The sequence below is a fragment of the Aedes aegypti genome, unplaced genomic scaffold (assembly GCF_002204515.2).
Source record: "Aedes aegypti strain LVP_AGWG unplaced genomic scaffold, AaegL5.0 Primary Assembly AGWG_AaegL5_hic_scaff_429_PBJ_arrow, whole genome shotgun sequence".
Classification (NCBI taxonomy): Eukaryota; Metazoa; Arthropoda; class Insecta; order Diptera; family Culicidae; genus Aedes; species Aedes aegypti.
The window spans coordinates 1-63,362 of NW_018736098.1; the positions used below are offsets into that span (position 1 = coordinate 1).

The 63,362-nt window shown below is 39.5% G+C and overlaps 2 protein-coding genes across 2 annotated transcripts; one reads left to right on the plus strand and one right to left on the minus strand.

Moving 5' to 3' along the window:
• The first annotated feature begins 5,938 nt into the window (after positions 1 to 5,938).
• Positions 5,939 to 7,675, plus strand: LOC110681107. The gene is made up of 2 exons (XM_021856874.1): positions 5,939 to 6,871; positions 6,927 to 7,675. The coding sequence occupies exons 1-2, from the start codon at positions 6,517 to 6,519 to the stop codon at positions 7,337 to 7,339; spliced, it is 768 nt and encodes a 255-aa protein (XP_021712566.1). The 5' UTR covers positions 5,939 to 6,516; the 3' UTR covers positions 7,340 to 7,675.
• Positions 7,676 to 23,438: 15,763 nt separating this feature from the next.
• On the minus strand, positions 23,439 to 55,057 carry LOC5566333 (titin). Its single transcript, XM_021856873.1, is given in 12 exon segments — positions 23,439 to 26,250; positions 39,472 to 40,801; positions 40,864 to 41,197; positions 42,184 to 42,370; positions 42,429 to 42,600; positions 42,661 to 42,895; positions 42,957 to 48,797; positions 48,865 to 51,663; positions 51,949 to 53,319; positions 53,379 to 53,608; positions 53,670 to 53,938; positions 53,940 to 55,057. Coding segments are annotated over 12 exon segments (13,908 nt in total). The 5' UTR covers positions 54,933 to 55,057; the 3' UTR covers positions 23,439 to 26,103.
• Positions 55,058 to 63,362: the final 8,305 nt, after the last annotated feature.

Consider the following 63,362-nt stretch of genomic DNA (forward strand, 5'->3'; position numbering starts at 1 on the left):
CAAATAATTTCCTGAGGTGTGAATTTTTTTTAAAACATTAGGTTGACAAAATAATTCTAGAAACAAAAAACCAAAGAAAAATTTAGCTCAAAATTTTTTTGAACTAGTGCTTGTTAGGATATGTAATTTTAAATACATCTTCTGAACAGGGTGACTACATCTTCCAATAATAAAATAAATTATCTTCTTCTTCGTCTTCTTGGCATTGGCGTCCTCACTGAGACAGAGCCTGCTTCTCAGCTTAGTGTTCAAAGACACTTCCATATTTATGACCTGGGAGCTTTCTTTGTCAAAATTGCCATTTCGTATTCGTATATCGTGTGGCAGGCAGAATCATGTTAAGTTAAGTATTATGACCGGCTTGCGACATTGACGAAATAAGTCTTTTCACTGTCACTGGACGAAGCTTCTTCTTTTTCCTTCTTCTTCTTGCATTACGTCTCACTGGGACAGAGCCTGCTTCTCAGTTTAGTGTTCTTATGAGCACTTCCACAGTTATTAACTGAGAGCTTTCTTTGCCCAAGTTGCCATTTTTGCATTCGTATATCGTGTGGCAGGTACGATTATACTCTATGCCCAGGGAAGTCAAGGAAATTTCCTTTTACGAAAAGATCCTGGACGCGACCGGGAATCGAACCCAGACACCTTCAGCATGGCTTTACTTTGTAGCCGCGGACTCTAACCACTCGGCTAAGGAAGGCCCCTCTGACACACTGGACGAAGCTACATTTCACAAATTCACTTCGTCATGTAGCAATGACGGAGCTCTCACAGAGAGCAACTAAATATTGTTTTGCTATTAAAATTTTTATCCTATTTTGGAGGAGTTTCGGAAGATAAAAAGTGTTAAAAAGCTAAGTATTAATTAACCATAGCAAGTAATGAACTGAAAATTGTCAAGTCTGGACAAACATTTCAAAAGGCACATCGACATTGGTAAACAATGGCTTTGCAAGACGCTGTTGAGCCAATTCAAACTCGATCACGCTCACCAATACCACTATCAGGTAGAGCTAAACACAATCTTTCTCATAGTGGTGTTAGTTTGCGTGGGCGGACTAAAGAGGGCTCAACAGCAACGTTTCTGAAAAAAGGCTCAAGACCTCTTGGGCCCTTTTCAAATGTTTGTCCAGAAGTTTAGAATTCTGTCACAGGCTTCAGCGACAAAAAAAATGAAAAAGAATTTGAAGAAAATCTATTTCATTGCCCGCCATCCGATGACATTGTGGAAAGCATCTATGAAACGATGTAAATGTCGCACGATACTTTCTAATGACATTAGACCTTTAGATTATTTTAAAATACAGCTATTTCGATGCTCATTTCTGTCGAGCTTGTTTACGACCGACGATAATCCTTTTCGGTCCCATCCAATCTGCGAGTCAATTAGTTTAAATTGAGACATGCAAATGCAACCGCACAGCAGCTGTCGCGTTCAATTTTTGGCCTGAGATTATCGCATGGCAACCCAAACGGATCGGCGAACTAATATTGTGTGTCACGGTGGGTGCATGACCTGCCCAGTAAACACACGATCGTATATAACATGATATAAGAGTACAAATATGGAGGCGATATACGTACATTTTGCATGCAGCCTAATGACGCATGCACGTATATCGCCTCCACTTTTGTACTCATATGCGCTATCGTATACGAGTTTTGTGTTTACTGGGGTGACTATCCGATATAAGTGGGACCAAGGGCGTAGCCAGGATTTCAGTTAGGGACTTGGGGGCGCCTAGTGACTTCAAAAGTTCAGGAATGCTTATTACATCTGCACTTAATTTTTACATGAAAGATGAAGGACATCCACTATTTTCTTTCACAGTAAGAAAGTCGAGTCCGATTGGTTCAACTGGTTGGCTACTTCTCTTTAACGCTTTAGCGGTTCCATTTAACGCTTTGTGAAAAGACCAAGGTATCCAACAGAAAAATCTCAAAAAATGTCTATTGAATTAGTTACTTTAAATTTTTACTTTGAATTTTATATTATCATTTGTTGCAGAGATGTCTCCGTGAACTTTCCAAAGATTTATATTTATCTTTGATTCCATTAAGTATTCTTCTACGAGCTCAACTTAATGTACATGCCATTTCTCAACAGATAGTTTCGAATATTTCCTTCCTCAGGATCGATTCCTTTCCTTAAGATTGACTCAGGGAAACTTCCAATGTATTATCAGGAAACAATCCAAGATTATTTTTTTTTTCAAAAAATTCTTTGGCATTCCATCTATTATCAAGATATTCTTTAGACATTACTCTTTGTAATTTTTCTGGTGCGCAATTTTACATAACGGAATGATTCTTCCATTGATCTCTTTCCTGGGGATATTATTTTGGAAATTATTAATGAAAGCCATACAAAAATTTTAACAAAATTTCAGAGATGTCTCTGAGAAAAAACTCTATTTGGTATATTTCGCACATAAATTCTTCATGACCTCTTCTAGTGTTCCTCAAAAATCACCAACAACTACTTCAAGAATCTAAGAACTTCTGTCAGATTACCAAAATTCCTACAGAAATTCATACATGAGTTTCTCCATAGATTGCTTTCGAAAATAGTAACATTATTTTTCGCATATGCGCTTCTTTGAATCCCTTTAAGAATAACTTGAAACAATTCGTCCAAAATTACAACCAGAGATTCCTACACAGAATACTCCAAAAATACTTCGAAATTTTATCCAAGCGTTTCTTTGAAATTTCTTTGAAAAGGGTTAAAAATTATCTCTTGGGACATTCCTATTATAATTTCAAAAACTATCAAGGGCAAATAACTTTGAAGAGTCCCTGGAAACATTGCTCAGATTGCTTCTGCCTTAGGCAATGCTAGGAGGTGTTTCTAGTGAAATCCCCAAATAATTCTTGTAAAATCCTTCGATAATCTTTTCTGTAAAATCGACGGGTTTGCTGTAAAATCTTCAAAAAATAGTTATATTTCTGGGAGAATGTTTGAAACAATTCTTGGAGGAATTGTCAGAGATATCCCCGAGCATAGTTTATAAGTCTCCAGTTGTGTTTATCCAACACTTCAACAATTATCCAACAGGAAACGGAGCGTATGAGGTACACAAGATATTCTTATGGAATAACCTCAGACAACCAGATTGTACGTATAAGGACCTTTTGCGCTATGCGATGCTTATATGTGCAAAGTTTCATGTATAAGATGTCGTAAAAAGGCCATATACGTACAAAAGTGAAGGTGATATACGTGCATATTTTATGTGATGAAAACTAACATGCATTGCGAGTGAGTAATTTTATTGCGAACTAGTCTGTACGCTTATGCCACTTAATTTATGATATCAAATTTTATTTGACAGCTGCTACGGATCGATCCGATGTACTTTGTACGAGTATACGGGACGAAACGAAATGTATATATACACAATTTACCGATCAAACGATTTCATCCACCATTTAGTGTGGATGTGATGCAGTTTGTATGAGTAAACGACCTTGTTCGAAAACTGTTGTTCTGGTTGTCTGGGACGACATAAGAAGTATTTTGTTTTTCAATTCGAAAATCTTATGAAATTCCACAACAGAATTATGATATACAATTTCATAAGAAATTTGTTTGGCAATCATACACATTGATCATTGACTTTCATAAAACAATCTAATGGATTGTGGTTTTCGATTCTTGAAGGAATTTATGTTGTTATGCATGATTCCAAGAGTTACGGTTTCTAAACGAATACCTTGAGGAACAACTATAGATATCTAAGGATTGAATCTGGACAAATTTTAAGGAAATAAAAAGAAAAAATCCTAAAGTGGTTTTCAAAATTACATAACTTATAACGCGGAGTTACAGTTGTAACTCCAAGCAAAGTTCGAGAGAATTCTTGAAAAAATGGGCAGAACAATCCCCGAAAGGGTACTTTCGGCTATTGGCTAGACTAATATTTGGAGGAAATTCTTTGAACTTCCCAGAAGGTCCTTCGATTGAACTCTGGACACAATTCATGAAGGGAGTCCTTGTGTTTTCAAGAAATTTCTGGTAGGATGCGTTCCTAAAATAACCTGAAGACTCGTTGGGGAAATTCAAGGTACATTCCAACCTGTTTTTTTTTTTACCGAAATACAGATCAACGACCGTTTTTATAAATGATCAATCAAAATAGAGGGCCATGGTGTTCAGCAAAATTGTTCAGTTGATTAAGGGCTAACATGCGGTGGTAATTGAAATGCGGAATTCTGCCACCAAGCAGCGCTAGTGGGTATCGAAATTTTGTTTTACTGATATCGGGATACTGCCTACTTAGAAAGATTACTTTTTCATGACTTGTTCAGCTGCTCAAGCGCTATTATTACAAAAGCCATGGGATTCATAATTTAGCCACCAAGAGGCGCACAGTGGCCCAAAGCTGACCAAAAGTCAAAAAAATGAAGTTTGCAAATTCCTTCTCAAATATTTATTTTTGATTTCTTCACTATTGAATAAAAATTCCCCAAAGTTTCAGATCGGTATATGTTTCGATTTTTCACAGCATGTGACCTGAAGAGATGTAAGCTGAATTTTTCCCTTTTGAATTTTCCAAATTTCGTGAAGGTTGTTTTTTAGAAATAGCAGTTTCTTTACCAAATCATGACCAAATCATTCTCAACCGATCTCATTCGAAAGAATATACCTTAGGCTTTGTTTTGATATTTCGAACCATATTTGACATGTTTACCATTTGAGAATGTCAAGAATTGTATAACATAGAGCTCCTTCGAAAAAATGCATTTTTTCAAAGGTGGTGCAAGATATTGGCGAAACGCTCTAAAATGATCATTTACCCCTCAATGTGTGGCAAATATTCCATAGTATTCGATGTACTATGGCTTCACGTGCGCTTTTTTGCGCCAAGATAAGAAAAAATATTTTTTAGTTACAGCCGTATGTAAGCCCTTCACTACCGTATGTAAGTTCTTCAGCTTTTGAACAACTCTTTCCAGGACGCCAACCTTTCAAATCATCTGGATCTATAGATATCATTTGTTCCAAAGGTTACATTCTAATCCATTTATTAAAACAGTACTGTGATATCTATCTATTATGCATAGGAGATATTCAACAACACCCTCAAATTAATTAATCCCATAAGCCCTGGGTATCCTATAACGCCCCCTTATAGGAGACCTAACTATATTTAGTTTGTTCGAACCTTCTTAACAGAGTTGCCAGCGTAAAAAAAAGATTGTGTTTTGTTTTCCCTAACGCAATGTATAATACTAAAACATACTCAAACTTTGCTCAAGATTCAACCTAAATAATGTGCAGAAGTTTGAATTTCGTGAAAACTGGATTACAGTTGAAGCATTATATTTTTCTATTCCGCTCTAGTTTTTTGAGTTTGATTTTTTCCTTCTTCTTCTCAAACAGTGTTGCCAGCCATATCAACACTTATGCTTCAACTGACTGTATGGCATGCAACACTTTCTTCAATTTCATTCAGTTCGTTATCTTAATCGTTAAATTTATTGGTATCTGAATATGGGGGTGTTATATAATAAGCCCTTCTGGTAACAATCGAGTAGTGTTGCCATCTATTATCAGAATATGAATACTTGAATGGCTATTTTAAAAAGTTCTAAATTCATGCTTCAACTTTTCTGAATATCTCGGATCAATATTTTCACATTAGACTTAAAATTTTTCAGTCACATAATTTTAACTCTGATTTTTTTACGACTATTTACGAGGTTGTGGTGTATTTCAAGAAATAATTTCTGCAAACAAACCTTGGATTTTTTTTGTTGAAGAAATATCTTAAACAATCAACAGGAATAACATATGGCCAGAGTTCAGACAGACTAGACCAATTGTTTTTTTTTTAATGATTTTATGACTTTGTGCCACTATTTTTACAGCAAACCAGTAGGGTGGGAGCTCTCTTAGTAGATGTGTACCAATAGTGGCACTACCGTAATAAAACTAAATATTTGCTTTTAATTGGAACTCCAAAAAAAAATACAAAAAATCTTTGCCATTGAATATGTATTTTTACACATTTTTAGAGTTAAAAATGTACAAAACTCACATAACATCCATTAATATTGAAGGTTGTAAAAATATGTGTCCGGTAACGACGATTTCTTAACATCTTCCTAAAAAGTGTTCTAGATTCGTAACAAAAAATCTCCCCTATTTCGAGTTCAATTAGCTAAAAAAATGTGCAGCCACGTTCGTAAATAATCAAATATTGAATGGTATCAAGAACAAATGTGATTTTGTTATGTTTTGTTCAAATTATACGATGTGCCACTATTGGTTTATTATTTGCTTCTGTATTCCTGTAATTGCCCTATTTTCCCAAATCAAAAGTGAGGTTATGTTGATCGTCTGACATTCATTTGCAAAATCCATCGCGATGGGCAGTTTTGTTGACATCCGATAATTTACTAAATTTTTATTAAACTGGTGCTACAACTAACAAAAGCTGGTGGATTTCATGTAAGTAACATCAAGTTTCTTACAGTAACACTGCATTATCTCGATTTCCCCGTTATAGAATGAGCGAAACGGAAAAAAATCCCCGCAAGAAAATTCATCGCGTTTACGATGAAAACCTGGTGCAGAGATGCCTGGCTTCGACTACAAGCGGAGAAAAATCGATGTACGGCGCCAGCAAAGCATTCGGAATTCCAGTATCTTCGATTCGTTACCGTCTAAGCGAGAAGTGGACCAAAAAGATTCGAAAGGGACCTCCAACAGTGCTGCTCCCGGAAGAAGAGATGAAGATTATTCGGTGGCTGAAGGAGATTGAATGCAAGGGTTTTCCGGTAGTTAAAGAAACACTCCTACATAAGGTCAAAATGTACCTTGAAAATAGCGCGAAAGTGAACCCGTTCAAGAACAATGTCCCTGGTATGTTTTCAGTTATTTTTAATTTGAAACAATGTTTTTAACCAAAAAATGGTAGGGCGTAAATGGTTTTTAGGATTTCTCGACAGACACAAAGGCGAAATCACGATGCGAACTCCGGAAAGTGTAACGGCGGCCAGTGCCGTGGTTTCCGAGCAAGATATCCGGAATTGGTTCACCAGAGTTGAAAAGTATATACAGGAAAAAGGACGTGGTGAAATATTGCTTGAGCCAAACCGCGTATATAGCGGCGACGAGACCTCCTTTTTTCTCAACCCAAAAACTAAAGCGGTTCTTGCAACACCTGGAAATATAAATATTTACGAAGTGGAGCACGCTAGTTCGCACACCAACATTACAGTGATGTTCACTTTTGGAGCTGATGGGTCCATGGTGCCATCGGATGTGGTTCTGCCTATGCAAAGGATTCATCCGGAATTGCTGAGAACCTTCCCCGATTATGGATTATAGTAAGTGTCTTGGTCACAGCGCAGCAATATCATCGCTCTCGAGTTCTGATCCGATGAACAACGATATTAATGAAGCACCTACATCTCCAACATCTCAGCTGGTTTCGTCTTGTTTGAACAACGAAAATTCGTCAAATCAACAACCAACGATTTCCGTCGAAGGCCATAGCACGATTGTCCAGAGCGCTCATGACTCGGCTTCGAATGTTTTATCTCCGGTATACGTGGAACACTCAGTAATTATGCCCTACAGTGTCATCACAAATTCGCTGTGTTGTATTGGACTAGCACTGCTATCTAAGATTCGCTCAGCAAATACGGAATTAAACGACGACGATCAAATTCATTCGGAATTAAACGACGAGGTCAAATTGTTGTATGAAAAACTGCTAAAACCTTTTGATAATGCTACAAAGGAAGTCACTGAATCACCGCTGTTACCAATTCCTGTTCTGTTTTATGATAAATCCCAAGAAATGCAAAATTGTGATGATCAGTTAAAGGAACCCGTTCAAGATATCGCTCCTGAGAATACCGTTTACTGTGCAGATCTGGAACAACACTGTAGCGAGCCTGTTATGTATCAGAGTTTGGTAGGTGTAGAATTTAACAGCACACTACGAGAACATGATCTTCAAAATAACGAAAACATCACTGAGTACACCAATAATATAAGTGTCGGCAACAAAATGGTGAATGCAGATCAGCGTGGTGTATTTCAAGACGGAAGGAACAAGCAGAATATTTCAGCACGCAAGATGAGCATTTCAGACTTCCTTAAAACTCCATCTACCCCAAAACGAAATGTGAAACACCGAAACCATAAGAAGAAATACCACCCCATCCTAACTGCCGAAGAAAGACTTCAGGTAATTCAACGAATCGAGGATGAGAAGCAAAATACCATTTTGGAAAAGCAGGCAAAAGCAGAAAAGCGAAGGCTCGCCAAATTAGAAGCTGAAAAGTGGAAGAAGCTGAAGGTTGAAATGCGTGAACGGAAGAACCAAGAAAATTTGATGAAGAAACAAATGAAAGAGAATTAAAAAAAAGAAAATATGCAGAAACTGATTTCAAGAAACGTAAGAATAAGGAATTGTTACAATCGCTTAAATTGGGATAAGCGTTCCTCCCAATGACGTTTTTGTTACGTTGAACCTCAAACTTGTTTAAATTAATAAAATCAAAAAAAAAAAAAATTGTTTTCGTTTTTTCATCTGGGTAGTTTTCTAATATCAGTAAAATTCCCCTGATATATATTTTCTCGACTTCCTTGGACATAAAGAAAATGTTATAAAAATGGTAACTTTGTCAAAAAAAGCTTTCAGTTGATAACTGTAAACTTGCTTTAAGAACACTAAGTTGAGAAGCAGATGTGAAAAATGATTTTGCAAATAAATATTTGGGATTTGACTCTTGTATGCAATTGTATTGATTGATTGATTGTATTGATTAATGGGGTTCGAAAACGATAATTTTCCCTCTGGTTTCTTTTCCGAACGGAACTAAATCAAATGTACCTGATCCGGCAAAAAAAATCAACAAAGGGCAATTTAAAATGTTGAATAATCGAATGTCTTCCTTAGCGGAGTGTTTAGAGTCCGCAGCTACAAAGCTAAGCCATGCTAAAGGGGTCTGGGTTCGATTTCCGGTCGGTCCAGGATCTTTTCGTAATGGACATTTCCTTGACTTCCCTTGGCATAGTGTACCTGTTACACGATATACGAATGCAAAACGTGCAACTTTGGCAAAAACAAGCTCTCAGTTAATTAAAGTTGAGAAGCAGGCTCTGTCTCAGTGAGGACGTAATGCTAAAAAGAAGAAGAATAATCGAATGTCACTTGTACCTTAATATTTTATTGACGGTAATTTAAATAAATTTGAAGTACTTCGACTAGTGCTACTATAGGAACACATTAGTGCGACTATAGGAACATTAGTGCTACTATAGGCACAAAGACACGTGAAAACAATATCGATATTTTTAATGAAATTTGGCACGGAGTTTAAAATTTTCCGATTTGTAATGAAAGATTAGAAAATTATCGACTAACGTAGTAAGAAAAATCATTCAAAAATGATAATTTGTCATATAATTCAATGAGAAATCAATATGTGTTTACTAACTATGCGGCTATTGGTACATCGACCCTACCAGAATAATGAAAACAATGTGGCAACCTTCAAGAATACGTTATGAAAAGCCTATAGACGGATAGATTAGTTTTCTGACATTTATAATAGCCATAAGATGCATTGAAATAGGCGGTCAATGTCACCAGTGAGCTCGAAGGATCTTTCGTTTCCGTTATAAAGCTCTAAAAACAGCATTCAGTAAGACCGCTTATTATTAGTATTAGTATTAGTATATTTGTGGTCAATTCTCTCAAAGTCTTCCGATTTTAATCCTCGTTTGAACATGTGTATTCAATTTTTACCACTGTAATTAGTTTCTCGATATGACAACTAGAGGCGCCAAAATAATTAATAATAATCGGTCAAATACCAAGTTTTATTTTATAACATCAGACTTCGGTGAAATCAAACAATTCTTTTAGAAACCCATCAGGATGCAATCATTCTAAAAGTATAAATTCTGAAGACAATTTTTGATAAATTTAAACACAAGATTGCTCAAAAATAATCAAAAAGAAGATTTGAGTATTGTACCTCTTAACTGCGCCTTTTTTTTATCTTTAGGCGATATGTTGGTTTTAAAGAAATTCTTTTTAAATGTTACGCCTAATGAACTGGGCTATCCAAACTCATACATTTTACCTAATGGAAGATGGAACGATTATTGCAATACGAATGCGATGCAATGTATTCTTTTGGCATCACTTTACATCAAGGCGTTGATAGACGCGTGGTGTACGTACCGATCTATCGATCACATTGGTTCAATTTTTGTGCTCAAATTTTGGTTTCATTGAGCAAATTTATGAACCGTTTTTTTTGTAGCGATTTTTCTTAATGGATTCCCATGTATTTCGATAGTCCTTTTACCTGAGTGTTTGGATGTGCATCAACTTTCGTGGCAAACAAGTTGTTTTTGGTCAGCCAGATGAGGGGGAGGGGGTCAACGGCTCCCTGGTTACGCCCTGGGAGGGAGGCACAGATACTACACACGAAATATGATACAAAGTTTTTTCTAAACTGCAAGATAACTCCGGTTTGCCAACGACAACCAAGCAGACTTGATGAAAATCGCTAGTTTTCTTTTGTTGTGTACCTTCGATCTTTCAGGACAAAAATGGAAAAAGGCCACAGTTTTCTGTGCAGATGAAAGATGCGCATTTAAATACTTTATATTCAATCGTAATAAAAGGTGTTCTCGTGGCATTACTTTTGAGTAGACATTAATTCGATTCTTATTCGATTTTTTTTTTCACCTTTGATGAAATGCAAATATATGTTTTGATCAATTACGCGCCTTCATCATGTTTGTCAATTGTTTAAGAGCCCGGCTCATAGTGACAATTCGTGACAGCAGAATCTCGGCTCACCTTGACGTCCATAAATTTCGTATTGGTTTTTCCATCCCAGGTTACACCCATGGATGGACTTATATCCTCTTTTGCAGTTCCGCCCCAATCGACATCGTCGTCCTGAACGAGCGGTTCAAAATCTGAGCGGGGATGAATTTCGTGATAGGAAGAACAAAGCCCCGCGCAAGTATTTGCGTAATGGCGCTCAAATGGCGGACGTAATTTATCTTTTAACGCTTCGCTATCAGCGCAAGGGGCATCGCGATGTCGGATGATTGGCACTGCTGATGAGTGTAAATGTAAACTGTGGTTTCGGTCGTAAAATCTTTTCGGTGACAAGCTGTCATCGCCGGTGGGGGACCTTATTGTGAAAGCTGAAGCTGCGAAGTGGGTCTTCTTGCTCTTAGAGTGTTTTTTTTTTTGTTTGGGAAGTGGAAACAAACGGAGAGGATACTGGCTGCCATTGACGGAATGGGGTCGTAAATTTGAAAAGAACGGCTGTATTCTTGTTTCTTTTTTTTTGTCGGAAGCTAAGTAGTTGATGAGGGTGGTAACGATAAGAGCGCCTTGTGTGCGACAATGGCGCTCATGTAATCCAATGTAGGTCGACGGTGCATAGTGGTTCCATTTGTTCTAAGAAAAGGTCATAAATAATCTTGAACAATAAATGATGGAAAATACCATCTGAAATTGACAAATCAATTATGTATCAAAAAACATTATCGATGATATCACTTTTAAAACTCTAATCAGAATAACATCAATATTACTTTCGATATATGATTCATGTATATTCCAGTCAGACAAAAAATAGTTGAATGTAGAGCTGGTAGGATTCAGAATCGCTTCATGGAATATTTAAAATGAAATCAAAAAAGAATCAAAATCAGTATGAGTTAACAATTGGCTACAAAGGTGACTAGAGTTGGCTAAGACCAACTTAATCGTAGAGGGGTTTCTAGAAGAGAAACAACAAGCAGGGCTATCAGTGTATTGAATTAAGAAATATCATGGAAATCATACTTTGCTAATTAATCCATGAGTGATGTGTAGTTGACAACAAAAACGACTTATTGTGAGTTAATTTCCGCAAGTCAGTTTGAAGCAAATTAACTTGTAGCGCAGTGCATTGAAAAGGAAAATTGTCAGCTATGAGCGTATTTACCAATTTATGTTTTGATTTTTGACCTTTGGGCGGTACCACTGTGCGGCGTCGTTGTGCGACGTGGGGTACCGGATTACCGGGATTAGCCCCGGCGCGTAAGGCCCTTGTCGTCACGGTTGACATGGGGAAAATTTCTCTGGCACGGGGACAAGTTTTCTTCACGCCATCCACTGCCGACGATGACGATTTCCTCGTTCGAGAAGAGGTCACTTTGTGCGACGGACACAGTAGTTCAGTCGGTCGGTTGGAACCGTTTCGGATGATTTTCCTGCAATGCGGCGCTGGGAGTTTAAAAATAGTTGCGTCACTGCCAACGGGCGCTGCCTGTGGACACTAGGGCGGTTCAAATTTCAAAACAGTTTGAATGTAAAATCCCCTATATCAGTTCTACAATAAATTCTCATGGTATAGGGTTTCAACGTGCGATAATTCATAGTTGCATCAACATGTACATGATAGTTAAAAGTAAACTTTAACTTCTTTGGTTCACCATTATACCCTCACTAAAATGACAGAAAATTCAATTTCATCATAAAGATGGTAGAGAGATATGAGAAAAATATTTTTCATTTTTTTTAATATTTGAACCATCCTAGTGGACGCGAGAGGGAAATGCGTGTGTGATCTTGCGCTTGCGAGGCTGCCTGCCTGATGCTCGATCGCGTTATGGGTGTGTGACACGGACTTTAGTGCAATCAGTCGGCCAGCCAACGTTGCGTTGGGTTAGGGTGGATGGATGATATGTTTATAATTAATGATTTTCGGTATTCTAAAATTATGCGCTTGTAGCTGAAATCCGTTTACGCTTTGGCACACATACACACGGGTAGGTGTGATGCTTTGAATGGTTTTGGCTCTGTTTTTTAAGTTTTCCACACTGGCGGTTGGAAGACTTGAGCTTTGCATCTAATTCAAGCGGTGGTTTTACGATTATGGCCCGTTTAATGAGATTTTAGGTGCAATTTTTATTATGGGAATCCAACAATGAAAACAAGTCGTAAAATTAATGTTCCTGGCATTCGATTTACGGTTATTCTGGTAATACTTGAGCCACACAATACAACATGTTTACAAAGAGTAATCAACAAATTTTCCCGTCTTTACGTAACTTAGGTAATGAACTGTGTTACGTCACTCAAACTCTCTGATACACAGAAATGTAACATTTTGTACCTCTCTATGGAAAACATTTCGCACAAAATATTTCAAAAACTGCTGTTGAAGTATTGCTATTTTGAAGGCTTGTATCAATAAGCATTTTCCATAGACATCCTGCTCTTCTATGTTCTGGCGTTACGTCTCAACTGGGACAGAACCTGCTTCTCAGCTTAGTGTTCTTGTGAGCACTTCCACAGTTATTAACTGAGAGCTTTATTTGTCAATTGATCAAATACAATGATATTCTATGAATTCAATTAATAATTTGATTTTTCTAACAAATGAGGAATTTTCATCACCATAGGATGAAAAACGCCAAAAGACTTGAACGAAAATATAAACCCGGGCAGACAGAAAAATCAAAATCACATCTCGAAACGAACAAAATCTGATCGCATATCTCAATTTGATATTGAAAAGATGTTCGAAAATTTCATAAACTTCAGCGCCATAGCTCAAGATCTGAAAATATGTAAACAAGATCAAAATTAGTTCTTAGACATGAAACAAAACACATTCAACATCAAAATGGCGAGACTGACGTCAGAGCAACCTCTGAGAGCAAAAAGTAATCTCAGAAAGCGAAGAAAATGATGCTCTTATTACTTTGATCTTTCATCTGATTGGCATAGCCGGTTGGTTAGTATCTCTGTTCATAGATTTGAAGGTCGAGGGTTCGATTCTGGTTGCTGACTTTTTGATTATTTATTTTTGTCAGATTTTTTTTATATTTATATGTTGGTCATTCAAGAGTTTGCCAGATACAGTTTTGATCTTATAATATCTTAATAAGATTTTGTTCAATTCTTCTCCATATTAATTTTTGATATTATTTGTGATCTTTTATCTCTTATCTCCAACAAACCAATAGCTGATTATGATCGTCAGTAATTATTTTAGAACAACAAAATATGATCTTGGTCCGTTTTTTCCACCTGCTTGGGAATACTCTGGATATTTCATTTTATTTTTGCTTTTTATTCCAAGTTTTCCTTTTGATTAATTCATTTATTTACCTCTTGTACCAGCTGCTTGGCCTCGTATGCGAAAGCCAAAGACAAAATAAAGACATAGTAGTCGGGTTCAGAATTTCTAGTACAGTCGACTCTCCACATCTCGATGTTCTACATCTCGATATCTCTCCCTATGTCGATGATTTTGTCGGTCCCTTCAATGTGCATATTTTCACTCTCATACCGTTTTGATTCATATTACGGACACTTAAGGCTTCAGTGAAGTACAACTAATCACTACACATATTGAATCGTTCTGTACAAAACATAAAACGAACGAAGTGTAGAAAATTAACCAAAATGTTGAGGAAAGATTATTTTTCTGTTACGAATAACGGCTTAATACGTCAAAAATTATGTAATTTAAACCAAATTGAAGGTTTAATAGAGAAACTTAAAAGTAGATGGAGTACCGTATACCTTTTAATTCCGCTCCTAAATGCTTATCTTTGACAGATATGCGAATTTCGACTACCACTTGCAGTCTTCTTCAGTGTCAGTTATGGATACGAGTAACTGACACTGAAGAAGACTGCAAGTGGTAGTCGAAATACGCGTATCTGTCAAAGATAAGCATTTAGAAGCGGAATTAAAAGGTATACGGTACTCCATCTTCTTTTAAGTTCCTCTATTGAGATTCTGCTCAGAGGATTCGAACATTAAATAAAGAATTGAAGGTTTAAGTTCAGACAAACAGACGTAACACTCTGATTATTTTCATCGCACAGCAGAATTTAAGACTCTTATGTTCTCAAATGAAGACTATTGAGCTCTAATCGGTTATGATTTCGTTGAGAAACAGCTGTTTGAAGTTTGTAAGGTGAACTATAGTTGGTGAAATTGTAGGAATCTAATTTTGCTAACTTTTCCATATTTTCGATGCTGATAAAATCGACAACAAAACAAAACAATCTCAAATTTTGGGGAATTATTACTCAATGGCGTAGAAGTCTGTACAAAATATTAACAAGTGATTTCAAGGTTTTGTCCAGCCCAAATCATAAAAAATTTGCCCGAAAATCGGACGAAAATAACTGACGTTTTTCACATTGTCTAATATTGGCATTAGTGGTGCAGAAAAGCACGGTTAAACCTAGGCATTCATAATGGCCCACTATTTCGCCTTTTCTAGCATTTTCTAGCATTGTATAAGTCACGGAATACACAACAAGGTAGGCTATTCCCACGTGTAAACAACTAGAGATGGTCGGGTTTCACATTTTCCAAACCCGAACCCGACCCGTACCCGACTTATTTTATTCCTTCAAACCCGGACCCGACCCGAACCCGAGACAAAAATTGAAAAGCAAACCCGGACCCGACCCGAACCCGAAAATTTTACGCTGTTCAAACCCGAACCCGACCCGAAACCCGAAAAAGTTTTCTAAGAAAACCCCGAATAGAATCCGGGTTCGAAAAGATGATAAATTCATAGTTTCTGATGCATTGGGAAGCTTTCAGGTTGTTACTTTGTGAACATTTCTCACAAAACCCGACTAATCCCGACATTTTTCAAGCCCGAACCCGACCCGTACCCGATAATTTTTAAGCCTTCAAACCCGACCCGAACCCGAACCCGAAAAAAATTAAATTTTCAAACCCGAACCCGACCCGAACCCGTCGGGTTCGGGTTCGGGTCGGGTTTCGGGTTTGAAAACCCGAGACCCGACCATCTCTATAAACAACGCTTTCCCATCATAACATGTGTCCTCATTCCTACCGTCAGGCATGAAGCCTTGAGGAAAGTAAAGGAGAGCAGGCCTTGCTTTCTTTTGCACTCCTTCGAGTTTGTGATAGGAATGACTTCGCTGCCAAATGTCATTTTTCGGAGTATAATACCTTGTGTCTTTTTAACGTGGTAGGAGTCATAAATTGGTATAGAAATCAGAGTAGGTCATTTAAGGTATAATGAAAACTGACAATTTTTTTCTAGCTGTCAACGATAATGGAAGCTTTTCCACAGGCTGCTTCAATGGCTACGGAGTGAAGCCGGATTCGAATAGTTCAAATAATAACGCGCATCCTAGTTCGCATTCAAGAACAAGTATTAAAACAACTCAAAGCTCTAAGCTAAAAATTAAGAGAAAATTTTTGAGAACATAGCTGGAAGCTTAAATCTGGATTGGCATTTGAAGTTTTGATACGATGTTCGGATGTTTATGGTAATTAACACCCAACAAATGTACACTATTCTTGTCTAAAACTTACTAAAAATGTGCGATATTTAATTCAAATAAAAAAGTTGCACCGGACCACGTGGTTTCTTTTTGCAGTTTCAATTTCAATGTGTACATTTGACACGTATTTCGTCGTACATGTAAACTTCAATACGTCAAACCTTATAGCAGTAAGATTCCTTAGGCGAGAATTGCCTACAACTTGATCATCAATTAACTGTGTTATTAAAAACGTATATTGTAAACCTAAATTTGAAAATAAACTCCTGAATTTTGCATGAAAGAGAACCTAAATGAAGGGATACGAAATCCAGGCCATTTTCATCCAATAAAGGTAACAAAGATTCCAGGACATTCATCTGTAAGCCCACTTATGTGAGGCTCTTGAAAAGACTCTAAATAAAGGGAACAATTGTTCCAGGTCATTTAAAGAGTCAAATGAAGGGAACAATGATCCCAGTCCATTTGACTGAACAATATAGAATGGGAATGCCAAAGCGAAATACAAATTTTTGCTCTTTATATCAATCAGTTATAATAATTGATGATGAATAAGAGAAAGAAAAATAATGGCCCCTTGTACGATACCGAAAAAATATTATCAAAGGTGTACAGTTTAACGACTAAATATCTAATTTATAATCTAATAAAAATATTGATGAATAAAGCAATGTTCTGATATATGATTTCGTAGGACTGAAAAAGAAGGTACAAACCAAAAAAAATGTTGTTGAATACCTTATTCTGATCCTTTAACAAAATTCTAGGAACAATTTCTGATAAAATTGTTTTTTAGATTGTTTCAAATGTTCAGTGAACGCACACTGTAATGGAGCGTTGAAGAGATAAATAATATGGAAGTATAATCGAATGTCTATGAATTTTACGGTAAAGAAATGAATAAAATGACTTAAATGTTTGATTTTTAACTGAAAATTGAAATCAATGATAAAGACCACTTGAATTTACCGTACAAAGTAGTATTGATAGGCATTGATTGGTAAAGAAATCAGAGTAGGTCATTTAAGTTATAATGAAAATTGAAAATACTTTTCCTACCTTTCCACAGGATGCTACATATAATAGCAATATGCGTATATAAAGCTGTCAGGCATCAAATAACTACCCTATATACGCATATAATGCTATTATTGTGCCGCTTTACCGTGCTTACTGATTTCTTTGGTAGCTTAATAACACAAGTATTATGCAGAACCATTTATTTTATTTGCTTAAAGGTAAAATATAGACCTTAGGTTTCCAAAATACGACTCAAAACGGTACTTAGTGTTTTTATGAATTCAGGATAAGTGTTAAGGAACTTGTTTCGCTTACAAATTCGCATATACAAATGATGAATTGTGGAAAATACATAATGAGATGCCTGTAGTTAAAAAATCATCCGTCTACGATGATACTTTGTTACTTAAATCAATCATTCTTCTGATCGATCTTCAGCACATTGCCACATTGGTTCAAAAGCCATATCTAGGAAGACAAAAATGTTTGTGCCTAAACCATCAGTTTTAGGAATATGGTGTCTTTGGCAAAGTTTCTCCATATTTTTCAGATATATTTTTCAGTGATTGGATTAGGATGGCCCACATGGTTTAGGAGATCTTTTGTGTTGATGCATTCAGACCATTTCAATGTTCTGCAATGCTTTAGTACAAATGATTTAGAGCAATTTTGTCGAAGAACCCAAATTTCTGTCTCTTATGGTTGGCGGGTAAATAAAATAACATGACGCCGTTTATGGATTGCTCTTTTATGGACCACTGCACAATGGTCGGGCTCCATATAAAGGAGCGGCCAAAACTACCAAAACACTTTTTTGAGATTTTTATGGTTTTTATCATTTTAAAATATACCTTATTTATTATATTATTATGATTCTTATTTGAAATTCAACAAAAATTTAAATTTCTTTTACTTTTATGACGTCAAACTGATCGAAGTCAAAAAATTGAGAATGTTACAATAAAATAAAGTACAAAATTTATATTTAAGGAATGCAACATTTTCCCAAAGTTACACACTATCTGAAAGCTTATGGTTCAAGAGTTTTATCGAGCATAAGGATGGAAAAAAATGTTTGGTTGAAGCTTTTAAACTGTTCAATATTAAACATTAGTAATTTTGATGACTTTGAACATGAAAAACAACTCTTGTCGCGTCATGTCGCCACCATTTCGAATATTGCACTTTAAAATGCATGCTTAGATCTTACAAAAAACGTTTAAATTTTTTTGCAGAAATTTGCTGATTTGCAAGTTAGAGCTATTTGAATAATTGAATATTTTCATACATTTTGATGATATTTTTCATACAAAGTTGATATAAAATATATTTAACCACTCTTCATACATATTTTGATCAAACTCGTTAAAATACAAATAAAATTTGTGCTTTCAGCCAAATTTGATTGCATTTCTTATAAAAAAAAAACTTTTTAAAAAAAGTTACGTAATATGTGAATAACCCCTTCTGAAACAATAAAAACGTCAAACAACATATTCAGATTTCATATTTCAACAATTAAGCCGATAAAACTAGTTTTGGCCAAACTTCGTTTTTTTTCGACCATTGTGCACTGTTGAAACTGCTTTAACCAATTATTTTTCTTCTCTCAATTCCTTACTGTGATTGATCTAATCCCATCGCCTATTACATGTTAGCTTAATTTCTTTTGACTTTTCCTACCGTTATTTTGAATGTATTAGCAAAAAAATATTTTTTGCTTTATTTAGCATATAATTTTTGGCTTATGGTAAATACACCCTAAGGCGTTATTTTTTCATATTTATTTTTGTATTAGACATTTTTTAAATTGTGCACATTTTGGCTGAAACCACCAAAAAATTTTAAAGTTATGAACGTTTCTCGTTCAAAAACATACTATTTTTAATAGGGTGCCGGTGCCATTAGTGGACTACCTAAGCTATAAAAAATCATAACAAAATAACGAAAAGCCTTAACTAAGATCTTTTGACGTTAACAGAAAGATTTCAACCTCTACTATATGGAAAAAATATAAAAAGAGTGATAAAACTATTTTTTTAACATAAAATCGCTTGAGCCACTATTGGTACACGTGTTCCAGTAGTTGCGCTAGTGCTCCAGTAGTAGACGTTCGGGAATGATACAAGGAATTTTAAACAAAAAGGTAAATTTTTACATAGGTTTAACATTTTTCCCTCGGAACAGCAACTGATATCTTTCAAATGAACCATTAAGATCATCTCTGGGACTTTTCTTCATTTTTATACATTCATTTTAAAAACTGCTTCCAACCGTTGATCCACTACTGGAACACGACGGCTACTATTGGTGCAAGGGAGCCAATTTTTTACGTAAACTTAATTATTTATATGACTTTTTGATAAGATAAAAAGCTGAAATTTGGCAAATCGACTAAACTAGAGGCGATCTATCCACCAAAAATAGCACATGTCGTTTTTATCGAAAAATGTACGTTTTATTCCATAGTCCAATCTACTGGTACATTACAACCATTGGTACCGGCACCCTATATAATAAATCTTTTTAAACAAAAAATAGCCTCACATTTTTTTACCACGAGTAGAAAAAAAAATCCTTCTAAAGGCGTCAAAAGTTTTAAGATCCGTTTGCGCCTTTCAGGGATGTCGACATTTGAAAACAACAATTTTTTGAAGAATATCTCTGATAATTCTGCAACCTAGTTATTGTTGAATTGTTTTTTTTACAGTTTTTTGGCCTTGTTTGCAATGGAAATGGCTCTGATATAGAGTATGATCAAGCTGGTTTCCTATAAATTTATAAATTTATACCAACAAAAATTAGCATTAGCACTTTTGAAAACAGTTACACGTAAAGAGATCTAACGCCAGAATGCTTATATATAATCGAGTGGGTGTCCAAATTTTCAAGGCTGGAAAGTTGGGGATTTTTTTTATGATTTCAGCTTTGAATAATGGCCGTAATAGTCATTGTGCTCAAAAATTTAACTCACTGGTATTTTGAATTAAAAAAACTATGTATTTTTCGGGACATATAAGGAGTTTTTTTTATAAACTGAATTTTCAAGACCAATAATCTTGAGAATTAGACATTCGTTTGTGCTGAAATTTTGATCCATCGGACACTCGTTGGTGGCGCCAATCGATCATGTTTCCAGCATTCTGCGTTAATTAATTAATTATCTAGATGAAAATAAGTTTTGTAGCTTTGTTTTATCTTCACCTTCAATAATCAAAACTTCATATCAAACGTATTGCTAGTGTAATTCGGAACCTATAAAAAATGAGAAAATTTCCTGAGGACATCAAAATGTTATTAAGTATTTAAACATTTACCGAGAGCAGAAACCCACTTGGATTTACGAGCCCATTATCCCAATTCCCCGAATTAAATGAAGAAAAAACATTTCTAGGTTTTTGGTTTTGAAAAGACACATGAGATTGTGCCAAAAGTTTTCAAGACTTCAACGGAATATCACGGTTTTGGTGAAATCTAGGATTCAGAATAGACGCTAGATCAAGAAATGAACTTGAAATAATCTGACGATGTCATAACTTTCAGTTTGCGGCTTCAGAATTGCAAGTCACTTAAGGTTTGCTCTGAAATCAGAATAACATCTATCTGTCAAACATATCTGAGTCACTTAACATTCATTTGTGACATCTACTTCAAAGAATAATCCCTTATTTACAAAACAATATGACAAACACCTGTCGAAAAAGTTGCTCCTACCATTACTCATTATTGTTTTCCAAATTGAAGGTTTCCCAAAAATAGATTTGACCATAAAAATAAATGATTCACGGCGGCCCATCTACATCTCGACCTTTCCCATTCGTCATCACAGTCACTTTTGCACGAGTGCAAAAAGCCAGTGCAGTGCCGAATCTTCCACCCGGCACTGTACACAGGGGAACCGCGCCGATCTGTGAATCGTCACGCACGCACACGACGGCCAATGAAACGGCCGCCGCTGCCGCCGTCTTTCTGGTCGTGCGCAGAGCGAGATGGCACCTCCGGATGATCCCCACCCATCTCTTTTGGTGGCCCGCTCCACCAGAAGCGTAGGAGCGAGAACTCTGCAGCGCCGCTTTCAGTCGTGTACCTGTGTTTCGAGTGTACGGACTCGTGCGCGCATCGTCGCCTTCGTTCTCCACCTCAACCGATCGATGGAAAGGCAGAGACCGAGCCCCCCTCCCGGGCAGTGGATTTTCTCCGATGTGAATTGCGGATCAGTTTTTTTGCCGTTTGAGTTGTGATAAATCAAAAAGTGATGGAAAGTGTTTGTCGGCTGTCGTGTCATCGGCTTAGAACAATAGTTGGAGCGACACGCACGGGCGTGCGATGGTGTGCGTGGGAACACCGCTGCGCTCAGGTGACAACAAGATGGCGGCATGCTCGGGCTTTCAAGCCTACTTTGTTTTGTGATATTGGTGTTTTTATTTAGCGTTTAGAAAACCGGAGGATTAGGAACCGATTGGAGAAGATTTTTGTTTGTTGGACCAAAAGCGCGGGAATGGTTTCCGATTAGTTAGTAAACAATAAGGTTGTGATATAAAAGCGGGATGATTTGGGATGCAGAAAACTAAAAAATACAGTTTGCAATGTTTTTGTTCGTTATTTTTCGTCAAGTTTTTTGGTTGATTTCTGTATCACTTTTTAATAAGTTCGTTTTCGGTTTGCTTAAATGTTAAACAAAATATACAAAAGTATTCGTAAGTCATGTTGTGTTCCGTATGTGTTCTTTTTTTTTTTGTATAAGTTTGTAAATATAAATTCGGTTCACACAAACTATGAAAACAAACATAATCGATTGCTAGTTTACTACAAGCTAAATCACTTAAACAATAATCAATAAGTTAAAGAGTCTCACTGGGACAAGTGTAAACACATTAACACTAAGTTTAAATAAGCGGAAATCAGCTATTTGCTTTTGCTCTGAGCAAGATCTGGAAGCGGCAAGCAGTTATTTCAATAATGATGGTAACAAGCAGTTGCAGTTAGTGCACGACGACGGCGGAAGGCGTTCCGAGCAACCTCGAGGACACTTCAAAGTGACCTAAGCAGATTGGACGAGTTTGCGTCTGAGTTGAAAGCCATTAAAAGATAAGTATTATTCGGTTTGCGAATGCTTGCTGCCCGAAATCTGCTGACGTTTGTTTGCTCTTGATGGTGCGAAAGTTGATAATTTATCGATGGTTTCCATCTGTGCATTTGCATCCAATGTTGTTTGAGTGTACCGATACAGTTTGCAAACAAACGTGGATTTCGGGCTGCAAGTAATTTGTTAGCGCATTTTATGATATCTGACGCTGTTCTTTATTTTCTTGGTTTTATTTGAACAGGACACGCTTGGTGCCGTTCCGGGAACAACCGGCCAGGAGGAAGCTTCAAGCATTTGGGTTTCAAAAATCGGCTCCGGTGCGAGAGTGCATATAGATTAGCTTACATAGTAATCCCTATTTAGCATTCTAAACTGAGTAGGCTTGGATGCAGACGAGAGGAGGCTGATGAAGGTTGCGCATCGTTTAAAAATGGAAGACCTACTCATCCGTAGCCTACTGGGTGGCAGTGACGTGGACAACAAAAGAGATCAACAAGGTGTATATAACATGAAGGTGTGACGCATTTGATTTTGTTGTTTGGCCCGACGACAGGTGAGTCAAACAAATGGTAGACGCGTGGGCCTCGCGTGACATTACTCAAAGTGCCGCTGCAGTGACCGTGAGATCATCACCTTGAGGTAAGAATCAGGCCAGGAGAGAGGTCATCGAAAGATCTAGAAAATTTTCGCTAGTGCAAAAAGGTTTCCAAACGTTGCACAACATTGTAGAATTGTTCGTGCTCACCTAAGCAGTTTGGATAACGATCAGCCAAAACCAGATGGCTTGAAGCGTATGTATTTATCCGAGGGCGCCACTAGCATCTGCTGTAACTCGTTTGTTGCTAAGATCAAGGTTTAGCCGGTTTATGCAGTAAATCTATGCCAAGATCCAAGTAGACAGATTGCTGATCGATTACAGCCTCTACATCATCCACCTCTCGTCTCCACATCATCTGAACTCACCGACAAGTCGAGCGAAAAGTAAAAAGATCCTAATTTTATGCCATTTTCAGAAACTTTATTACCGTTATTCTGTGCTTTATTACGGGTTTTTCCTCTCTTAAGTTACAAAATCTTCATCTTTGCCTCAAGCGCCAATTTCCTGGCTACCTCTTTTTCTACTATTCTACATATAATGGGTGTATTTTTTGCTGCTTTAATTTTTCGCTCTCATAAAGCAGCACTTTTCCGTCACCAGCCGTTTGCGTTTTTTAATTCTCGAGAGTGTCGCTAGCCAAGGGGTCGACCCAGAGCCAAGAGGTAAGTAACCGCCTCATTAAAATAAACCACAATTTTCAACAAAAATTGTTTTTGCGATTCGCGTGAAGAGAAAAAAATCAAAATAAATAAAGACAAAACTCAAAGAAAAGTCTGTTATTTTTTTCGTTATCCGAAATCTCACGAATGGTTTTTCCCCTAGCTGGAAGTGCTAAAACTCTCGAAGTGGAAAACTGTTGTAACCTGTCATAGATCTCCGCAATTTACAGCTCATTTTCAGAATGAGGAAACTTGAAAACTAGTTCATTCCCGCGGGAAGGGAGAAAGTTCCCTCGGAAAAGCGACCAGCAGGAAAAGAAGACCGTTTGAAGATCGTTATTTAAGCCGAGGGAGCAGGCACTAGAAGAAATATGAAAACACGCTTCACGCGAAAATCGAGGTAGGCGAGCGCTAAAAATAAATTCTTGCCCGAAAATGTGGAAAGCATTATGCTGGTACGCGGATGCGCATAGATTTAACGGCATGAAAACGGGAAATTGGGGAGCAGAGGCAGCCTCCCTTCATTTTTCACACGTTCGATTACGATCGGTTTCCACCGGAGTGCGACTGTGACTCATGTTTGGAATATTTTCCACACATCGCAATGTGCGATCTACCTTGCGAGGCACACGTTTGTGGTTTTGCACACGGTACACGGCTTAAAAAAATAACTGCTCGAATTTGAGTAAATTTTGCACGCCACACCTTTGGTTGTTTTTATGGCAACCACCAATACAGAAAAAGGGCATTCAATTAATTTTAAAGCGAACGTTTCATGACAGGTTTCTGCTCTGATTTTCATTTGGGACGACGCTCTGGCTGGCGAGACAAGGAGAAAAGAACTGCTCGAAAGAGCGTAGTATCGGTTGGTCGGTCTCGTGTACGAAGTGGCAATCACTGAAGCGATTTCGGTCAACGGGGGACTAGAACAGCACGGAGGGAAATATTTTAAGAAATGCATTTTGAAAATCACAAAGACAAATCGATCAAAGTGAGCGAAGAAGGAAATCTGCCCCCTTGCCATTCCACTTGAAATCAGTTGTTTTTATTCAATTTGAACATCCAAATTCGCAACCTGACATTTCGAAGCCCTGCCGACGAGGGGTGTGCCAATTGTCGTAGCGCACACTGCCCGGGTGGAGAGCAGAATTGTTTACGTTGATTTTGTATCAAATTTATATATTAAAAGTGTATGTTTTGGGACCGTCGTTCGGGATAACCGCTTTCGCACGACGGGAAAGCAGTCGAAGACAAGCCAATTCGTGTTCTGACGTTTTCGATTTTGTTATTTTTTTTTTGGTATTCTTTGACGTATTCAGTTTCGGTGGATGGAGGACCGAAACCGATCAATGATTGCCATTTTATTTTCGAAATTATTGAACATACGTAAAAATCAGATGTTTTGTTTGGTAAAAAATTGCTTGCAAATTTATTTCTTAAGCTGCAGGGATTTATCACTAGCGTTTTTTGTTTGTTTTTCTTTAAATTGCTATAAAGTTTGTGTTAAATAAGCTAAAATATATAATAGTTGTATAAACTTCATTGTATGAATAGTTAAAGTAGTTTAATAAATAAGGGGCGCAATAAATAAATAATTAACGTTCTTCTTCTTCGTGAAACGATTGGTGTTCAAGGGTATTTGACGACTAGTAAGGAAGTGGCCTGTTACGATGTAGTTTTTTTTCCATATCTATATGCACTCACGCTGGTAGCTTTGCAATCTTACAGACTACTTTGATTAATGGTGTTGGTTTCCAGAAAAGACAATTGTAAACATACAACAGAAATGTGACAGTCGTTGGAAGAAAACACGGAAACAAAATAACTGCTCAGTTTTTGGATCGCGCGTTTGTTCGGCACGGTTTTGCACTAACTACAACAACTCGCTTGACTTTGTTTTTGAATTGTTAAGACAAACAACACTCATCGGACAATTATTGTATCTTTTGCTTTTTGGAAACGCGCTTGCTTCCACACAATTTAGACTATTAAAGCTGATGCCGCGGGGAACAAACTTATCTAGAACTATATCTTCATCTATTGTCGTTGTTTCGAGAAATCTGCCGTTTCTGGGTTTGAAATCATTTTCATGTTTTTGTTTTCTGCTGTTGTATGTTTCCATCCATTCCGTTTGACATATTCGGTTATTCTACCAATCACACGCAAGATTCGGTTTCGCGCCACTACGTGATGTGTTAGCTTTGTTTTTGGTTTTCATTTCTTTTTGTCAGTTACTCAAACAATAGCAAAAACAAGAACCAAAAACTGTAGAAAATGACATTGTTTTGCTTGTTGTAACGAAGAAAGTACACAAGTAATAAAAAAAGAGGAAACGAAAAACCAACAACTCAAATAGAGACAGAGAGCTTCCAAGAGAGCGATTGGTTACGGGTTGTGGTGTTATTTACTGGGCATTCTTACTTTTGACTATCAGTTTGGCGGACGTTTCGACCTGGCCGGCCGATGTCGTTATTCGGCAGGTGAACAGGCCCGAGTCCTCCTCGTACGTCGTTCCGATCAGCAGCACGGCGTTAGAGCCCTCGGTGATCATCTGGAATTGGTAGAAAAAGGGGTTAGAACTATGCTTGTTGCATAAAACATGGTAGTATTGATGGGATGTTGTATAAGGTTCTGAAGCCCTATTATGATTTTTGTATCAAACGCTCAAGCTTGCTCTAGAAATACATATTTACTCAATTTCTGAGCGTTTAGAATTTTCCCTTATTTTTTTTTCGAATTTGTGTGGCATCCCTAGATTTAAACTTAAATTTAGGGGATAGTTATGTTTTCCGTGTACATTATCAAAATGTCAGATTGGAACATGTTGTGTAGAAACTAAAGCCCTAATGGGTTATTGCTAATGGAATCAACGTGAGGGCTTTTAGAAATATGCCAGTATGTTGAAATTTTGGTCCAAATTTAAAATAAAAATGTAATGCTGAATTACAGTCAACTCTCCATCATTCGATATTAAAAGGACAACCGAGTAAGGGGTGTTCAAGTTAACATAATATCACCTGTAGCTTATATTAGAGTGAAAAGATTTACTCAAGTAGTTGCAGGCACACGCTCTGTCCTGTTTTTTTACTTTTCAAAAGATTTAGGATCCTAGGGCAGTGATTAACTTTGAAAAGATCGTCTTTTTAAAGTATTCGAACCCTATGAGCAGAATGTTAATGAAGAGAATCTAAATGTAGATAGAGAATTGTACTGCTTGATTCTGCCTCAATTGCGTTATCTTTTGACAGATACGCGTATTTCGACTAACACTTGTAGCCTCATTTACTCGCATTGTTACAAAAACACAAAAATATAACAAAATAATTGTTAAAGAAATGTTTAACAATACTTTTTTTTGGTATCTAGTGCTGGCCGAATGGAAGTGTGAGATTAACGATAGAACAGATACCCCAATCACTGATTATTCAATATGACATATTCAATCATTAATCAAATATTTCAATATCTTTCCTATTGATTTTGGCTAGTTGAGATTTGTTAAAACACATCGTTCCAAAATGCAAAAATCTTTTAGTTTCAAGGTATTCTAGTTTGATCTAAATTGTGTGGAATCGGATAGGGTAAACGTATCCAAGTTCGATTCATCAGACGAAGTGCTGTCATCAACCTCCACAGCTATTTGACCTAGTTATGTACAACGTTTTAGCTCAAAAAACAGTAAAAGGTTCACAAGTGAAAATGTACACATCATCCACCATCCAGCTATTTTCGGAAATTGACAAATTTGAGCACATCAATTCCGAGCGATAATTGAACGTCTAACGAGATCGCAATAAGCACCTTCCCGAGCAGTGACACGCTTTCTAATGTCTGGCCATAAGCCTTTCCAAGTAGCCATGGAATCGAATCGAAAATTTTGACCCATTGCCAGAATGCGGCGCGGAATCCATGAAATTGGATGACTTTTTCACCACGAGTCGGGTTTTGTTCTTGAACTACTACTATTAGGACACGAGACAAGTGTAAACGTCTTGTTGTGTCCTCCCCTCGGATCGACATGTCCGGAATACTTAGATGTGCACCTGGTTCCGATGCTTGGCTTTTTCTCGCAGGTGAAAATCGTTCTGCAACGTTGAAACCATTAGAAAAATCTATTTTGGAGATCGGAGATGCACGGCTGAGGACACCCACGCTCCCGAGACCTGAGTGATGAAGATCAGAAGCGTCTCATACCAATTAACATTCTCGATTAGATTCCCCTGTCTAGAAACGGAATTTGGAGAAACAAGCACTGGGACTGTGCATGCGTCATGGTTTGGAACGTTTGTAGTGCACTTTTGATCTCTTCTTTTCCTGACACGTAAATCACTTTTGCGAAGAGTTTGATTTATTGTGACACGGGGAGCAGATGAAAGTGAATGTGGCGGAGCGTGGGTTGAGTCTTAAATAATCTTGATGGAGGTTTGGGGTGTGTCCGGCTTTCAACCCTCTTTTTGCCTTGTTTAAATTTTCGATATATTTACTATTTTTCGCTAGAGTCGATCTTAGGTCATTTTTGTTAATCATTCATTCATTCTGTAAATATTATGATTTTGATTTAAAATTTCATAATTTTGAAATTTTGTCTTTTGAGCGCCATTAATTGCTAATTATTAGCTCTTTTTTGGAAATTATTCTATATTCCGAGAAATTAACAGAAAAGCAAATAAACAATAGGGGTACAAGTATATTCCGTTTTTATCAACACGATCGGCGATTTTCAGTTGACAAAAACGGAACCGTGACAAAAACGGAACAATTTTCTTAGACAAAATATTTTACAAATATGAAATGGAACTTGCAGTTTCGTCAGGATAATGCACATATTCATCATATAAATGCACAGTATTGATGTTTAGGAGCTGTGAGGAGCATTTAGATTATTCATTCTTATAGGTTCATAATGAAAGTTGATTGCAGAGTCCTATCAATCAATATGATTTTGTAATAAATCATAAATAGTTTTGGTTTTCTTGGTTAGAAACAATAAATGTAATATAGAATATTAAAATGATAATCACATAAATGTTCTTTACATCACAAGGTTCGTCATGTTTGTAAAAATAACTACAAGGAAGTAGGGCAAGCTGATCATTTTTTTTAAGAAAGATTAAACAAGAAACATATTTTTTTTCTACTGTTTATCTTCATCCTTTTGCTTCTTCTTCTTTATGGCATTACATCTCAACTGAGAAAGAGCCTTCTTCTCAGCTTGATGTTCTTATAAACACTTCCGCTGTTATCAACTGAGAGTTTTTTTTTGCCAAGGAACATTTTTTGAATTTTTGAGCAACATCCGACTGATGATTAAATGTGAAGTTATGATGCGAAAGTTTTGAAAATTGAAATGAATATTTACGGTTTCCTGTGCTTTGAATTGATAAATTTAACAGTAAAATAAATGTGTTGATCTTTCTTCTAGAGTAATTACTACCAATTTCGACAAGGATGCACTAATCGCCCATCTAGAACAGCCCCACCATCGCCTTTTAGCTTTACGTTAGATCACAAACAGACTGGCAATAAACAAACCTTAAGTTCGTTGAGTAAAATAGTATTAAATACTAGTGGTCCCGTCAAGCTTTGTTTTGCCATCAAGTAGGCTGCTGAAAAATGGCATGCAATCCCCATACAAAACGACAGATTAGTCTCCAGGTGTTTGTCCAGTTATGATGATCCAGATGATTTTCCAAATCGTTTCCTTCACTCAAACACGTGGGAACACTTGACCAATGCAACAGTAAAATAATCACGTAAGTCTATCAGACCGTTCTTAAGGCATTTCGTGACGTACAAACACCATTCAATTTTTATTTATATAGAAGTTCATCAAAAACACACAAGTGTACAAACTCTAGAACCAGCATCACCAAATAAGAACTTTTTGTTAAGAAACTCTTTTGAGCAATTCTCGCTGAAACCAGGCCGCCATCGGCACCCATCGTTAGAATTCCAATTTTATGTCACTGATCGCTAGTTTTCGATAAAACTTAAGGGTGGCCCTTTTTGTTTTCTCAAATTGGTGGACCCTTCGTACGCCAGCTAGCTGAACAGTTTGCGAAAAAGCCCTTTTTTCGATAAATCTTGGTTGTTTCTTCACGGGATATGTCTCATATTTCGCTTGGAACACATAGCACACTTAGTGGCATCGTATAGAGAAAGAATATAGCTTTCATTTGAACTCGAAAAAATTTTGGCGGGCATTTTGAATTTGGCCGCCATCTTGAATTTTGTTAGAAAAATCATTTTTTCACCATTAGCGCACCGCTAGTTTTGAATTCTGAGATCACCATCAGAAAGCTGAGGAAAAATTGCTTAAGATAGGCTACAGAAACTAGGTGAGCAATGGTATTTACCCTATGAAATGAACGATTTTCTAAATCATGTTATACGATTTTGACGTATATGGCGAGTGCAATCAATACAGAAATCTGTTTTTGTACTACAAAGAAACAAGTTTTCAACCTTTGGTGTTTTATTCGAGTCGAGTGAAGAATAAGAATATTATTTTGAGTGAAAAAATCTGGCAGCCATCTTGGATTTGACGCCATCTTGATTTTAGGTAGAAGAATGAATTTTTCATCTTGATAGCACTCAGCATGTTGAAATTAGAGGTTATCAATAAAAAAGGTTACGTATACTCTTCTTCTTTTTATTCTTAATTTTCCTGATGTTACGTCCCTACTGGAACCGAGCCAGATACTCAGCTTTATTCTATGACCTGGTTATTAAATAGGAATTTTCTTTTATAATGCGATTTCTGACAACAGAATAATTCTTCGACATATCTTTGAATTCAGTAATAATGAATAAATAAATTCAATAAATGAAAACCGTCCAAAATAATTGATTGTATTAAACAAACATTTTTTTTACCATATGCATTGTTGTTCATTGAATGAAGTTTATAGATTGCGCGTCGGGACATTAGTAAGTCTTGTGGTAATATCTGTAGTTTTAACGTAAAACATTGACAAAAGTGCATTAATTCAGAATGGAAATCTTAAATTTTGAAGCAAATAAACATCCTTGATTTTCTGAGCCATAAAGTATCATTTTAAGTACCGCATGCATGTGAAATATAGCGAGATTGAAAGATGAGAAGCAGGTTTTGTTCTAATGTGGAAGTAATGCCGAAACGCAGGTGTATTATTTCGAGGTTGTAAACCCTGGCGGCCATCTTGGATTTCGACGCCATCTTGGTTTTTAGCAGTTGAATGATTTCTTACCATCTCAGTGCCCATCATGTTAAATTATGAGGCCTCCGTTAAAAAAAAACAATCAGATTCTATTTTTCTTATCTTATCTCAGCTGTTCAGCTGATTGTTCATTTCTATCAATGGTTTTAGACCAAATAAATGAAAGAAATAATGCTATTTTCAACTCGAAGATATGCAGAAGAATCATTCAGGTAGCAAATAAGCGTTAAAAATCATATTTGATAATTTGTTTTCAAAGCTAGTTAAGCTAAGGGACTGGCTCTGTTCCAGTAGGGACGTAACATCAAGAAAAAGAAGAAGAAGAAGAATAAGTGTAACGGTAGCATTAAAATTCAACATGTTGAGTGCTATCAAGGTGAAAACTCATTCTACTTCTTAAAAACAAGATGGCGTCAAAATCGAAGATGGCCGCCAGATTTTTTCACTCAAAATAATACTCCTATTCTTCATAATTCACCAACAATTGAAAAATTGTTTCTTTGTAGTACAAAAAATGATGTTTGCATTTATTGCACTCGCCATATACGTCAAAATAGTAGAACATGATTTAGAAAATCGTTCATATCATAGGGTAAATAGCATTGCTCACCTAGTTTCTGTAGCCTATCTTACGCAATTTTTCCTCAGCTTTCTGATGGTGATCTCAGAATTCAAAACTAGCGGTGCGCTAATGGTAAAAAACGATTTTTCTAACAAAATTCAAGATGGCGGCCAAATTCAAAATGGCCGCCAAATTTTTTTCGAGTTCAAATGAAAGCTATATCCTTTCTCTATACGATGCCACTAAGTTTGCTATGTGTTCCAAGCGAAATATGAGACATATCCCGTGAAGAAATACTCTAGATTTATCGAAAAATGGGCTTTTTCGCAAACTGTTCAACTAGCTGGCGTACGAAGGGTCCACCAATTTGAGAAAACAAAAAGGACCACCCTTAAGTTTTATCGAAAACTAGCGATCAGTGACATAAAATTGAAATTCTAACGATGGGTGCCGATGGCGGCCTGGTTTCAGCGAGAATTGCTCTTTTGTAAAGTTTTCTGAATAAGCGTATGGCTGTTGGTATAAGAATCCTAATTTAACTTTTAGTCTCCATGTGGGGAAAGGGTTCATGTCTGCTCAAAGCTCAACATTCCAGCAGATTTGGAATGATAAAACAATCTTCTACAGATTGCTTAGTTTTGCTGGACCTCTTCCCCTACCCCTTGGACCAGAATCTAATCAGTGGCTGTTTGTTATATTGCACAAATATAGAGTTTGAGAGATAAAAGATAACGTTCAAAATATGGCATGGTCGACAATCTTATCAAAAATAAGAATAAACTCGATCATGTCTCTTGTTGTTGCCCAAATATTCTTGAGTTTATTCTCAAGTGCATCCCTTATCAAAAATAACTGAACATATATGGGATCGTCCATTAATCATGTAAGCGGTTATGGGGGGAGCCAGGGGGATTTGGGAGCGTCCATTTATTCCGTAACGCTTTTTGTATGAAAAATTTAAAATTTTTGTATGAGCCGTAACGCTCGAGCCTACTCCCCCCCTCCCCCTAGAGCGTTACGTTATTTATGGACGGCGCCTTTGGGATATCTTGTGTGCCATACAAATTATTTTTTATTTTCATACAAAAAATCATACCCTAGGGGAAGGGGGTATATATGTCTATCAAATTTACAAAAAAAAATTTTTAATACCATTTTATATAAAAAAAGGAAAGGTCTCTGCAACTCTCTTAAATACGTATTCAACTAATCACAAATTCCAGTTGTTGTTAGGACGTGGCCAGAGCAACTTTTGATTATTGATGGATGGTTTTATCAGCCAACAAACCAAGCTAAGTTTGAAAACTCCAATTGATTAGTACATAAGAAGGAGTCAAACCTTATTGAATCGTATATGACTTCACACCTACCATGTATTGTAGATGCTCAATATTGACATAATGTCGAAAATTCAACTCTGAGGCTATCAAAAAGCATTTTAATTGCTTCAAAATAAGTATTTAGTTTATATTCTAAACATTTTGAAAATTTAAAAAAATATTTTTTTGTGTGTTGATAAAAACGGAATAATTTGTTGACGAAATCGGAGCGTGACAAAATCGGAACGTGATAAAAACAAAACATACCTGTATTCACTAAAAGCTGCGTAAAGTGAAATTATGCTTAACTTGGGCAAAGAAACATTTCACATGAAATATTCCTCCTCTGATTCTATTGGACGTCAAATGAGAGATTTTTAATCTAGTCACCCACTGAAAACGTCAGCTATGTTCTCAAAAATAACTTTGTTTTATAAGTTTTTATGTACGATCTAGAAACTCCGGTACAATTCAGCCGTTCCTACATTATTATTGAAGGTAAACATTTAACCTAAGGCAATCTATGAGTCCATCTATGGACCCATCGAAAAACACCAAGATATGTATATTTGTTTCTAGGACTTTCGTGGGAGCATCTGGAGCTGGTTCCGAATCGACAGCGAGTTTAAACCAGTTAACGATAAGACAAACTTACCCACAAGTTATCTTCCTAATTCCCCAGCAGTGTACTGCCCATACTCGCATAACAGTCCCATATTATATGGGATTTCCTATATAAATGGGACTGTTATGCGAGTATGGGCAGTGTAGCTTATAATAAAAATTAAATTTAGTCCGATACCGATTTCAAATTCTGCAGTACCGTTTGTCGTCAATCGAACGTGTTACACCAAACACAACCCCCTCCCCGTCTCAAATATGATAACTCTTTCTGGCCAATTCAAATGTATATCCAAGTTCCTTTTATTTGTAGACTTGTTTAAAATCATTATCTGATGTTAGACATTCTTCAATATCCCAAACTTTTTGGAACACATAATAAAACCAAATATGAGCTTTAAACATCCGGTACAACCAGTAATGGCGATGGGTTTTGTACAGTATATTCTATATTTGAATTTACTGTTAGCCCTTATAACTGTGGGCTTCGTAGCCGTGCGGTTAGCGGCATCAGTCGTTTAGACGTATTGTGCTACGAAGTGTGGGTTCAATTCCTGCCCCAGTCGGAGAAAAATTTTCGTCAAAACGTAAAATTCTTCACTGGTCCACTGGTCGTTCTGTGTGTCCGTTGTCTAATGTTAGTTATGTTCAGTCTGTGCAGCCTATGGCTGAAGACGGTGTACCGTTTTGACTCATATTCCGAACACTTAAGGCCAACAGTGACTTCAAATGCATCTGATGTGCATAAATTACCTGATATTTGTGAAAATTTTAATTTCTTCGCAAAGTCTAACTGTTAGCTGTTGGGTGTGCCGATAAAAATGTTTATTTAAACATGTTCAGTATTGTTTTTACGTAAAAGCATGGTACAACATTTTGATTCAAATGCCGAACACTGTGTGCATTCTGTCTCATATTCCGAACACCTTGATTCAAATTCCGTACAGCACGAGTAAATCGTATTCAAATGACTAATTCATAAATAAATTTATCTGAGCTAGTTTTACTGACCTCAAACTAGAGAATCATCACTACTCCCGAGGTATAAAACAGATTGGAATATGCTTAAAATTAATTACAATTTACTTCCATTTCCTGTCGATTTGATGACATATTTCAGCGAAACATTTCAACCAAATTGCCATACAAAAACCGGGTGTTCGGAATATGAGTCGGTTCGGAATTCGAGACAAAACGGTAAATTGTCTTTAACTTTAGACTGGGCGCAACGATCCAGGTTCTTATTTTGTGAAATTGACTGATTTTAATTGTGTCGTAATATACAATAAATGTAAAAAATTGCGGATGAAACTTCACATGTGGATTGTCACAGTAGTAATTTTGCAATGTGAACAAAATATGTGAATGCAATATGTGCAAAGGTATTCGTTCCAATGGAAGCTAGTAGGTAACATTCATATTTTAGATCAATACTACATGTATTTGTGTTATTTTTATCTAATAGTCATATTAGTCGATTTTCAAATTTCATATGAATAATTTAGTTCTTGTTTAATTGCAACAGTAAAATCCAGTACAGCGCCTTCCCGATTTTAGCAACACCCGATTTTGTCTACCCCCGATTTTAGCAATATCCGTTTTTGGCAACATTTTCTTCCCGATTTTGGCAACACATTAATAAATATTTTCAATTGATTATTTAGTACTGGAACCTAACATTTTGAGGTAAAACAAAGTGAAAATAAGTCAAAACGAAAATGGTGGTGACCATTGTGAGCTAAAAAAAAACGTAATGTTGAACGTACTTAGGAGTAGAACTTGCAATTTTTTTGTTTTTATTTTGTTTGTATTTCTTAACATAGCAATCGGATCATTTGTGGCGGTCTGATGAGCCTGAAAATGTTTTCAAATTATTGATCAGTTAATCTATAAAAAAATGAATAATTAGTGAGTTATTTCTTTTAGGCATTTTTGTCGGCATTTCAATAACAGTTCTTTAGGAAAATAATGAGAAAGTTTGCTCATAACTCTAGATAACAATTTGCGCAAAACGTTGGGAATGGGGTTTGACATAGTCATTGAAAAACGTTTATGGAGGAATTCTACTAGCGAATATAAGAAGAGTCCATGTTAGAAATAGTGTAGTTTCCTCCTTCCCGTCGCATCCATCCATTTGGAAATTTTCTCCAGCAATCTAAACAAGATTGGCGCTTTTTAACAACATCCTTGCGACAGCTTGAAGGTGATATAGGAATAATAAAAAAATCACCAAACGAAATTACTGTTACTAAAAATAAACGTTAAATTTCAGACATTATGCTGCAAGAAGAAAAACGTAATGATTTTTATTTTTTTCCACTAATTCCGTGAAATCAAAGCCAAAATTCCGCAGAAATGAATTCTAAAATTGTATGCCTATTATATGTATTATTTATTAATCAGCAAGCAGTTTCTTAAAGAATTCGTTAAAAAATCTAACGGTATTCATGTGAAATAAGAAAGTCAATTATATTTGAAATTTTAGCAGCAATCCTTTGAACAATTTTCACTAATATTTAATTATTACTGCTTATGTTGTTTCAACAATTCCTGCACAAATTACTTCTCTAACATGATTATTTTTTTCAAGAAATTCCTCCCAATCCTATGATTATTTTTTTTGCTACTCTCAGCTAAATATTTCCCGAATCACAGCAAACGAACATGAGAGATTGATGAGATCTTGTCATAAACTATATTTCTGAGTGCAAAGCGGTCTGGATAAACAACATAGGAAAAGTACCAAGATGCTAAACAACTGTGACAACAATGATTTTAGCATAAGTGCTCCATCTTTTTTCAACTTTGAACCTTGTCTTATGTAGTGAGACGTGTGGTAACAAAAATTGCACTCTATGTACAGGAAATCCCAAAAATAAACCCACTCGAAAGGATCCTGTATTCAAAATCGGCTACTTTTAATATAGTCATGCTATAAAGTTGCACATTTGCACCCTAGAACAGTCGCAAATGACCACTGAAAGTAATACCACGCTTGTACTGTGTACAACAAGTGTGCTGTTTAAATTGTGTAATTATCAGTACATAATGTCTATGCCTTTGGGTCAAAAACTGAACCGAAAAATGCCGATATTCATACTAAGTCACTCATTATGCCAAACGGCCAATATGCCAAACGGCCATTATGCCAAACGACTTTATGCCAAATCAAGGGTACGTAGAACTACATACGAGGTTTATTCAGGGCCCGTTTTTGCCATCCAAATGGCACACTGGCCCAATAGTGCTGAAAAATACGCTATTTTGGATGATATTTGAAAAGCTCTAAATTCAATTATTTTCTCCTTAAATGGAACAGTGTTCATGAAAAGATGAGGAACTAACATCATGAGAATAAATTAATCGGTTTGATAAACTTTGGACAAAGAAGGAGAACAATAATTGTAAATTATTTACTTTTTTTTTTTACTTTTTTTACACCGGTGCAAAACCTCGCTTTTCGAATACAGTATCAGCGTGGCGCTTCTGATAGTAGTCAACCGCATGATAAATGGAAGCATATAAAATACAAATTCATATCACAGAAGATTTTCTCTCGTTCATAATTATTGGTTAAAAATAAAAAGACGTATACCAATGACAAGCTCGAAGATTTGTTATCATGTTTGGAAGATATTATTAGAAGGCTTTTAGGAATAATTCTACACACTTAATTTAGTATGCCGAATCTCGGCTAATTTTAACCGAGATCCGCACAGCCGAGTAGTCGGCAAACAAATTTCCTGGGTTCTCAGTAAATTAAAGCCGAGTATCAGTTAATCGTGGTCCGTTGCTAATCAACCGGACAATTTGTTAGCTGAGTCTCTGTCAAAATCAGAAAACCGAGATTCGCACAGCCGAGCTCGTGAAAAAAATCTAAGTGTGAAGCAGGGATTCATTGGAAACTATTGACATATCCAGAGTATTCCATAGGAGAATCCTTGAAGGAATTTTTCCAAAAACTTCTGGGAAAAGGAGATTTTTCTTCTAGGAGATTATCATGACAAAGTTTCTTTAAAAATTGTTTAGCAATATTTGAACAAACTCGTTGAATAATCCTCTTGAAAAACTTTCAGAAATACTTGTAAAAATGTGGAGTATTCTCATATATGGATGAATCTCTGAACAAAATAAAATGTTTACAACCTTTGGAAAAATTAAAATTTGTGAAAAGAGTTAGTTTTTGAGGAGTTCCTTACAAAAAAAAAAAGTTAGATAAATTCCTATGCGAATTCAATTATTTTTTTTTTGGCAAAGCAGTCCTAAATGAGGCAAAACGAGGGGCTTGTACGATTGTCAATCGATAGCCACACTTCAAAGTGGTGAATGAAAAGTACATTTTAGCTTGAAAGTCTGAAGATCACATGAGGATCAAATCAATTGGTAGCGTTCTAGAACTCTTTGCTGGGCGCTTAACAGGAAGTGGAAGTGTTCACATTTACAGTCATACGAAAAAATAAATACCAACCGGCTAAGTTCTTTCCACTCAACCGGCAGATCAATTCACTCAACTCTCAGTACTAAGCTCTCTGACAACAATAGAAGCGAATGAAAAAGAGAGAAAAAATAACTCAAAAATTAATTTAAAAAACAATCATTTCCGTGTATGATTATATAGGTATTCACGTGGTCTATGAATAGAAATTCCTTAATCATGTCCCGAAGCATTCGAAAATAAAGTTTACATTGTAGTTTTGTATGCGTGATTTGCATTGGTACCATTCGGATGATGGATATTTGACATACAAATTCTCTATAATAAAGAACAAGTTACCGGAGCACATCTCCTAAAAAAATTGGTCTGGTATGGTTCATGTGGAACCGCCCAATAAACATTTCAGTGGAATAAGATTTGAACAAACCACGCTAAAGCTTATTTTAGCTGAATAAACTGTTATTAAGCAACTAATGTTACTTGGGCGGTTCCTGGAGTCCTGGCATCCATGGCACCCAAACCTTTACGATTTGTATTTTGCCAAAAGAATTAATGGATTTTGGAACACCGGAATGGCCATCGGGAAACACGTATTATGGGACCACTAAGTTTCAGCGCTGTCCGGATTTCGGAGCAAAAATGTCCGGAATTTGAAACAATAATTTTCCAGTGTCCGGATTTCGAAGCAAGACATGCCACACATTCAATGCATTTTTAGTGGTTTGTAGCCCATTCCTTGTTATTTTTAATGAATTATTGCTCTTAAAAGACAGTTGTTTTCATACTTCAACAACATTTTTGATCCCTGAAAATTAAATTCCTTGAAACATATTAGATTGAAAGTGTCTAGGTGCTTAAGTGTCCGGATTTCGAATCAGAACGGTATTGATGCGGACATGATTTGAGAATCTTTAATCATAGTCTATGTAAAAACATATTTAAACATATATGGATGATTCAGATTGCTTGTTTGGTTACAAAACTACAAGTTGTCAAAGTAAGGATCTTATGATATTTTTTAATATAGCAGGTTTCCGGTGACAAAATCTAGATGTTCTTGAGCCTCAATGACAAAATCTAGATGTTCTTGAGGGTTTTTGAAACTTGACATGTGTGCCTTTCATTCAAGCCCAACAGAACTGAAATCGGTCAATACACTGATTTTTGCGAGCTGTTTGAATTTTCGGGTGGAAAACGAACCTAAGTCGCAATTTGTTACTTTTTTTTATGGAAGCCACCTAGGGGTCATTCAAAACGTTTTATTACGCAAAAACAAAATTTCCCACAAAAGATAAATTTCAGAAATTTTATAATTGTTGGATTATTTCAATCAAAAGTTCGTTTCCCAAGTAATAAGAAAATTATATACATTCACTGTCGAAAATAGTGCTATTCAATTACATATTGCATTAAAAAAATTGTATTTTTATAAAACCTCTGCCATAGGAAAGAAAACGTGCCTCAATGCAATTGAACGGTATTTAATGCTGGTTTCACAAAAACTGGAGTTAAAAGTGATAGGGAATACATAAACAGTATACTGGAATATGTATTTCATTAGAACAACGAAACTATGTCATTTCATGATTCACATCCAATGAACAAATAAAATGGCAATCCCCTTTTTCTCACTCACCTGAAAATCGGGCGACTCCGGAATCAGCAGACCCTCGCGCAGCCACTGCACCGTCATCTTGGTCGTCGGCTTGCCAACGATCTGCGTTTTGAACTGCGCCGGGGCTCCCTCCTCCACGACACAATCCTTCATTTCGGTCAGCTTCGGCACGGTGTCCTGCATGCCTGGCGTCACCACCTTGAGGCTGGCCGTCGTATGCACTTCGCCGCCCGCATTGGACACTATGCAAAGGTATTCACCTTCATCCTCCGGGAACGCTTCCGTAATGATCAGTGTGAAGTAATCACGGTCCTTGGTCATCTGGAAGTACTTGGACGGTTTGATTTGCTTGTCACCCTTGTACCACTGAGCGGTGGGACTTGGCTTCCCAGTCACCCGTGTGCGGAACTCAACCGATTGACCTTCCGGGACGGATTTGTCCTTGAGTGGTTCCACTAGATTTGGTGGACGCTCGGTTCCGGGAGTGGCCGGTTTTTCAATGATCGGTGTGTGGGGAGTTTCCACATTGCATGAGGCGTCACAGCGGGCCTCTCCGGCACTATTGATGGCAACACATTCGTACTTTCCGGCGTCCTCAGCGTACGCTTCAATGATCAACAACGTGTAGGTGTTGTCCTCTTCCAAAACCTTGTACTTGATGTTTGGTGAAATCTTCTGTCCATTTTTCAACCAGTACACATCCAGTGGTTTAGTTCCGGAGATCTTGGCATCGAATCGGGCGAGTTGACCGGCGGTGACGCTAGTGTCCGAAATAGTGTTTACGAAGCTGGGCGGGGTAACGCCTCCTCGGCCTTGCTGCCGACGCTGTTCTACAACCAGATTAGCACTGCACTTGGCGGTTCCTCCACGGTTCTCGGCAATCACGGCAAATACAGCCGAATCTTCCATGAATACCTGACGAATAATCAAAACGGACTTGGTGCCAAAAGTATGAATCTGGAAGTCTGATGAGTTGTGGATTTGGAAGTTCTCACGGAACCACTTGATAGCGGGCATTGGATCTCCGTCGAACTCAACTTCGAAGCGGGCTTGCTCATTTTCAAACACACGGCACGGTTGAATCTTCTTGGTGAACACCGGTGGGGTAGCCGGTTTGACCGGTCCCTCTACAATACGCTCCTGAGTCGTACCCTTATGTTCAACTTCGGTGGTTTCCGTTGCCGTAATCTTGCGGATGATCTCTTTGTCATCGTAGACCTCCTTCTGGGTCTGTTTCTGTTGAGAAACGTGAACTTCTTTGCCCTGAACGGAAGTCTCCAGTGGTTCCGGAATAATCTTCTTGCGTGGTACGGTCGTCGTCTCCTGGGTTTCTGTTTCCTTTGTTTCATCTCTGAAAACGTAAGCAAAGTGGGTTAGGTTGGAAATAAGAACAAGTAGAAAAGCGCAACTTACATAGTTTCCTCATATGCAGATGCCATTCCCTTGGCGAGCGACTGGCCGACCACCTTGTCCCCAGGGATAGCGAACTGGTGCTTTTCTTCGCGGAGTCGCTGCTCCTTGACCAACTGTTCGTTCTCTACCTGGGCCAGTTTGTTATAGTACTCTTCGTTTTTCTTCTTCTTGACAGTCTTCTGCCATTCGGTCTCGCTTTCCTTCTTCTCCTTCGGCTTCAGATGCTGAGCCTTGAGACCCTTCTTCTTCTTCTTGGTTTCCTCCTGCAGCGTGACTTCCAGGTCGGTATCGAGACGATTCTTCTGGTAGGAGACCAGGTCGTAATCGTACCAGGCTGGAGACAAAGTGCAAAGTGATAAACATTTTGTGGCCTACGGGCTATGGTTAGTGCGAAGTTATCTCCGCCCGAAAGTAGAGAGCAACAGAACATTTGAAGTTTCGTTAGAGAAATGTTGTGTTACGTAGTTAACAGAGAGTTCAGACTCCGTGAATACCTGGATAGACCCGCTGAAAAGTATGCATGCTTTGCAAGAGCATTACAGATTACGGATTATTTACAGTGGCGAAATCAAACAACATGTACAAGAAAAAAAAACAGCTGGTAGAGCTTAGCCATCGCATCAAGAATACTCACCATGCGAGGATGGCTAAGCAGAATCACATACAACATCGCTATAGAGTTTAGGAATATTATTTACAGAAAGCTTTAGAAAACTACTGAGATGGTAGCAACCGATATCTAATAGACATGACGCAGAGGAACACGAAGAAGATCCGGGAAAGTCGTTATCACGGCCATTAGGGTACAGCTACGTTTGACAAGAATCCAATGAGCCCATACTTATTCTGAAGTACGATGGTGTAATCCATGTTGTTCACTACGTTGTCCTGCGTCTTCCAAGTGCGGTGTTGAAGCAGCTCCCAATTTTCTCCCGGCGAAGAGTTTCAAGCAGTTGTATTGGGAATTGGGGCGGTTTGAGGGACTTGGGGATAGGGGATTCGGTGTGTGGATGTACTATTATACAGCGGTGTATTTCCCAAGTGATTTGGGACGGTACTGATCGGTGTGGATATGGATTGAAGTGATTCAGTGCTATTGCTTAAATATGTTTAGTATTCTCCCAAAGTGAAGCGTGTAGTGTTAGTGTGTATTAAATCAAACTCCTCATAGAGAGATAACTCCGGAAGTAAAGCTCAATTGTTTGCGATATTGTCTGATATCGTTGATTCTCATTTTTATTGCAGTGGTGTGAGTGAGATAGTAGAGAAGTTTTTCGATAATCTAGATGTAGGTGTGTTTTCGTATCAGCAGGTACTTACGTCTTGGAGAGTTCTTCAACACTCCGCGGTAATCGTCACGACGTGGGGTAATCTTCAGTTCACACCTAGCGACAGCTTCGCCAACGGAGCTGCGAGCGATGACTTCGATTTTGCCGGTATCGTACTGGCGAGTCTTCGGAATATCGAAGTGATACATTCCGTCGTACGTGAGTTTGTAGCGTTGACCCTGAAATAACACAAGTATTAGGTATCTCTAATCTAGAACGAACTATCCCTTGTCTTACATTGACAACAGTGTGTCCATTGATGAGCCACATAACTCTTGGCTTCGGATGACCGGTGACACGGCAGCAGAAGCGTGCCCATTCACCTTCCTCGACTTCGATAGATTCCGGACGGCTCACGAATGCTGGTTCCTTTTTCGGTTTCTGCGACTCGTCGATAACTTCTGGAATACTGTTAACGATATTCAAACGATTAGGACAGGATTTTCCCAAATCTCAAAAGTCTACATACTTCAGGTTCCACAACGCTTCCATTTCGCGAATCTTCTGGATACTCTTCATGCCCTTTGGCAGCTGGGAATCGTAGATGATACCTGGCTTGCCCGTCGTCTTGATGATGGCTCTGGTTTCATCCATACCGTAGAGATTGGTTGCGCGGCACAGATACTCACCACTGTCCTCCGGGTAGATCCATCCGAAGTTCATCGCAACGTAGCCAAAGTCGTAGATCGGTGTGAAGCGGTTCTCTGTAATATACAACAATAGTTATTACCAATTTTCTCTCTAGTTTCAGATCAAGTCACTTACTGTACGGCAATGGTTTGCCATTGTAGAACCACTCAACCTTCATGTTCGGATCACCGACCGGGGCCAGCTGGCATTCGAACTTGGTTGCCTGCATCTCAGTCAAGCTAGTTTGATCCTTGATCTGCGTCACGAAACGAGGTGGTTGCTTACGGTCCGGATCGAACAGATCATCCTCGGTAAGGAAGATCTCTTCGGTGTACTTCTTGATCGTGGCTTCCATCTGCATTAGCGTTTCCGACTTTTGCATACCCTTTGGAATTTGGTTCTGCAGCACAATCGACGGAAGCTTCTTACAGGTCACATGAGCCTTGGTAACGTCTTCGCCATGCTCGTTAAATGCACGGCACACGTAATCTCCGGCATCTTCAATGTACACCGACAAAATGTCCAGAGATACAAAGCCCATGTCGTAGATAGTTCTGTAACGATGGCCACTTGGCAGTGGCTTTCCATTGCGGAACCATTCAACACGCAGTTTGGGATCTTCCTTTGGTTCAACGCGACACTCGAAGCGAACTGTCTCTCCTTCATCGATTGTGGTGGACTGAATCTGCGAAACGAACTTCGGTGGACCGAAGGTGCGCTCTTCCTGGGTAGCCAGGGTAACCTTTGCGCGTTCAAGTTCCTTCAGTTTGGAGGCAGTCATTCCCTCAGGCAGCTGCGAATCCAAAATGATTCCACCTCGAGATACAACGGTGACCTTGGCAGTAGTTGAAGCCGTACCCCATTTGTTCGTAGCACGACATTCGTACACTCCAGAGTCCCTCACGTAAGCGTAATCCATATCCAGGGCGATGAAACCAAAGTCGTTCAACATGTGCACACGCGATCCGGTGGCAAATGGTCTGCCGTTGTGGAACCAATCGATTCTCATCGAAGAATCACCCACTGGTTCCACGCGACAGTCAAAGTGGACTGGTCCACCTTCCGCAACATCAGTGTTATCCTTGATCTCAACAATGAACTTCGGTGGACGAGCCTCATCTTCTTCGGCCATCATCTCTTCGCGTTTGTGCAGCTGTTCTTCCAGCTTCTGAATGCTTTCCGTTCCAGTGCGGAAGTTCGATGGCAACTGTGGTTCCATGATGATGCCTTGACGACCACGGACGGTCAACTTACAGGAAACGGTAGCTTCTCCATGACTATTGGTAGCCTTGCATGTGTATAATCCCGAGTCACGCTGGTAGCATCCAGCAATTTCCAGAATGACGAAACCAAAATCGTTGATCGTCTTGATGCGAGATCCAGCCCACAAGGCCTTACCATTGTGATACCATTCAACACGCATGCTTGAGTCGTTAACTGGAGTCAAGCGACATTCGAAGTGAGCCAAAGAGTTTTCGGTCAGAGTCTGATCCGAAGGCGTGGTGATGAACTCTGGGGGCTTGCCAGAATCGTCATCGGGAGTAAGTCCTCCATGAGGAATTCCAAGTCCTTCAAGCTCTGCAATGCGTTCGATGGTGCCTTCCATACCCTTTGGCAGTTGTGACTCCAAAATGATACTACGCTTGCCTTGAACCTTCATTGTTGCAGTAGTGACAGCTTCTCCGTATTCGTTGGAAGCACGGCAAGAGTACTCTCCAGAATCCTCTGGATAAACAGGCGATATTTCCAAAATGACGAATCCAAAGTCACAGAACGTACGGAATCGAGATCCAGTCTTCAGCGGCTTACCATTCCAGAACCATTCGACCTTGAGTCTCGGATCATCGGTTGGGGTAAGTTTACCTTCGAAGTGAGCGCTTTCACCTTCGCGCAAGCTATCAATGTTCGACAGTGGCACAGTGAACACTGGAGCACGACCGCCTTCTACTCGTTCACGTTCATCGCGAGTGCGGACCAATGAATCTTCCAAAGTTTGGATCTTCTCCAATCCACCTTCCATTCCATGTGGCAATTGGGAATCCAAGATCAGATTTGCCTTCGAGACGCACTTCAGCGTTGCCTTGGTGCTGTCCGATCCGTACTTGTTCGTGGCACGGCACTCAAATTCTCCAGAGTTCTCTTCGTAGCAGTACAAAATATCCAAGATAACGATACCGAAGTCGTGGAAAGTGCGATAACGATGACCATGAGGCAGCTTCTGTCCATTCCAGTACCATTCGACGACGAGGTCTGGATCCGTAAGTGGAGTGAGTCTAGCTTCAAAGTGAGCACTTTGTCCCTCAACTAGCTTAGTAATATCAGAAATCTTGGTAATGAATCGCGGTGCTTCTCCAACGGGCGATCCTGCAGCAGTTGGCTTCATACCTGCCTGGCTTTCGAGCTCACGGATTCTAGCCAACGAATCGGGTTGCAGCGATTCCAGATATACTCCTCCCTTTCCGAAACATTTGAGTGTAGCACGGGTCGTATCTTCGCCATACTTGTTCGACGCCTTGCAGATGTACTCTCCAGAATCGTGGCTTTGGACATACGCGATATCCAGAAGCACATATCCGAAATCGGAAACAGGCTTGATTCGGTTGGAATGGCGCAGCGGCTTGCCATTGTGGAACCATTCGACCTTCAGATCTGGATCGTTGACTGGAACCAAAGTGCACTCGAAGTGAGCCGATTGGCCGTCCTTCAGGCCCTCCAAGTTCTGAATCTGCGTAGTGAAACGTGGTTTCTGTCCAGCGGACTTATCAACGCATTCAAGATGAACACTGATTTCAGCAGTTCCCCACTTGTTGGTGGCACGACAACTATAAGTTCCAGAGTCTTCGATCTTGGTACCCAGAATTTCGAGCACAACCATTCCAAAGGCATAAACGGTACGGACACGATGACTTGCTTCCAAGGTCTTGCCATTGTAGAACCATTCAATGACCATGGTCTGATCGCCAGTTGGAATCAACGTTGCATCAAAGTGAGCAATTTCTCCTTCAACGTTAGCAACGGTAACAAATTCGGAAGTGAATCTCGGAGCATGTCCTCCTTCTGCTTCGGTTTGTGCGGCTTCTTGTCTGCGCAGCGACTCTTCCAGATCCTGAATCTTTTCCAATCCCTCAGTGCCCTTCGGGTGCTGGGTACGCTCAATGAGGCTTTCTTTGGTAACGCAGTACACGGTGGTCGAGGTAAACGCTTCTCCAGAATAGTTGTAGGCCTTGCATGTGTAGGTACCTTGGTCACGTTCATACACTTCGGTCAAATCAAGAGTAACGAATCCAAAGTCGTTCGTCATCTTGAAGCGTGATCCATGTTGAAGAACCTTTCCGTTGAAGTACCATTCGATCTTGAGGTCTGGATCGTCCTTTGGTTCAACTTGTCCCTCCAAGTGTAGCGACTCAGCCTCGTTGAGTCTGAACTCGGACTGCAGCTCGACGGTCCATTTCGGTGCAGGGAATGCACCTTCTGGCTTCGATTCTTGACGCTTGTAGCGATTTGCCAGAGCAGCTTCCGTATCTTGAACGGCTTCCAGTCCAGCCTTGCCCATCGGATGCTGAGTATCCAAATACATGGTTGTAGTGCTAGTGCACCTCAGCGATCCAGATGTCGACGCTGAGCCCTTGTTGTTGGTAGCCTTGCATGTGTAGATTCCAGAATCTTCAGCATATGCTCCAGTGATATCCAGCGAAACAAATCCAAAGTCATATGTGGTCTTGAAACGGGAACCAGTTGGCAGTGGCTTGCCATTGACGAACCACTCGATCTGCATAGTAGGGTCCTTTGATGGTTCAACATTACATTCAAAGTGAACGTTAGCGCCTTCCTTGCATTCCACATTGTTCAAATGAGTGACGAACACTGGCGATTCGAACTGTGGCTCTGGTGTTCCCTTGTAAGCTGCACGAGGTGCCTCCAAATCACTAATCTTCTGAACGGAAGCTGGGTGCATCGTATCTCCCAACAGCCAATGGCTTCCTTCAATCTTCAATGTTGCAGTTGAAACGGCTTCGCCATGATTATTGGTAGCCTTGCAAGTATAGATAGCTGAATCATCGGCACGGAGTCCATTGATTGACAAGGTCACTAGACCAAAATCGAAAGTGCTACGGATTCTGGCTCCAGTGGTGATCGCCATGCCATTCTTGAACCATTCAATTCTAAGGTTAGGATCGGCACGTGGTTCGACCTGGGCTTCCAAGTAAACATGCTGACCTTCCTGGAGTTTATCGTGACTTTCCAAATGCGTAGTAAATACTGGGGCCTGCTGTGGAGTTGTGTCGACAAACATATCTGGGACACGGTTCATTGCAGCTTCCTTGAGCTGAATCTTTTCCCAGGCTTCTGGCAGAAGTGGCTCGCCGGCAATCGACGACTTCGACTTGATCTTCATCGTAGTCGAAGATACGGCCTCTCCAGCCTTATTGATTGCCTTACACATGTAAACTCCAGAGTCCTCCGACACAACTGAATTGATGTCCAAAGTAACAAATCCGAAATCATTGGTTGTGCGGAAACGTGATCCAAGCTTGAGCTCAACTCCATTGACGTACCATTCGTACTTCATGCTAGCGTCACCAACTGGAACTACTCGAGCCTCGAAATGAGCATGCTGACCTTCCCACAACTCGGAGGGTCCAGTCAATAGCTGCGTGAAGATTGGCTTTTCGAATCCAGCTTCTTGTTCCTCGGGACGTGGAGCATGTGGTTGTTCGAGCTGGATGATCTTCCTCATGCCTTCTGGATGCTGTGAGTCCATTTGGATGCTTGCCTTCGTGCGGATTCTCATCGATGCAGTAGTGACAGCTTCTCCGAGAGGATTGATAGCACGACACATGTAAACACCTTCGTCTTCTTCGCGAACGTGGGTGAGATCCATCGATACATATCCAAAGTCGTGTTGTTTGGTTATACGAGAACTGTCTTCCAATGGTTTTTCATTTCTGTACCATTCGACCTTTAGATTTGGATCTCCAACTGGAATCAGGCGGCACTCGAAGTGAGCAGTTTGTCCTTCGGCGACAAAGTCAATATTCTGCAGTGGCTGTGTGAACACTGGGCGCTGCTTAGTAACGGCATCCTGAATCTCTGGGCGTTTGAAAGGAGCAGCTCCTTCCAGTTGCTTAATTTTATCCAGACCTTCTGGATGCTGAGTATCCGAGATGATCGATCCCTTGGCAGTAACTCGCATGTTAATAGACGACTTGCACTGTCCCTTTGCATTAATGGCCTTAACAGTGTACTCTCCAGCATCTTCGGCAACGACGTGTTGAATATCAAGAGCAACATATCCGAAATCGAAGGTAATGTGGAATCTCGCTGCAGACTGAAGTGGCTTTCCATTGTGATAGAACTCGATACGTAGATTTGGATCATGTATCGGTTCAACTTGAGCTTCAAAGTGAGCAGTCTGACCCTCGTGGATTTCGGTTGTTCCTCTGAGCTCGGTAACGAAACGTGGAGCAGTAACATCGGGTTCTTCAAGCTCCAGACGCGATGGACGTGCTTGGGCTTCCAATTTCTGGATCTTCTCCAAACCATCCGGATGCTGCGAATCGAAGATGATGCTACGCTTGTTAACCACACGGATGTTGCAAGTACTGACGGCTTCTCCAACCAAATTGGTTGCCTTGCACATGTAGGTACCACTGTCCTCACCGTAGACGTACAGAATATCCAACGCAACGTAACCAAAGTCGTGAGTCGTGCGGAAGCGATGTCCTGCCCGGATAGCTTTGCCATTGATGAACCATTCAATTTTCAGGTTCGGATCGTTGATCGGCTCAACGCGGCATTCCAGATGGGCATAGTCGCCTTCCTTCAGGTTCTCCAAGTTGGTCAGCGGGGTCAAGAACACAGGTTTCTGCTTAGCTGGTTCAACTTCTGGTGTCTTTGGCTTCTGGTAGCTCTCCAGTTCCTTAATCTTCTGCAGACGCTGTTCATCCAAAGTCTCCAAATATAATCCAGCATTTGCTAAAATTGGTAAAAGAATAATATTAATTACGATTTTATTTTTTAAAGTTTATTCTAGAGATCTCACCTGTGACTTTAACAGCGCAGGTCGTGACAGCCTCCCCAACCGCATTCTTCGCCTTACACATGTAGGTGCCTGTGTCCTCAGCGTGTGCGTACAGAATATCGAGAGCGACGAAACCAAAGTCGTACGTAGTCTTAAAGCGATGACCCTGCTGAATTGGACGACCATTGCAGTACCATTCGACTTTCATTGTTGGATCGTTGACCGGTGTAAGCGTAGCTTCCAGATGCACCGGCAGACCTTCGGAAACGCTGGCATTCTTGAGCGGACGGCCAAACTGTGGCTTTTCGGCGACAAAGTGTTCTTCGTCCGACTTGCGACCGTAACGTGCGTCACATTCCAAGTATTGGATCTTTTCCAGAGCTCCTTCGTGTTGGGTATCGCGAACGATACCGGACTTGGAAGTAACGTTCAGAGTAATAGACGACGTTTCTGAACCAAGGTGGTTGCTAGCACGGCAAGTGTATTCTCCGGAATCCTCGGCATAGACTGTCAGCACATCAAGTGCAGCAAATCCGAAATCGTATGTCGTTCTGAAGCGATGACCAGTAGTCAATGGTTGACCGTTGTGGAACCACTCAACCTTCAAGTTTGGATCCGGGTAAGGTTCAATGCGGCATTCGTAGTGAGCACTCTGTTGCTCAACCAAATTGGTTGGACCGTGAAGCTTTGTAGTGAACTTGGGCTTCTGAATGACAATGTATTCTTCTTCCTCTTTGCGGGAATAACGAACGGCATCTTCAAGCTGATGAATCTTCTCCAGAGCATTCTCGTTTTGAGTTTCCAGATCAAGAGCAGCCTTAGACTGCACCATTAATTTGGCTGAGGTGACAGCCTGTCCCAAGTCATTGGTTGCACGGCAAGTGTAAGTTCCGGAGTCTTCAGGGTTGACGTATTTCATGTTCAGGGCAACATATCCGAAGTCGTGCATTGTGGTGATACGATTGGAAGCCTCGATCGGAACTCCGTTTCTCAACCATTCAACTCGCATCTTTGGATCTCCAACCGGAACAAGTCGAGCCTCAAAATGAACGGCTTGATTTTCAGCGACCTTGACATCCTTCACAGGAAGAGTGAACACTGGAGCCTGAGTGATAACTTCATCGACTTCAGTCTCACGTTGGTAGCGAGACATGTCCTCCAGGTAGCGCAAGCTAGACAAAGCATGCTCGTGCTGTGATTCGGAGTAAATGCTCTTACGCGTGTGAACAATGCAAGTAGCTGAAGTGACAGCCTCACCCAGAGCGTTGACAGCACGGCAAGTGTAAGTACCAGAATCTTCTGCCAAGCATCCCATAATGTCCAAGGCAACAAATCCAAAGTTGTTTGTTTCAGTGAAGCGAGATCCAGACTTGACTGGAGCATCATTATGATACCACTCAACGCGGAGAGTAGCATCGGAGACCGGAATCAAACGACATTCGAAGTGAGCTCGTTGACCCTCCTTGATCTCGATGTGCTTCAACGAAGTAGTGAATGTAGGGGCCTGAGATGGCATATCATCACCGTGATCTGCGCGATGATGTTTGGACTTTTCTTCCAGGTATTGAATCTGCTCGAGACCCTGCTCGTTCTGGGTTGTCGTCAGAATTTGCTGTGAACCACGACAGGCGAGCTGTACGGCAACCTCATCGACGCCTACCAAATTGACGGCACGGCACATGTAAGTTCCACTATCCTCAGCGATTAGATCAATAATATCCAAGGCAACGTAACCAAAGTCATGAATTGGACGGAATCGGTGACCAATGGTGATCGGATGGCCATTCTTGTACCATTCAACCTTCAAGTTTGAATCGGTTACTGGCTCCAACTTGCACTCAAAGTGCGCATGGCCACCTTCTTGGGCACGATCAATATTCTTTGGACGGGTAACGAATCGTGGTTTCACGTTGACAATCTCGTCAACGAACTCTGTCTTGCGGTATCGCGAAATATCTTCCAAGAACTGCAACTTCTCGAGTCCCGCTGGGTACTGGGTTTCCATGATCAAGTCCTTCTTGGCAACGATGCGGACCGAGCATGAAGTTACAGCCTCGCCCAAAGAGTTACGAGCCTGACAAGTGTACACTCCGGAATCAACAGGGTAAACTCCGAGCAGATCCAAAGCTACGTAGTCGAACTCGTAAGCTGGACGGAAGCGATGGCCGATTTTGACGGGTTGTCCGTTAACGAACCAATCGACGCGCATCGATGGATCACCAACCGGCTGCAGACGGCACTCCAAGTGGATGTTGGTTCCTTCGAATGTTTCAATGTTGTGCAGAGGACGGACGAACTGTGGCGGCGACATGACGGTGATATCTTCCAAAACGTCACGACGCATTCGGGATGAATCGTCCAGATACTGCAGCTGCTCTTGGGTCAGCTCACTTTGGGACTCGGTGATAATGTCCGAACGGGTGATAACACGAACGCAAGCTGAAGTATGTGAAGATCCAAGTTGATTGGTAGCACGCACAGTGTACTCTCCTGAGTCGTTTGCAGTGCAATGAAGAATATCCAAAGCTACGAAACCGAAGTCGTAATAGGTCTTGAAGCGGGATCCAACAGTGATTGGACGACCGTTCTGGAACCATTCGACGCGCATCGTCGGATCACCCAGCGGTTCAAGCTTGCACTCCAGATGAATGTTGCGACCTTCTCCAACTGGCTGTGGATCCGACAGAGACTGAGTGAAAATCGGCTTGGATTTGCACAGCTCTTCGATTTGATACGACGGTTCGATGAATTGAGTTTCCTGCTTCATCTGGGTGCGTTCAACAACGTGGTGCATGCTGGTGGTATCCACTGATGAACGAGCTGCAAGAAACAAAGATTCATACAGAGATTTTATGTGTTGCCCTAGGGTTTGAAAGAGGAAGCGTATGACGTGCCTTCAATGAGTTGAAAGGGGTGGTTTTGTCTATTGTAGTGATGTAAAGAAAGCTTAGAACTAAATATCTATTGTCAAACTACGTATGTCTACTACAATTGTGGCTATGGGTCTATGTGTTGGACTTTTAGTTGACTTAACACAGTACAATGAGACAAGAATAAAAGAAGCGTCATTCATGAGTCTAGTGGCAGAGGAATTAATAAACTTACTTTCAACGATCATCTGGGTGTCCAGTTGAGCCTGACCAGCTGCATTCGTAGCAACCAGCGTGTAGGTTCCTGAATCTTCACCGCGAACGTCCAAGATGTCCATTGCGACATAACCGAAATCGTGATATGTCTGGATACGGTTGGCTGTCATCACTGGACGTCCATTATGGTACCACTCAACACGCATCGTCAAATCGGACTGTGGTTCAAGGCGAGCTTCAAAGTGAGCACGCTGTCCTTCGACGATCTTGTTGGTAGCTTTCAACGGACCTAGGAAACGTGGAGCAGTCTGTACGACTTGCTGCTCTTCTTGGGTTGTGCGGGTGTATCTTGACGAATCTTCCAGATATTGAAGTTTCTCCATTCCCATGTGACTCGTCTGGGAGTCGACAATGATGTCCTGGCGGGACACCACAGTCAGTTTACCAGTGATGTGGGCTTCTCCCAGAGAGTTGTAGGCACGGCAGGTGTAGTGACCGACATCATGGATCGTTACTTGTTTGATTGTCAGTGCGACGTATCCAAAGTTACAGAAAGTTGTAATACGCGAGCTAGCCTCGATCGGGTGACCATCCTTCAACCATTCTACACGAAGGGTTGGATCGCTAACAGGTTCTAGGCGACCTTCAAAGTGAGCGAAGCCTCCTTCACGGATATTCAACTGGTCAGAGATGGGAGTCTTGAACTCCGGACGTTGTGTACTTTCCGGAGTTTCCTCGTAAAACTTCATGTTCTGATATTTTTGATACTGTTCCAGCTGTTCAACGCTTTGAATGTAGTTCTGTTGCTCAGCAATACCCAACTCTCCAGTAACTGCAGCCTTGCTGATGATCGTAATCTGAGAAGTACTGATAGCTTCGCCGATGCGATTGACGGCACGCACAGTGTAGGTACCGGCATCTTCAGCGCGTAGGTGCATAATGTTCAGGGAGACGTATCCGAAGTTGAAGATGGCGGTGATCCTAGAGCTGGCCGTAATCGGACGGCCGTCCTTGTACCACTCCACTCTCATTGTTGGATCGCTCACTGGGGTAATCTGAGCCTCAAAATGAGCGTTTCTTCCCTCTTCCAGCTGGCCCAAGTCCTGCAGTGGGCGAGTGAAAGCCGGTCTCTGGTTGACCACTTCCTCAATACTCTCAGTACGAACGTATTTGGAGTAATCCTCCAGGTTCTGAATCTGGTGCAGGGCTGCCGAGTGCTGCGACTGTTGCTCGATCGGAGGCTTTGGCTGGACGCTCAGCATGGCATGCGATTCGGCAACGCCAGTTGAGCTGGACACACGGCACGTGTACTCACCGCTGTCCTCCATGACGATGCTCAGTAAGTCCAGGGCGACGAAGCCAAACTGGAACGTCGTGTTGGCACGGGAACCTATAAGGGAAAGATAGGTGAGAATCCAGGTTGGGGGAATTCTCCGGTAACACACTTACTTGCTTGAATCAAGTTTCCATTCAGGAACCACTGGACACGCATCGTCGGATCGGAGACGGGTTCGATGCGACCCTCGAAGTGTACCTTACCACCCTCAACTTGAGCGACGTCGTTCAGCGGGATGGTGAACTTCGGTGGTGGGTAGATGCGGTCTTCCTCCTTTGGTGGCATATGTGGAGCAGCTCGCTCGACATGACGCAGGAAGATAACTTCCGGTTCTGGTGCGGGTCTACAAATATAGAAACTTCAGTCAACTTGGGAATATCTAAAGATTGTAGACTATGACTCACTCTGGTTGAATGACTTTGGTCGGTCGTGGTAGTTGAAGACGGCGCTGTTCCGGGGCTGGTCCCTTCGGAGTTTCCACGAAGAGACGAGCCCGGGTAGCAGTAGTACCGGCAACGTTTTGTGCGGTACACTGATACCAAGCAGCATCCGACGTCTTAGCTCGTGGGATGTCAACGGTGGTGGAACCATTGTCGTCCCACAGGATCTGTACGTCCGGTCCCGGCTGCAGAGGGATGCCATCCTTCTGCCAGGTGATGCGTGGGATCGGAAGTACCGATGGCACGTGCAAACAGACGGACGGGTTCACCTTCCTTTACGTTGACAGTGGTAAAACGTTCAATGAACTTCGGTGCAACGACCTGTTCGCGTTCACATACGACTAGTTTGGCTTGAGCAGCAATCTCTCCGGTTTTGTTACGGGCGATGCAGGTGACGATACCGTGATCGTAACGGTTGGTGCTGGTGATCATCAGCGAATGATTTCCAGCCTCGTTGACGAGGATTTTGTGCGTGGCATCGTCAGTAACAAGTTTGCCATTGATATACCAAGCCACTTCCGGATATGGACGGCCAGTGACGCGGCAATCGAAACGAGCCATTTTACCTTCGGTTGTTTCCTGATCTTGAATCAGTGTGACAAACGCTGGTGATAGAGCTTTGGTAGCTTCCGCCGATTCGATGACGTCATGGCTGGTTGCAACGGTGACTTGTTCCTGTGCTGGTTCAACAGCCAGGATTGCGGACGAGACCTGACAACCCTGGGGATTTTCGGCCAGTAGAGTGTAATGACCGGAGTCCTTAGAGGTGACATTTTTGACGCGTAGTGTAGCTTGCTGGTTTGAGTATGTGATTTCATGCTTGTCAACGGACGGGATAATGCGTTGACCATCTTTGAACCAGCTCAGTCTTGGTCTCGGATTGGCGCTAACTCTGGTGCTGAACATAGCTTCGGATCCTTCGACTAGCTTCGAGTTTCTCGGTTTCTGACTAATCTGCGGAGGTGCAGGTGGACCAAGAGCGCGATCTACAGTAGTGAGTAGTTGAGCATCTGTTTCGCCACCGTAGCGACGAGTGATTGATTCGCGGAAGGATACTTCCCGCAGCAGTCGATACTCGAAGGTATCGACCTTGAATTCCTCTTCGATGTGCGAATAGCCATTGGTGTACTGCTGTTGCTGTTGGCTGATAACCTGCTTCTGCTGCATAACCTGCTGCTGCATTTGCTGCTGTTCCCGTTTGACCTGTTGGAACTGTGGAGCAGGCATGCCTTCTGGCTGGATGAACACGGAGCAGATGGCTTCGCCAACGGCATTCCTGGCTTTGCATGTGTATTCGCCCTCATCGCCGGGCCCAATTTGGTTGATCAGCAACGACACCACGCCGGTAGTGGGATTGTAGCTAAGCTTGTGCTTCGAGGAATCGAAAAGTGGTGCGCCTTTTCGAGTCCAGGAAACCTCAGGCTTCGGTGTACCCTTGAGTTTGCCCTCGAACAGCGCATTGCCACCCTGTGCAAAGCGAGAGTTCTTGAAGATCTGCTCAAACACAGGGGGTGAAGCGTCGGATGGGATACTGGGCGACTGTACCAAGTAGCTAGGTGCTTGCTGCTGGTACAGCTGAGCCGATGGCGTCTGTGGTGCCGAAGTGATGGCCGGTGTTGACGTCTGCTGAATGTAGCCGCCAGTTTGTTGCACTATGGGAAAGAAGAGACAAGCAGAAGGAAAACCTCGATTAGTCGAAGTGGCCTATATTTAGAATCTCGCAGCTGAGCTAGCGCGAGGGTGGTGCGAGTTTGTAGGTGATTTTGATAGCAGAGTGCGTGCACTATTTTCTACGGTACATGAGATTTGTACATACAGGTATGTCGGTAGCAGATCACCTCAACACTTGAGACATTTGTATTTTGTGGGTATTCAACCGATTTAAAATAACAAAAGTTTACGATCATGTGCCAACAGAAACGTTGACTCCGAAAGCGTCAACCCCTTAGCGCTAGGATTTCCCCAAGTTCAATGGTACCTGTAGCCAGCCGGCTGTTCACCTTTCGTCCAACGGGAGCTTCGTTATTGTTTATATTTAGATCTATTTATAGACCAAACCATTCGTAAATTATGGGTCAAGGTCATCCGGATTTCCGACATTAATCCAAACCCACTTGTAAGCTGCGATTTTCGTTATTTCAAATCGAATCTTAGGATTACAATACTTTTTTTGCATTCTTGAAGTTACGCACCGTAATCCCATATTCAAATGGGGTTCTGTCGTAATCGTGCACTTTAGCTGGGATCTATTTTCGGCAGCTCAGAGGCACACATTTTCAATACTTGAGATAGGATTTCGTTCACAGCGGGCAGCTGTTTGCAGTATTTTTGGCTAACGGTTGTGCAAGCATATCAACCGTGCTGCGATGGCGGGTTTGAATTATCTAACGTAAAATTTGTGTCGGCTCGGAAAATGAGGAATTCTGTTCGAAAATAGTCTCCGTTAGAGTGAGATAATTACATTGTGTTCATGTGCGAGAATGTTGGGAAGGAGCAAATCGGTGGTACCTGGGATTGACCTGCCGATTGGTTTGAAAGCTAGAATAGTATTTGCTGACGTGAATGGAAGCAGAATATTGTGTAATACGTTCGTTTAGTATTTGCATGGCTAGGATTTGTGTTACGGGTGGAATATAAGGTATGTTGATATGTTGAAATGTTTCTTCGAGTTGATTGAATTGTTATAAATGAGAACAAAAACGTTAGTTATTGCCCAAGAGTATTTTTAGAATTTCAACCAAATGTAATGTGTACATAGAATTTCAAAGAGTTTTTAGATGAATATTGATATTTGGGATTACAAGCACCATATGACAGTTGACAATTCACGTCTTGCTATTTAAATATGTTCAATAAGGTGGTTCAAAAAATCGTTTTAATCCACGCCGCTCATTCGGTCCTAGAGCAAACTCTGAGTGTCCTCCCAAAATTTGAGCTCATTGGGTCGAAAACTAAGACTGCATAATCCCTTCAAATTTTGTATGGGAATTACTATGGGAAAAGCAAACAATTCATTCAATAGGTAGTAGTTTTTCCCCATGTGCTCTTAGAGATTAGAGTTACATTGAAACTGTAATGAGGTTGTAGCTGTACATTCATCCGCTACAACTTTGCCGAAGATCGTTTCCAAATCAAACGTTTCAGTAATTAGTTATTGATTTTCGAAAAAAATGAGTTTTTAAACTTTGGCTATAATAATTGATCTGCTTTGCAGGCATCTCTGGATACATGCTGTAGTAAAACATAGTAGCCATGATTTGTGTGTAACTTTCACGCCAGATGTAGCAATGTTGCCTGCTCAGAGGATAAATGAGCACTGTTGAAGAATTTGCGATTGGACATAAATCAATAACTAATTACTGAGATGTCCGATTTAAGTTTTCATCCGAATTAAGCTCAAATTTTGGGAGGACACACTGAATTCGATCTTGAATCGAATAAGCGGTGTGGAGCAAAAACGATCTTTTGAACCACTCTAATTTACAAAGTCGAAATAATATTGCACCTGATGAGAGATAATTCATATAGGGAAAGTGTACCAGTTATGGCCATAGTGGTTCCCTATTTGGCCATATGTGAAATTTTGATAACATTTACATTTTAAATCTTTTGAATGTTTCAAGGTGAAGAGGAATAGAAGCCAAAGTTCAAATTTTGAGAGCACGGATCTGGGAAACCGAACATCCGTTTGAGCTGAAAACCACCAGCTAGTGACCAATCGATTATGTTTTCAGCTTAAACGGATGTTTGGTTCTCCAGATCCGTGCTCTTGAAAATTTGAACATTGGCTTCAATTCATCTTTACCTTAACATCAAGATATATCTTAAATTTAACTACTACAATACACAAAGTTTTCAAAATTTGAAGACATTAAAGTAATCACACATGGCGAAATAGGGAACCATTTTGTCCATAACTGGTACACCTACCCTAGTAAATATTTAAGAAAAATGGTTTTCACTGTTATAGAGCATTTAACAGTTTTCTTGAGCAAAATCTACAAATTAATGCATAAAAAAGATAATAGTGCAAAAGCATTAACCAAGGATTCCTTTTCTTTCGAATGTATCTACCCACGGTAAATCCTTTGCCGATATCGTAGCAGGAATTCGAACTCCTCCCCTGTTCGATCCATGGGTACCCATTCTACTTGTTTCAAATCAAATGGAAAAAACCCTACCGCCAAAGGTAACTACGCTTCTTCGTCTACCGGAAATTCCAATGGGAAATCACATGACATGTCTGCCTCTGATTTTAATTTTCTAACTGAACAATTGAATCTAATGATTTTTTTTTTTTTTTTTTTTTTTTTTTTTTTTTTAATTTCTTTATTAGTATCATTCAACATTACATTCATTTCTTATATCTAGGTGTTCTGTGTTATTTGACAACACTATCATCCTAATTTGGTAAAACAAATTTAAGATTTAATTAACATTTTGTTAACAACATATTACATTTCATTAGCCGTAGCAGTTCAGTTTTTTTTACAGGTGAGTTGATTTCACCTGCTTATAAGAGAAAAAAAAAAGTTTTTAATATACTTAACCTAACTTAACCTAAACATATAACGCATTAATCGTGGCAATAGACGATTGTAACGATTTTTGCCTGAAATTATTAATGATTGTATTTGACATTTGTTCCAATGTTTCAACATTGGATATTCTATGTAACTCATTGGTACTATACCAGGGAGGAAGCCTCAGAATCATTTTCAAAATTTTATTTTGAATTCTCTGCAGAGCTTTCTTCCTGGTATTACAACAGCTAGTCCATATTGGTACAGCATACAACATGGCTGGCCTGAAAATTTGTTTGAATATCAACAGCTTGTTCTTAAGACAAAGTTTTGATTTTCTATTAATAAGGGGATAGAGACATTTTACATATTTATTACATTTGGCTTGAATGCCCTCAATGTGATTTTTGAAAGTTAAATTCTTATCTAGCATGAGCCCTAGATACTTAACTTCATCTGACCAATTTATTGGAACCCCTCTCATCGTGACAACATGTCTACTTGAAGGTTTCAAATAAAGAGCTTTTGGTTTATGTGGGAATATTATTAGTTGAGTTTTGGAAGCATTAGGAGAAATCTTCCATTTTTGCAAGTATGAAGAAAAAATATCCAAACTTTTTTGCAATCGACTACAGATGACACGCAGGCTTCGTCCTTTGGCGGAGAGGCCTGTGTCATCCGCAAATAAAGATTTTTGACATCCCTGAGGTAACTCAGGTAAGTCAAATGTGAAAATATTGTATAATATTGGTCCCAAAATGCTGCCTTGAGGAACTCCAGCTCTTACAGGAAGTCTTTCAGATCTGGAGTTCTGATAATTAACCTTAAGTGTACGATTTGACAGATAACTTTGAATTATTCTAACAATGTATGTTGGAAAATTAAAGTTTTTCAATTTTACAATCAAACCTTCATGCCAAACACTGTCGAATGCTTTTTCTATGTCTAGAAGAGCAAGACCAGTAGAATAGCCTTCAGATTTGTTGGAACGGATCAAATTTGTTACACGTAAAAGTTGATGAGTGGTCGAATGTCCATGGCGGAATCCGAACTGTTCATTGGCAAAAATTGAATTTTCGTTGATGTGGGCCATCATTCTGTTCAAAATGACCTTTTCAAAAAGTTTACTGATGGAGGAAAGCAAACTGATTGGACGATAGCTAGAAGCTTCTGCAGGATTTTTGTCTGGTTTTAAAATTGGAACAACCTTAGCATTTTTCCATTTGTCAGGAAAATATGCTAATTGAAAACATTTGTTAAATATATCAACTAAAAATGATAAGCTACTTTCTGGAAGTTTCTTGATGAGGATGTAGAAAATTCCATCATCGCCAGGAGCTTTCATGTTTTTGAATTTTTTAATAATAGTTCTCACTTCTTCCAAATCAGTCTCCCAGGCATTTTCGAAAACGTTCTCTTGATTGAGAATATTTTCGAACTCCTGAGTAACTTCATTTTCAATTGGACTAGTAAGTCCTAAATTAAAATTGTGCGCACTTTCAAACTGCATAGCAAGTTTTTGAGCTTTTTTCGCAATTAGTTAGTAATAATTTGTTTTCCTCTTTCAATGCCGGAATTGGCTTCTGAGGTTTTTTCAAGATTTTCGATAATTTCCAAAAGGGCTTAGAGCCAGGGTCCAATTGAGAAATTTTATTTTCAAAATTTTTGTTTCTTAATTGAGCAAAACGTTTCTTGATTTCTTTCTGCAAATCCTGCCATATAATTTTCATAGCAGGATCGCGAGTGCGTTGAAATTACCTTCTCCTCACGTTTTTAAGACGGATCAAGAGTTTAAGATCATCGTCTATAATCACGGATTCAAATTTTACTTCACATTTTGGAATTGCAATGCTCCGGGCTTCAACAATGGAATTTGTTAAAGTTTCAAGAGCATTGTCAATATCAAGTTTAGTTTCTAAAGAAATGTTAACATCAAGATTGGAGTCAACATACGTTTTATATATATTCCAGTCGGCTCGTAAATAATTGAAAGTGGAGCTGATAGGATTGAGAATCGCTTCTTGGGATATTTGAAATGTAACAGGGACATGATCAGAATCAAAATCAGCATGAGTAATCAGTTGGCTACAAAGATGACTAGAGTCGGTTAAGACCAAATCAATCGTAGATGGATTTCTAGAAGAGGAAAAACATGTGGGGCTATCAGGGTATTGAATTGAGAAATATCCTGAAGAGCACTCATCAAATAAAATTCTGCCGTTGGAATTACTTTGAGAATTATTCCATGACCGATGTTTGGCATTAAAGTCACCAATGACAAAAATTTTTGACTTATTGCGAGTTAATTTACGCAAGTCAGTTTGGAGCAAATTAACTTGCTGCCCAGAGCATTGAAAAGGCAAATAGGCAGCTATGAAAGTATATTTACCAAACTGTGTTTCAACAGAAACACCTAAAGTTTCAAAAACTTTAGTTTCAAATGATGAAAAACAGTTGATGTTTTATACGCCTATGAATGATGATTGCAACTCCCCCACATGCCCCATCAAGTCGATCATTACGATAAACAAAAAAGTTAGGATCTCTTTTGAGTTTAGATCCAGGTTTTAAATACGTTTCGGTAATAACTGCTATATGCACGTTATTAACCGTAAGAAAATTAAACAGCTCGTCCTCTTTACCATTCAGAGAACGAGCATTCCAATTTAAAATATTTAAATTATTATTTGGATCCATTAGAAAAACGTAATCCAATAACAATTTGATTTGTAAATTTTACACCTACTTGGACTGCTTCAGTCATAGTGGTGGCTTTGAACATTGCATCAATCATTAGATTCAATTGTTCAGTTAGAAAATTAAAATCAGAGGCAGACATGTCATGTGATTTCCCATTGGAATTTTCGGTAGACGAAGAAGCGGAGTTACCTGTGGCGGTAGGGTTTTTTTCCATTTGATTTGAAACTAGTAGAATGGGTACCCATGGATCGAACAGGGGAGGAGTTCGAATTTCCTGCTACGATATCGGCAAAGGATTTACCGTGGGTAGATACATTCGAAATAGAAAGATTCGAACGGCTACCCGACGGATTAAAATTAGTTTGTGACTGAGCATGATTATGATCTTCCTGATGGGTATGATTCATGATCAAGCGATCGTTAACTGAAAAATGAGCATTGTTCGATACTCTACCAGGCAAATTCCCGGAAACGACCGTTATCGTAACGGATATTATCTTTCATCTGCCTGGCACGAGCCTCAATGACCTTTTTGCGTGAAGGACAATTCCAAAAATTGGACTTATGGTTAGCCCCGCAATTACAACATATGAATTTGGTGGTATCTTCCTTCACTGGACAGACGTCTTTGGCGTGAGAAGAACCTCCGCAAATCATGCATTTAGCATCCATGCGACAATTTTTTGTACCATGACCCCACTTTTGGCACCGACGGCACTGAGTGGGGTTCTGGTAATTTCCTCCAGGTTTCTGGAAATGTTCCCATGTCACACGGACATCAAACAAAAGTTTTGCTTTTTCTAAAGCTTTAATAATATTTAGTTCTTTTTTGTTAAAGTGAACTAAATAAAATTCTTGAGAAACCCAATCTGGCATTGTTCGAGATTGGGTTCTCTTTTTCATAATGATTACTTGGACTGGGGAAAATCCAAGTATATCATTTATTCCATTTTTGATCTCTTCAGGTGATTTATAGTCACTTGAGAGACCTTTCAAGACAACTTTGAACAAACGTTCAGTTTTGTCGTCATAAGTAAAAAAATTTGTGCTTCTTCTCTTCAAGATGTTTGAGAAGAAGCTCACGATCTTTAAGAGTTTCCGGCAATACGCGACAGTCTCCTTTCTTTGCGATTTGGAAGGAACCTTGATTCCCCTAATGGAGTTCAAGATCTCCTGCCTAAATCCCCCAAATTCGGAACAACTGACCACGATAGGCGGCACTCTTTGCTTCCTCACTTGAATCAAAGAGCCTGGGCTAGAGGCTGCTTCGATTTGGTGTTCGGAAAATTTGTCTAGAGCATCGAACTGATTGCTCATTTCGATACAATTATTCGTTTCACCCTTGGAAGAAACTTCGCATTCCGGGGAAGCGTCCTTTCTTCCATTCTTGCCACGTGTAGTGACAGTTTTTAAAATCCACTTTTTTGGAAGGAAGTAGTGAATTCAGAGATTCACCCTTCCTTTTGTTTGTTGTTGATACCATGTTTAATTAATAAACGAAAGAAGACGTGACCTTCGAAAGGTTTTTTCCCAAGACGGTGTCCAAGAAGGATTACCACCGCTAGCTTTCGCCAACGGGTCCAACGAAAAATCGAAGGCACGGGTCCAAACAAGGATCGTAAAGGGATCAATAGTAGAAAAAATAGTACTGAAAAGTACTGTTTTAGTAGCACTGAAAAGTACCGTTTTTAATTTTAGCACTGAAAAGTACTGTTTTTTGTAGCACTGAAAAGTACTGTTTTATTGCTTTAGGTAGTTTTTAAGAAAACTTCCAAGAGCAGAGAGAATTCGTGTACGCACAGCACGAAGGTACGATGCGCACTGAATCTAATGATTGATGCAATGTTCAAAGCCACCACTATGACTGAAGCAGTCCAAGTTGGTGTAAAATTTACAAATCAAATTGTTATTGGATTACGTTTTTCTAATGGATCCAAATAATAATTTAAATATTTTAAATTGGAATGCTCGTTCTCTGAATGGTAAAGAGGACGAGCTGTTTAATTTTCTTACGGTTAATAACGTGCATATAGCAGTTATTACCGAAACGTATTTAAAACCTGGATCTAAACTAAAAAGAGATCCTAACTTTTTCGTTTATCGTAACGATCGACTTGATGGTGCATGTGTGGGGAGTTGCAATCATCATTCATAGGCGTATAAAACATCAAATGTTTTCATCATTTTGAAACTAAAGTTTTTTGAAACTTTAGGTGTTTCTGTTTGCAAAACACAGTTTGATAAAATAATACTTTCATTGCTGCTATTTGCCTTTTCAATGCTGGGCAGCAAGTGTAATTTGCTCCAAACTGACTTGCGTAATTGACTCGCAATAAGTCAAAATTTTTTGTCATTGGTGACTTTAATGCCAAACATCGGTCATGGAATAATTCTCAAAGTAATTCCACGGCAGAATTTATTTATGAGTGCTCTT

Bases quoted from the DNA above. Each gene is read 5' to 3' on its own strand.
- LOC110681107 (XM_021856874.1), top strand. From the start codon at position 6,517: ATGAGCGAAACGGAAAAAAATCCCCGCAAGAAAATTCATCGCGTTTAC. The intron at 6,872-6,926 runs GTATGTTTTCAG...AAAAAATGGTAG, and splicing joins GTTCAAGAACAATGTCCCTG to GGCGTAAATGGTTTTTAGGA.